General features: G+C 44.8%; 3 protein-coding genes across 15 annotated transcripts in view; 2 read left to right on the forward strand and 1 right to left on the reverse strand.

The window, feature by feature from the left end:
• Positions 1-551: 551 nt before the first annotated feature.
• LOC149984797 (bromodomain-containing protein 9-like) lies at positions 552-17,017 on the reverse strand. 12 transcript variants are annotated; one of them, XM_090186867.1, is made up of 17 exons: positions 16,853-17,017; positions 16,174-16,394; positions 15,767-15,928; positions 14,469-14,601; positions 14,008-14,065; positions 13,134-13,278; positions 11,838-11,948; positions 9,938-10,074; positions 8,359-8,494; positions 5,938-6,013; positions 5,594-5,689; positions 4,809-4,941; positions 4,458-4,569; positions 4,059-4,112; positions 3,808-3,913; positions 3,228-3,404; positions 552-2,775 (listed from the first exon to the last, which is right to left on the reverse strand). In XM_090186867.1, exons 1-17 carry the CDS (start codon positions 16,899-16,901, stop codon positions 2,675-2,677), a joined length of 2,007 nt encoding a protein of 668 aa, XP_090042993.1. In that variant the 5' UTR covers positions 16,902-17,017; the 3' UTR covers positions 552-2,674. The 12 variants fall into 12 exon arrangements, with proteins under 12 accessions (XP_090042993.1, XP_090042988.1, XP_090042999.1 ...); XM_090186862.1 differs by having other exon boundaries at positions 8,359-8,491; positions 9,938-10,134; XM_090186873.1 differs by having other exon boundaries at positions 9,938-10,071; positions 14,469-14,604.
• LOC110505952 (pachytene checkpoint protein 2 homolog) lies at positions 16,996-29,011 on the forward strand. 2 transcript variants are annotated; one of them, XM_090186938.1, is made up of 14 exons: positions 16,996-17,096; positions 17,525-17,618; positions 18,057-18,207; positions 19,044-19,170; positions 19,277-19,332; positions 19,549-19,639; positions 19,889-19,961; positions 20,209-20,272; positions 20,436-20,522; positions 22,649-22,755; positions 26,315-26,468; positions 27,198-27,310; positions 27,739-27,808; positions 27,995-29,011. In XM_090186938.1, exons 2-14 carry the CDS (start codon positions 17,527-17,529, stop codon positions 28,088-28,090), a joined length of 1,281 nt encoding a protein of 426 aa, XP_090043064.1. In that variant the 5' UTR covers positions 16,996-17,096; positions 17,525-17,526; the 3' UTR covers positions 28,091-29,011. The 2 variants fall into 2 exon arrangements, with proteins under 2 accessions (XP_090043064.1, XP_090043074.1); XM_090186948.1 differs by having other exon boundaries at positions 17,021-17,096; positions 17,525-17,598.
• A 12,594-nt stretch (positions 29,012-41,605) lies between these two features.
• nkd2b (NKD inhibitor of WNT signaling pathway 2b) overlaps positions 41,606-62,697 on the forward strand; it is a 71,024-nt gene continuing 49,932 nt past the window's right edge. Inside the window, exons 1-3 of the mRNA XM_036936297.2 lie at positions 41,606-42,157; positions 42,283-42,309; positions 42,438-42,529. Coding sequence (XP_036792192.1) covers positions 42,133-42,157; positions 42,283-42,309; positions 42,438-42,529 — 144 coding nt within the window. The 5' untranslated portion in view covers positions 41,606-42,132. The remainder of the gene's footprint in view (positions 42,158-42,282; positions 42,310-42,437; positions 42,530-62,697) is intronic.

Below are 62,697 nucleotides of genomic sequence, written 5' to 3' on the forward strand. Positions count from 1 at the left end.
GACACAGTACTGTGTAAAAACACAACCTGATGACACAGTACTGTGTAAAAACACAACCTGATGACACAACAACCTGACCACACAGTACTGTGTAAAAACACAACCTGATGACACAGTACTGTGTAAAAACACAACCTGATGACACAGTACTGTGTAAAAACACAACCTGATGACACAGTACTGTGTAAAAACACAACCTGATGACATAGTACTGTGTAAAAACACAACCTGATGACACAGTACTGTGTAAAAACACAACCTGATGACACAGTACTGTGTAAAAACACAACCTGATGACAGTACTGTGTAAAAACACAACCTGATGACACAGTACTGTGTAAAAACACAACCTGATGACACAGTACTGTGTAAAAACACAACCTGATGACACAGTACTGTGTAAAAACACAACCTGATGACACAGTACTGTGTAAAAACACAACCTGATGACACAGTACTGTGTAAAAACACAACCTGATGACACAGTACTGTGTAAAAACACAACCTGATGACACAGTACTGTGTAAAAACACAACCTGATGACACAGTACTGTGTAAAAACACAACCTGTGGCGACTTTATTCTCTTAAGTATAGCACACATACAAATAATCTGTACAATCATGATGACCTTCCACAACATGTCTGAGGTTCTCTCTCGTTGTCCCCGGTGTGTTGAGAGCACAGTCAGACAACAAATCAACCAGTGTGGTTAAATACCGGACGTCAGATCACCTCTGAGTAGAAGTTTCCTCTGAACCACAGATCTAGGATCAGATTACCCATCAAACAATGTCTGACCCCAGACCAGTAGTTAGAGGCATCTTCTACCATCTCCCTAGTAGTTTCTCAATAACAGTATCGCAATACAATAAGTCTTAATGTGGGATACATCAGAGACACATTTGTTTGTTTTTCAAGCTACAGAAAACAATATTTTAGATAAAGCATGTTTTTTAAGAGTTAAAACAGTTTTGTTTCCTTTTTTGCCTTGGAAAGTTGAGTATCATAGTATAGTGATACTGGTATTGTGACCAGAGCTACCCCAGTTAGAGGCAACTTGTCAGTGTGTGGGTTAGCTGTTGGATGTGGAGCCTGGCTCTGGAGACTGGAGGAACTCATAGGTCAGCTGTTGGATGTGGAGCCTGGCTCTGGGGACTGGAGGAACTCATAGGTCAGCTGTTGGATGTGGAGCCTGGCTCTGGAGACTGGAGGAACTCATAGGTCAGCTGTTGGATGTGGAGCCTGGCTCTGGAGACTGGAGGAACTCATAGGTCAGCTGTTGGATGTGGAGCCTGGCTCTGGAGACTGGAGGAACTCATAGGTCAGCTGTTGGATGTGGAGCCTGGCTCTGGAGACTGGAGGAACTCATAGGTCAGCTGTTGGATGTGGAGCCTGGCTCTGGAGACTGGAGGAACTCATAGGTCAGCTGTTGGATGTGGAGCCTGGCTCTGGGGACTGGAGGAACACATAGGTCAGCTGTTGGATGTGGAGCCTGGCTCTGGAGACTGGAGGAACTCATAGGTCAGCTGTTGGATGCAGAGCCTGTTTCAGGAGACTGGAGGAACTCATAGGTCAGCTGTTGGATGTGGAGCCTGGCTCTGGAGACTGGAGGAACTCATAGGTCAGCTGTTGGATGTGGAGCCTGTTTCAGGAGACTGGAGGAACTCATAGGTCAGCTGTTGGATGCGGAGCCTGTTTCTGGAGACTGGAGGAACTCATAGGTCAGCTGTTGGATGTGGAGAATGGCTCTGGAGACTGGAGGAACTCATAGGTTAGCTGTTGGATGTGGAGCCTGGCTCTGGAGACTGGAGGAACTCATAGGTTAGCTGTTGGATGTGGAGCCTGGCTCTGGAGACTGGAGGAACTCATAGGTCAGCTGTTGGATGCGGAGCCTGTTTCAGGAGACTGGAGGAACTCATAGGTCAGCTGTTGGATGTGGAGAATGGCTCTGGAGACTGGAGGAACTCATAGGTTAGCTGTTGGATGTGGAGCCTGGCTCTGGAGACTGGAGGAACTCATAGGTCAGCTGTTGGATGTGGAGCCTGTTTCAGGAGACTGGAGGAACTCATAGGTCAGCTGTTGGATGTGGAGCCTGGCTCTGGAGACTGGAGGAACTCATAGGTCAGCTGTTGGATGTGGAGCCTGGCTCTGGAGACTGGAGGAACTCATAGGTCAGCTGTTGGATGCGGAGCCTGTTTCAGGAGACTGGAGGAACTCATAGGTCAGCTGTTGGATGTGGAGCCTGGCTCTGGAGACTGGAGGAACTCATAGGTTAGCTGTTGGATGTGGAGCCTGGCTCTGGAGACTGGAGGAACTCATAGGTCAGCTGTTGGATGCGGAGCCTGTTTCAGGAGACTGGAGGAACTCATAGGTCAGCTGTTGGATGTGGAGAATGGCTCTGGAGACTGGAGGAACTCATAGGTTAGCTGTTGGATGTGGAGCCTGGCTCTGGAGACTGGAGGAACTCATAGGTCAGCTGTTGGATGTGGAGCCTGTTTCAGGAGACTGGAGGAACTCATAGGTCAGCTGTTGGATGTGGAGCCTGGCTCTGGAGACTGGAGGAACTCATAGGTCAGCTGTTGGATGTGGAGCCTGGCTCTGGGGACAGGAGGAACTCATAGGTCAGCTGTTGGATGCGGAGCCTGGCTCTGGGGACTGGAGGAACTCGTAGGTCAGCTGTTGGATGTGGAGCCTGGCTCTGGAGACTGGAGGAACTCATAGGGGTCATGAACCATCTCAGACTGGTCACCAACACCCAGGTGTGAGGGACTCCCTGAGGAGGAACATAGAAAAACCAACGGTAATTGAAACAAAGCACATAAATCACGTCTATAAAGCCTTTGAAACGTTAAAACTCATGTCTCATAACATTTTACATGATATTTATGAATTTGGCAGAAGATCTTATCCAGACCGTCTGTCCTTACAGTTTTAAGTGACTGATGGGATATACCGAGCCTGTAAGTGTCAACAAGGCACAAAATGGCAACCGGCACAGACAGACCAAATCCTGCATGTTTCTGACACTGGCTCAGCGAGGCAGGTAGAGGAGCACCTTTCTACGTCCCAAATTCCATACATAGCACACTACTTTTGACCAGAGCTCTATGGGCTCTTGTCAAAAGTAGTGCACTATATAGGGAATAGGGTGTCATTTGGGACTTACGAACTGATACAGCCAGGTAAGTGGATGAGCTCCAGACAGTGTTGTCCTGCAGTCCTTACCCAGGTGGTGCTGGTCCCTGTCGGAGGTCCCTGACAGGGAGGAGAGGTTAGAGGAGGGTCTGGAGCCTCCCCTCTCCACCTGGCCCTCCTGGAACTCCTGCAGCAGCTTGGCTGCCTCCTCAAAGTGCTGCTGGCTGACCCCGTCTTCATGCCCCGGCTCCTTCTTCACCGACTTCCCTGAGAGCAGAGGAGGGACACGGGGAAGACCATTACAGTCATACAAGTGGTGAAGATGACAGGGTCCGCATACCGAACAGCACCCTATTCCCTGTATAGTGCACTACTTTAGGGCTATGGTATACAATCACTATAAAGACTATGTGTGCCTGTGTGTGTCTGTGTGTGTGTGCCTGTGTGTGTGCCTGTGTGTGTGTGTGTGTGTCTGTGTGTGTGTGTGTGTGTGTCTGTGTGTGTGTGGCTGTGTGTGTGTCTGTGCCTGTTTCTGTGTGTGCCTGTGTGTGTGTGTGTGTGTGTGTGTGTGTGTGTGTTTATATGTCTGTATGGGATGTGGAGGTAAACACACAGGTGGTTAAGATGATGGAAGCGATACTACTGATTTACAACAAGGTAGGATTCTCACCTAAAGAGTTGAGCATGGACATCTCCAGAGACATGTCAGAGTAGCTCTTCATGGACATGAAGTCCAGCACTGAGCCGCCCTCTCCCAGACCTGTCCCATCAGCCATCTGGGCAAATAAACACACACATCTGGAGGGTCAACCATGTTGGGCAAGCAGGATGGACACACACACACACACACACACGCACACACCAACCACTAAACAAAATCACTGTAAGCATATTCAATTGAACAGCTGTAAAATACTTTACCTGCATATCGTAAATGTTGCTCTTGGTTTCGTCTGGTAACGCCATGTTTCTTTTCTGAAACACAAGACGACATGTTAGTACCACATTAACATTAAAACTAGTTAACATAAAAGTAGCAGGAAAAATAATCTATTTGTAAATACCCACGCAACACATGCCCCCTCTAACACAGGACTTACTGTCCCCCCCAGACGGGACCTCCACGGTGTGCTTTAGGAAGTCATATGTGTGACTGTCCCCCCCCCCCCTCCCCCAGACGGGACCCACACGGTGTGCTTTAGGAAGTCATATGTGATGGTGTCACCCCCCAGATGGCCCGGGTCAAAGGTAGAGTCCTAGATAGGGCATAGGGGGCCATTTGGGGCCCAGCCTATATGAGTGTGTTAATGGGGTACAGACCTGTCTGATCTGGTAGACAGCCTTAGAGTGGTCCCCTGCAGTCATCTTATCCAGCAGACCGTCAACCAAACGCTTAGTAACGTTCCCACAACCTTTAACAAACTCCTGAATACTGGAATGAGGAAGGAGACAGCATTTACACAGTATATACTACAACGTTAAGGCTTTCTCATTCAGCACGTTAGATGTGCACAGCAGGAAGGGTAGCAAAATTGTGGTAAATTTCCCCCAAAATTCCCAGAAATCCCAGGATTCCTAGATTTCCTTATTATTGCATCCTGATTCCAGGAACGGTCCAATGGGAACCCGAACTCCAGTAATGATACCAGTGCTGCTACAGCATCGACTAACCTGAGAGCACACTGCACCCCAGTCTCATCCCCGTAGGCTGAGTAGAGCAGGTCCATCTCATCAGGCAGCAGGTCTGGATAGATGGAGTTGTTCTGCAGGGTCTGGGTGTTGTAGGTACTGCTCAGGAACGTCACTACACACACACACACACACACACACACACACACACACACACACACACACACACACACACAGCGAGCAGAAGAAGGAAGCCTTGGAAGAAATTCTCTCTCTCATCATAGCCAACATTATGAAAGACAGAATCTAGAACGTCTAAGCATCAGGAGGTCCCATTGACTTTTTTACATTGTCAGGACATGTATCCAACGTGTTAGCTAACCGCTAAGCAGCAGGAGGTCACAGTGACTTTTTTACATGGTCAGGACATGTATCCAACGTGTTAGCTAACCGCTAAGCAGCAGGAGGTCACAGTGACTTTTTTACATGGTCAGGACATGTATCCAACGTGTTAGCTAACCGCTAAGCAGCAGGAGGTCACATTGACTTTTTTACATTGTCAGGACATGTATCCAACGTGTTAGCTAACCGCTAAGCAGCAGGAGGTCCCATTGACTTTTTTACATGGTCAGGACATGTATCCAACGTGTTAGCTAACCGCTAAGCAGCAGGAGGTCACAGTGACTTTTTTACATGGTCAGGACATGTATCCAACGTGTTAGCTAACCGCTAAACAGCAGGAGGTCCCATTGACTTTTTTACATTGTCAGGACATGTATCCAACGTGTTAGCTAACCGCTAAGCAGCTTTGTACTTTCTGTACATACCCTTATGTCTCCTGTCATCTTTGAAACCCAGTGTTGTTAATCCAGGAAGGAGCTTATTGGACAGAGAGCTCAGGTCCACAGGGTGGGTCTCCTCCTCTGGGAAGCAGAGACAGAACAAGTACTTCCCTCTGTGTCACATGGTACAGAACATCTTGGACATTTATCTGATACAGTACATCTATACAGGTTCTATAGCTGTGTCCCAAATGGCAGCCTATTCCCTATGTAGTGCACTACTTTTGACCAGGGTCCATTGGGCTCTGGTCAAAAGTAGTGTACTATATAGGGAATAGACTGCCATTTGGGACTGTGAGTTTCCCACCTGAGAAAAGTAGGGAACAAACCTTTTGCTTCTGGATTCAGCTGATTCACTACAGTGTACAACAGATTACCATCAGGCTCTTTCCTCAGGTAACCCATCTGAAAATACAGGAACACAAGAACCATGTGGTCACTGGGGCACTAGAACCATGTGGTCAATGGGACACTAGAACCATGTGGTCACTGGGGCACTAGAACCATGTGGTCACTGGGACACTAGAACCATGTGGTCACTGGGGCACTAGAACCATGTGGTCACTGGGACACTAGAACCACGTGGTCACTGGGACACTAGAACCATGTGGTCACTGGGACACTACAACCATGTGGTCACCGGGACACTAGAACCATGTGGTCATCGGGACACTAGAACCATGTGGTCATCGGGACACTAGAACCATGTGGTCATCGGGACACTAGAACCATGTGGTCACCGGGATAACTAAACATAGATCAACCCTGGCATCCACTTTAAATATCCATCTATTAAACCTGACTCAAAGCCAGGGATTCGAACCAGCAACCCTCCGCTTCTCTAACCTCTAGGCTAGCAGTCATATCTGATTAAAACACACTGTTGTATTGAGTACAGTACCTTGGACCTGGGCATATAGCAGCTGATCATTATATACAGTGTTTATTTTTGATTTAACACTTTCTTGGTTACTACATAATTCCATATGTGTTATTTCATAGTTTTGATATATTCACTATTATTCTACAATGTTGAAAACAGTAAAAAATAAAGACAAACCCACATAAAGAAACTTGGTAATGTGTACACTACTGGTCAAAGGGTTTACAACACCTACTCATTCAAGGGTTTGTCTTTATTTGTACTATTTTCTACATTGTAGAATAATAGTGAAGACATCAAAACTATGAAATAACACATATGGAATCATGTAGTAACCAAAAAAAAGTGTTAAACAAAATCAACATATATTTTATATTTGAGATTCTTCAAAGTAGCCACCCTTTGCCATGATGACAGTTTTGCACACCCTTGGCATTCCCTCAACCAGCTTCATGAGGTAGTCACCTGGAATGTATTTCAATTAACAGGTGCCGCTTCTTAAAAGTTAATTTGTGGAATTTATTTCCTTCTTAATGTGTTTGAGGCAATCAGTTGTGTTGTGACAAGGTGGGTGGGGCTATACAGAAGATATCCCTATTTAGTAAAATATCAAGTCCATATTAAGGCAAGAACAGCTCAAATAAGCAGAGAGAAACGACAGTCCATCATTACTTTAAGACATGAAGGTCAATCAATACGGAAAATGTAAAGAACTTTGAACGTTTCTTTAAGTGCAGTCACAAAAACCATCAAGCTCTATGATGAAACTGGCTCTCATGAGGACCGCCACAGAAAAGCAAGACCCAGAGTTACCTCTGCTGCAGAGGATACGTTCATTAGAGTTACCAGTATCAGAAATTGCAGCCCAAATAAATGCTTCACAGAGTTCAAGTAACAGACACATCTCAACATCAACTGTTCAGAGGAGACTGTGGGTATCAGGCCTTCATGGTCGAATTTCTGCAAAGAAACCACAACTAAAGGACACCAATAAGAAGAATAGACTTGCTTCGGCCAAGAAACACGAGCAATGGACATTAGACCAGTGGAAATTTGTCCTTTGGTCTGGAGTCCAAATTGGAGATTTTTGGTTCCAACCGCTGTGTCTTTGTGAGACGCCGTGTGGGTGAACTGATGATCTCAGCATGTGTATTTCCCACCGTAAAGCATGGAGGAGGAGGTGTTATGGTGTGGGTGAACTGATGATATCTGCATGTGTATTTCCCACTGTAAAGCATGGAGGAGGAGGTGTTATGGTGTGGGGGTGCTTTTCTGGTGACACTGTCTGTGATTTATTTAGAATTCAAGGCACACTTAACCAGCATGTCTACCACAGCATTCTGCAGCGATACGCCATCCCATCTGGTTTGGGCTTAGTGGGACTATCATTTGTTTTGCAACAGGACAATGACCCAACACACCTCCAGGCGGTGTAAGGGCTATTTTACCAAGAAGGAGAGTGATGGAGTGCTGCATCAGATGACCTGACCTCCACAATCACCCGAGCTCAACTAAATTGAGATGGTTTGGGATGAGTCGGACCGCAGTGAAGGAAAAGCAGCCAACAAGTGCCCAGCATATATGGGAACTCCTTCAAGACTGTTGGAAAAGCATTCCAGGTGAAGCTGGTTGAGAGAATGCCAAGAGTGTCATCAAGGTAAAGGGTGGCTATTTGAAGAATATCAATTTGTTTAACACTTTTTTGGTTACTACATGATTCCATATGTGTTATTTTATAGTTTTTATGTCTTCACTATTATTCTACAATGTAGAAAATAGTCAAATAAAGAAAGAAAGAAAAACCTTGGAATAAGTAAATGTGTCCAAACTTTTGACTGGTACTATATATATATATATATATATATACCTTGGAGTTGGGCATGTATCGGTTGATGCGGTCGTGTGCTTCATCTGCAGCGTGCTCCACTAGGGCCAGAACGTGTTCCTCCGCTGTGCTGTCAGTCAGGCTGCAGGCGTTCCCCTCTGGCTCATACAGGTAACTGCTGGGACCACAGAGATACACACGGTCACTCCACAGATCACCTGTTAATACAGGTAACTCCTGGGACCACATTCTGCCGCCCCTACAAGAATAGTCCCAGTAAGCAAAATTGTGTTGAAAAGACGTCTAAACTAGGTATTTTTTTCCAGAGGTTGAAGTTTAGGTTCTGAATAAAAGGTGATTTTCAGTTCTAAATGAAAGGTGAAAAGATTAATTAAATTATTTAATTAATAGACATATAATTTTGGGCCAAATCAAGGCTAGTCCAGACCGGACAAAATCTGAAACAAACAGAAGTGTCTGATGGGTTCAGAGTTGATCCGGATTGGACTAGAACACAACGTCCGTGTAAATCAAGGCCAAATAAAAAAAAAGACGTCAGCGTCGGTCCGTGCTTACTGAGGTACAGTGGCTTTATTCATCCTGATTCCTGTCATTAATCAACTTGTCTCTTTAAGCTCTGAATATCAGCTACTCAACTCCATCAGGAGGAGTTGTTATCCTGAGCCTATTTGCAGTGTGTTTACACAGCGGGAAATGCACAAGTATTTCATGTTTTCGCTATGATCAGCTCGTAAAAAAATGGATGGATACAAACTTGAAACCACTGATCATGACAATTTAGCCCACGGGATGAAACTCCTGGACAACAGTTGTGAGCAGCCTGATTGTCCATTTTGACTTTGACCTGTCCTGTTGTTAGGATGTGTTGTTCGTTAACATGCCAGCACTTTTCCATTTTGACGAGGCATCATTTAGACTCTTTGATGGGAGAAACCTGTACGATATAAAACGTTTCCATCTCATTACATTGTCATCCATTTTATCTCCAGCCTGTAGGCTACAGAAAAGGACACCTACTCTTTCTGTCTGTATCTGTTACATGGTAGTAGATTACTTTATTGACAGAATGTTGGTGGTGTGCCGCAGCAACGCGTCTCTCCGGCAGCACCCTGGAGAGGCGCGAAAGGAATGGACAAGATAAATATTTTGAGTCTCTTCCTTTGTCAAAGTGGGCACTGCTTATCATAGGGTGGCATCAGCTCTCACCTAAAAAGCCCTTAGGACACTGGCTGAGAGAAATTGTCATTATTTTGGGGCAGAATTATGTGTTGTTGTAAATGCGCCTTGGTCAGTTTAGCTCAGAAATTGCTAAACTCATCTGCCTAATCCTGCCTAATGAGCGGGCCGGCCCTGGCTGGGACCACAGAGATACACACTGTTACTCTACAGTTCCTGGTTATGTTGCATGTTGGATGGAACATGTAGGATACACGAGTCCTACAATGAGCACCATACAGCAGTGGTTTATGGGCCTCATCCATCACATTGTACCAAGCCTGGGATAACAGAAGGGGATGAAGTACACGGAGTACATGATGCATGAGATCAACATCTACCGAAGTCAAGACACTGGACTAGAGAGTAGGCCAGTCCATTCTACCTGATGACTTCCTTCATATCTTTGATGTCTTTGGGTTTCTTGGATTTCTTGGCCGACGCCGACTCCACGGGCATGGAGATGACCTCCGGAGGGGGCGCCTCAGACGCCAAGTCCTCGTCCCCTAAAATGGCCGCCTGCTGAGAGAAATCCATGTCCTGCATGAAAGACATGCTGCGCTTCAGTGCTAACAGCCGCTCCTGTAAACAGAGCAGAGCCACAGAAAAAGAGCCAGAGAGAGAGAGAGAGAGAGAACCATAGAAAGAGAACCACAGGGAGAGAAAGAGAACCAAAGGGAATTGCTTTATACTCCATCTGCCACAACTCAGCCAGAGAGTGATAGGATGGCTGGTGGGATGGGATGGCTGGTGGGATGGCTGGTAGGATGACTGGTGGGATGGGATGGCTGGTAGGATGACTGGTGGGATGGGATGGCAGGATGGGATGGCTGGTAGGATGACTGGTGGGATGGGATGGCTGGTGGGATAGGATGGCTGGTGGGATGATGGTGGGATGGGATGGCAGGATGGGATGGCTGGTAGGATGACTGGTGGGATGGGATGGCTGGTGGGATAGGATGGCTGGTGGGATGGTGGTGGGATGGGATGGCTGGTGGGATGGCTGGTGGGATTGTCTGGTGGGATTGTCTGGTGGGATGGGATTGGCTGGTGGGATGGTATGTCAGGATGGGATTGCTGGTGGGATGGCTGGATGTTATGTCAGGATGGGATGGCTGGGATGTCGGGATGGCTGGTGGGATGGTGATGGAATGGGATGTCAGGATGGGATGGCTGGTGGGATGGTGACGGAATGGGATGTCAGGATGGGATGGCTGGAGGGATGGTGATAGAATGGGATGTCAGGATGGGATGGCTGGTGGGATGGTGATGGAATGGGATGTCAGGATGGGATGGTGGTGGGATGGCTGGTAGGATGACTGGTGGGATGGGATGGCTGGTAGGATGACTGGTGGGATGGGATGGCAGGATGGGATGGCTGGTAGGATGACTGGTGGGATGGGATGGCTGGTGGGATAGGATGGCTGGTGGGATGATGGTGGGATGGGATGGCAGGATGGGATGGCTGGTAGGATGACTGGTGGGATGGGATGGCTGGTGGGATAGGATGGCTGGTGGGATGGTGGTGGGATGGGATGGCTGGTGGGATGGCTGGTGGGATTGTCTGGTGGGATTGTCTGGTGGGATGGGATTGGCTGGTGGGATGGTATGTCAGGATGGGATTGCTGGTGGGATGGCTGGATGTTATGTCAGGATGGGATGGCTGGGATGTCGGGATGGGATGGCTGGTGGGATGGTGATGGAATGGGATGTCAGGATGGGATGGCTGGTGGGATGGTGACGGAATGGGATGTCAGGATGGGATGGCTGGAGGGATGGTGATAGAATGGGATGTCAGGATGGGATGGCTGGTGGGATGGTGATGGAATGGGATGTCAGGATGGGATGGTGGTGGGATGGCTGGATGGGATGGTGGTGGTGGTGAGTCTAACTGCGATGGTGAAGATTGTTAGGAGGGAAAACATTGATCAAACATCTTGAGTCACACGTCTGCCTTCTATCTGCTTAGTTGTTCTACAGTCTCCTGAATGCTCCGATAAAGAAATATACAAGGACGTTACAGTGTGGTGTGTCTGAAGTAAAACCACACAGAGGCAAATCTGTTTCACAAAGCCAGAGAGGAAGAAGAATGACCAACATGTGAAATGACAGAGAGAGAACAGAAAAGGACAAGACAAGGGGAAACAGGACTCCACCAGCGAAGACATCCGTCACAGGAAAGGGAAATACATGAAACGGATGGGTTATGAACATCAGCATGCACAACAAATCATACACTGACAATGAGGCCTCTATCCGCTCCTCGTAGAGACACTACTCATTACTTTGCTCATCATCTTGAAGCCAGTGTGCAGCAGTTTCTTGGCAGCCTTGTAGTAAACGGTCTCTGGACGGTTATACACCATGGCATTATCGCACATCAGCTTGAAGTCCGCCTGCAACAGAGGAAGCAACCGTTTTACAACAACAAGCTCACCGCCACTCAATTACAAATAGAAAACCGATGCAAATACTTCAACACAAATATTTGTTTAATTGAAGCAAATAAATATCCTCCCTTTGAAAACACTATCAATGTTCTGAATGTAACCATTATGTACAGCACACACATTCCATTTCCACAAGTTATTGCAACGTGATAACGCCAAGGCTCTTTCACAATTCATCTCTCCCTGATTCCTTGTATCTTCTATCCTTGTCGCCTTCTCAAAATGCTCAAGGGGAGGCCCGTTAGACCTTCTCCTCCAATACAGTTGAGAAAGAGGAGAGGAATCACTGAAAGACGTATTGAGGTACATCTCAAAATGCTCAAGGGGAGGCCCGTTGGACCTTCTCCTCCAATACAGTTGAGAAAGAGGTGAGGAATCACTGAAAGACGTATTGAGGTACATCTCAAAATGCTCAAGGGGAGGCCCGTTGGACCTTCTCCTCCAATACAGTTGAGAAAGAGGAGAGGAATCACTGAAAGACGTATTGAGGTACATCTCAAAATGCTCAAGGGGAGGCCCGTTGGACCTTCTCCTCCAATACAGTTGAGAAAGAGGTGAGGAATCACTGAAAGACGTATTGAGGTACATCTCAAAATGCTCAAGGGGAGGCCCGTTAGACCTTCTCCTCCAATACAGTTGAGAAAGAGGTGAGGAATCACTGAAAGACGTATTGAGGTACATCTCAAAATGCTCAAGGGGAGGCCCGTTAGACCTTCTCCTCCAATACAGTTGAGAAAGAGGAGAGGAATCACTGAAAGACGTATTGAGGTACATCTCAAAATGCTCAAGGGGAGGCCCGTTAGACCTTCTCCTCCAATACAGTTGAGAAAGAGGAGAGGAATCACTGAAAGACGTATTGAGGTACATCTCAAAATGCTCAAGGGGAGGCCCGTTGGACCTTCTCCTCCAATACAGTTGAGAAAGAGGAGAGGAATCACTGAAAGACGTATTGAGGTACATCTCAAAATGCTCAAGGGGAGGCCCGTTGGACCTTCTCCTCCAATACAGTTGAGAAAGAGGTGAGGAATCACTGAAAGACATATTGAGATACATCTCAAAATTCTAATCGTGACAGGTCCTGTGATCTGTGGTGGACAGATCGCCATGTGGTCGCTTGTAGCATCACCTCACCTTGAACTCTGTGACGGTTTTGTACTCGTTGTCTGTGATCTTGTCGTTCATGGTGCTGAAATCCATGGGGTGTTTGATTATCACAGAGTAACCTGGAGCGATGGCGTCTGTCACTGGGAAAGTGAAGAACCCATGGGCATCCTTCCTGGAAAGACAAGACAAACAGAAGTCTTAGTACCGACTGAACTGACTTTCATGTCACCAACAGGTTTAATCCAGAGATGGATCTGTCACTGAACACATTTACATGCGCACAGTATTCCAGATAGTAGCTCATATCCCACTTCGGGTCTTATTCGGGGTAAGCTGTTTACATGCACCTTTGATATGTGAACCTGAACCTGACAGCACAGAACATGAAAAACAACACTCACGATATGTGAACCTGAACCGGACAGCACAGAACATGAAAAACAACACTCATGATATGTGAACCTGAACCGGACAGCACAGAACATGAAAAACAACACTCACGATATGTGAACCTGAACCGGACAGCACAGAACATGAAAAACAACACTCACGATATGTGAACCTGAACCTGACAGCACAGAACATGAAAAACAACACTCACGATATGTGAACCTGAACCGGACAGCACAGAACATGAAAAACAACACTCACGATATGTGAACCTGAACCTGACAGCACAGAACATGAAAAACAACAGTAAACGGGATAAGATGTTGACATGCCACAGTATCCCGTCTAAGATCAGCATATCCCAGGCATCTTATCCTGGTTTTTCATAACCAGGATACAAACTGATGTGTTTATACGTGTCGACTCAAAAACAGAATAGTTGAGCATTTGGAATAATAACGGGATAATTGGTGTTCATGTAAACGTGGTCCATGTTGTCAGAGAGCCTTACCTCTGAAGCTGGCGCAGGAAGTGTTCCAGGAGCTGCTGTCGAGGGGTGCACTCACTCTCTGAGGGAAGAGACGATCACAACCTGTTTTACATTAGCCTTTAACACCTCAGATTACTATGGATGGACAATGTATGTTATGATTAAGCAATAAGGCCAGAGGGGGTGTGGTATAAGACCAATGTACCACGGCTAAGGGTTGTTCTTACGCACGACACAATGTGGAGTGCCAGGATACAACCCTTAACCGTGGTAACAAACCCCGAGGTGCCTTATTGCTATTACAAACGGGTTACCAACGGAATTAGAGCAGTAAAAATGTATATTGTGTCATACCCGTGGTATACGGTCTGATATGGCACAGCTGTCAGCCAATCAGCATTCAGGGCTGGAACCACCCAGCTTATAATCAGTAATAACATGTGTAATAACATAACACCACAAGAGAACAGCTAGATTATTACCCGGGGCTGTCCTGCAAGCCCTGACAGGCCGGTCTCCTTGTTGCTCCACCTCTACCTTGATGTTGGGGTGAAACTGGTCCATCACCTCCGGCTCCATCTCAGACCTCTCCCTCTTCCTCTTCTTCTCCTCCTGCTGCTAAGACAGACACAACAGGAGTCAGCGACATGGTCCTCATTAAACTACTGGAGATGGCCCTATGATCTCCTATCTATTATGATTAGGGTTATTGTTACCGCTGCAAGTACAGTGTACAAATGAGCAATTATAATGCGTGCTAGACTGTAGCAAAGGCATTAATGTACAGTGTTGCCAAACACAAACCAGGAGGTCTCCAGTTCCACTATCTCCTGTAGGACCAGGAGGTCTCCAGTTCCACTATCTCCTATAGGACCAGGAGGTCTCCAGTTCCACTATCTCCTGTAGGACCAGGAGGTCTCCAGTTCCACTATCTCCTGTAGGACCAGGAGGTCTCCAGTTCCACTATCTCCTGTAGGACCAGGAGGTCTCCAGTTCCACTATCTCCTGTAGGACCAGGAGGTCTCTAGTTCCACTATCTCCTGTAGGACCAGGAGGTCTCCAGTTCCACTATCTCCTGTAGGACCAGGAGGTCTCCAGTTCCACTATCTCCTGTAGGACCAGGAGGTCTCCAGTTCCACTATCTCCTGTAGGACCAGGAGGTCTCCAGTTCCACTATCTCCTGTAGGACCAGGAGGTCTCCAGTTCCACTATCTCCTGTAGGACCAGGAGGTCTCCAGTTCCACTATCTCCTGTAGGACCAGGAGGTCTCCAGTTCCACTATCTCCTGTAGGACCAGGAGGTCTCCAGTTCCACTATCTCCTGTAGGACCAGGAGGTCTCCAGTTCCACTATCTCCTGTAGGACCAGGAGGTCTCCAGTTCCACTATCTCCTGTAGGACCAGGAGGTCTCCAGTTCCACTATCTCCTGTAGGACCAGGAGGTCTCCAGTTCCACTATCTCCTGTAGAACCAGGTGGTCTCCAGTTCCACTATCTCCTGTAGGACCAGGAGGTCTCCAGTTCCACTATCTCCTATAGGACCAGGAGGTCTCCAGTTCCACTATCTCCTATAGGACCAGGAGGTCTCCAGTTCCACTATCTCCTGTAGGACCAGGAGGTTTCCCGACTATATGATCTCCAGGAAAACATTATAGGCTCTAGGGATCAAGTGGGCTTGCTGCAAGTAAGCATTTCATAGGATGCTGTATACCATGTGTATCCTGTACATACGACTAATTAAACTTGAAGCTTGAGTAATTACAACCCCAAAAACGTTTCTCACCTCAAAACTAATACCAATGTTTGGTATCTTTGGCAGCATGAAAGGCTCGACTGCCACACCAGTGTGACTGGGCACAACAGTGGGCAGGCCCACACCACTGGCAGAGGCAGTAGCAGCCTCTGATTCATTCTGCTCCCGCTCTCTCTTCTTCCTCTTCTCTTCCTGTCAAAGATTAAACATTCATTGATTGATTATTGGGTTTTTTGTCCTTAAATGACAACCTAGCTCACTTTATGTCATGTTATATGGTATGCTTTATATGAAAGGTTAACTCCCAAGTTGCACCATATTCCCTTTACAGTGTGCCCACCTTCTGACCAAGGCCCATATGGATCTGGCCAAAAGTAGTGCACTATATAGGGAATAGGGTGCCATTTGGGCCAGACCCTTGTTCCCCTCATACTCACCTTCCGTCTTCTCCTCTCCTCATCATCTACGTGTTTGTCTTTCTCCTTCTCAGACTTTTTCTTCTTCTTCTTCTTTTTGTCCTTGTGGCGCTCTCGTTCATGGTCTGACCTGTCGTCGTAGTAACTGGAGTCATGGCCGGAGCCTGAGAGTTCTGTGATCTCACTTCCTCCCACTTTGAGCACCAGCTTCAGCTGCTTCTCAAAAGGCTTGTCCTCACAGTCTGAAAACAGAGACCACATTTAGCTGAGTGATGGGTCGTACCCAGTGCAAGATCAACAAGCATGATCGTGATCCTAGCAGAAGATGTGGTGTGTGTGTTACTGTGTAATACGTGATGATAAACATTAGCTACCCATCACAGATATCTATCTGCAGGGCAATGCTACCACTACGACAGGATAAACTGGCTGGCGTTAATGCCAATATTATGCATACTCAATCTTGATAAGACCTGATACACATCCGTCATAATATTCATTGGTAATGCTTATGGCAGAAAGCAACATAAGTTGAGTAATACTAAACTACAACAGAAGTTGAGGAATAGTAAATTAGCACTAGCACTGCAGGACGATTCAGTCAGCTGGCCAGACAGTAGGATAACGTTAACTGCTAGCTAGCTAGGCTAGCAAAAAGGGACAAAGCCGGGCATTGAATTTGTTTTCTTTGCTCACTTACCATCAACTGTTCTCCACTCCGGCTTGTGCTTTTTATGCTTCTTCCCCATGTTTGTTGTGTTTAAATTAAGCGAAAGCGTCTGGTAATCAGGTATCTGTATCTAATAATTGTTTGCATTAAAATGCGATCCATACCCCGATAACCCGGAAGTACATTTCCCACAACAACGCATCTACTTCAGGTTCAACAAAAAACTGCGCGCTAAATTCGAGTGGCGTTCAGTGGATTCCGTACCAAAACGAAGGTAAGCAATTTTTGTGTAAACTTCGTGAATGAAAGCTTAACAAAAATAAATGACGATTCGTAATAGCTGTATTACACACGTAACACTAGTAACATCCCTTGCTAGTGAGATCTAGCAACAGAATAATGCGTGTCACTCTGCGACTTTAACTAGTAATGTCGGTGTAGCTAGCGAACATTAGCTAGGTAGCTAAATGCTGTGAGCTTGATGCTTTGCATTGAATGTGTTGTTGTCATACTAGCTAGCTAATTATACTTATTTTGTTGTTAGTTGTAAAGGCAGATGGTAGATAAGTACTTCTTATGCATGTTGGTGATGTCAACATGTCATGTGTACTGCTGCCGAGACATTACATTAGACTGAGCAAGGAGTTTTTGTATTTCCACCCGAAAATGATTTAATTTTGACATACATTTTAATCTCTGAAGCTATGGAGGGCGACAGAATGGAGGTAGGGGATCTGAAGCAGAACCCCAACGACACGAACAACATCCATGTGGAGGTTCACGTCAAATCTACCAGGTTCTAACTAGCTAGTGTATCTTCAGAAGCTCTATTTACACTGAACTAGTATTACAGTACTAGGGAATGAAAGTGTCCCAAATGGCACCCTGTTCCCTATATAGTGCACTACTTTTGAAAAGGGCCCTCCTTAAATAGTGGGCCCTATCAGCCCTTGTCAAGAGTAGTGCACTATATAGGGAATAAGGTTGCCATTTGGGATACTGTCCATTATGTAATGATTTGCATGTTAGTCTTTTCAAAGTTGTATTCATGACCTGCTTCCATTCCTTTCTCCTTGTCCCTAACAACACTGCTCTTTGTCGCTCTCTGCCTCGCTGTCGCTCTCTGCCTCGCTGTCGCTCTCTGTCTCCCTCTGTCTCCCTCTGTCTCTCTCCTCTGTCTCTCTCCTCTGTCTCTCTCCTCTGTCTCTCTCTCTGCGTATTACACTGACTACAGCACTGCCAAGAGGTCTGACGTGAAGATGCACGTCTTGACCCTGCTGAACCGTCATCGGATGGTGTTCGGGGCCTTCAGGTGGACAGAGTTTGACGAAGACTTCCTTATCAAACACGTCCAATCAGTGGCCATAGTGGACGCTGAGAGAAAAGTAAAGTACTATATGACAGCCTGACGGCATTTACTGTTGTTCTCACTCTTTTTCCTCCTCTCTCTCTCTCTCTCTCTCTGTCTCTGTCTCTGTCTCTGTCTCTGTCTCTGTCTCTCTCTCTCTGTCTCTGTCTCTGTCTCTCTCTCTGTCTCTGTCTCTCTCTCTGTCTCTGTCTCTCTCTCTTTCTCTCTCTCTTTCTCTCTCTCTTTCACTCTCTCTCTTTCTCTCTCTCTTTTCTCTCTCTCTTTTCTCTCTCTCTTTTCTCTCTCTCTAGCTGCTTGAGATAAATTATGTCCCGTAGGAACTCATTAGCACAGACAGTCTTAGTGGCTCATTAATAAAACATGTTCAGCTGTATGTTGATGCAACATGGGATGAGTCGGGGGGGTATAATTTGTGGAACTGGTTGCCAACAAACAACACATACAAAGTTGTATAGAGGCAGAATAAGATACCGGGTAGGGAGTGGGCTATTTCATTAAGTTTTTCAATCACCACGTTTATTCCGAAAAAATGTCTGTCCTCACTCTGGTAGCCTATGGACAAACATTAAGAATAAGCTACGTGGTGAGTTGATGCCTATTCGGCAGCTAGTTAGCTCGGTGACCTGATCATGTGACTTTGTATACGTTGTTTGTTGGCAACCTTGTAGTACAAAGTTTTTGGAACAGATTTCTGTTGGAACATTCCACAAACTATACCCACCCGGATGAGTCCCAAATGTCACCCTATTCCTTATCCAGTGCACTACTTTAGACCTGAGCCCTGGTATATAAAAAAAGCAGTAGTGTACTATAAGACACATGTCTGATGTTTGGGTTGTTTTCCTCATGCAGCCCATAGATCTGAAGAGCTGCAGTCTGTCCATCCACATCTTCACCCTGAATGATGACGGGCCCAGCACTCTGAACCTGGAGGAGGAGGAGGAGCTCTCTGCAGCCAATCACTGGCTCTTACCAGCCGGTGGGCGGGCCCATGTTAACAGAGATTCTACTAATTAACTTTTCTATATGTAGTTCTATGGTTGCCAGGGTTGACGTTTTCTTACTCCCATGTGTGTGTTTTTCAGCTGAGTTCCATGGCATCTGGGAGAGTCTGGTCTATGAGAGCGGGGTCAAAACACAAGTAAGAAACATTTAGGATACGTTCCAAATGGTACCCTACGGGCCCCATAGGACTCTGGTCAAAAGTAGTCCACTACATAGGGCATATGGCTTCATTTGGGAATCAACCTTAATAACCTTGTGTTATTATCGGAGTGTTATAGAGAGATGTCAGTGGTACTACATGGATGTCATTATTTGACCTCCATCCTGTTGTCTTTCTCTTTTCCCCTCTAAGCTCTTGGATTACGTCTCAACCACAATTTACTTCTCTGACAAAAACGTGGACAGCAACCTGATCTCATGGAACCGAGTTGTTCTGCTTCATGGTAACAGAAGCAGGACCTTGATAACTTGACACATGAATATAATAATAAATATGATATTATGATATAATACGATAATATAATACAGTAGTAACTTTGATATTAATGTATAATATCCTATGATTATTCCACTATGCTGTATATAATATGCCTCAAATATGGATGTGTCAACTATAATGCGTATGTATACATGTGATATCTGTAAAAAGCGATATGATTTAGATTGTGTGTCTATATTTGTGTCCACGTTAGGACCCCCGGGCACAGGGAAGACGTCTTTGTGTAAAGCTCTGGCCCAGAAGCTGTCAATCCGACTTTCGAACCGGTAAGAGAGAGCTCTCACTCTGAGGAAAGGGCTTTGGCAGAGTCTTGTTGGAGAATGTTTTTCACCACCTCTAGCCATTCTACCACGTACTGTATTCCCAAATGTACATATTGTCCTGGTTTTACCTTGTATTTTAACTTCACTGTTTTATTCTCTATTAATCAATGCAATATCCATGTAATTCAGTGTCTTATGACGTCCATATGGGTCCTATAAACCTGAACTTCCTGTCCTGTTCTTTCTGCAGGTACTCTTACGGGCAGTTTGTTGAGATCAACAGCCACAGTTTGTTCTCCAAGTGGTTCTCTGAGGTACAGTTGGCTCTTCCTGCTTCTCGTTACATGTCTCATTGAATTTACTGGAATAAAAGTTATTAATCCCACAAGGGGAAATTGGATTTGTCCACAGCATCAACATGTATAAATGATTATTGGTATTGTTTGACTGAAAACAGGTAATGTGTCTGTCTTCCAGAGTGGGAAACTGGTCACTAAGATGTTCCAGAAGATCCAACAGCTGATAGATGACAAGCAGGCTCTGGTGTTTGTTCTCATTGATGAGGTAAAGTAGGCTCTGGTGTTTGTTCTCATTGATGAGGTAAAGCAGGCTCTGGTGTTTGTTCTCATTGATGAGGTAAAGCAGGCTCTGGTGTTTGTTCTCATTGATGAGGTAAAGCAGGCTCTGGTGTTTGTTCTCATTGATGAGGTAAAGCAGGCTCTGGTGTTTGTTCTCATTGATGAGGTAAAGTAGGCTCTGGTGTTTGTTCTCATTGATGAGGTAAAGTAGGCTCTGGTGTTTGTTCTCATTGATGAGGTAAAGCAGGCTCTGGTGTTTGTTCTCATTGATGAGGTAAAGCAGGCTCTGGTGTTTGTTCTCATTGATGAGGTAAAGCAGGCTCTGGTGTTTGTTCTCATTGATGAGGTAAAGCAGGCTCTGGTGTTTGTTCTCATTGATGAGGTAAAGCAGGCTCTGGTGTTTGTTCTCATTGATGAGGTAAAGCAGGCTCTGGTGTTTGTTCTCATTGATGAGGTAAAGTATGAATAGCCTACAACAGTGGTCCAGAGCTTTTCCTGGTCAGGAACAACTCCAGGCCCCAGTTAACTCCCACACATGTAACTGCAGGGCCCAGTTAACTCCTACACATGTAACTGCAGGGCCCAGTTAACTCCTACACATGTAACTACAGGGCCCAGTTAAAGCCTACACATGTAACTGCAGGGCCCAGTTAACTCCTACACATGTAACTGCAGGGCCCAGTTAACTCCTACACATGTAACTGCAGGGCCCAGTTAACTCCTACACATGTAACTACAGGGCCCAGTTAACTCCTACACATGTAACTGCATGGCCCAGTTAACTCCTACACATGTAACTACAGGGCCCAGTTAACTCCTACACATGTAACTGCAGGGCCCAGTTAAAGCCTACACATGTAACTGCAGGGCCCAGTTAACTCCTACACATGTAACTGCAGGGCCCAGTTAAAGCCTACACATGTAACTGCAGGGCCCAGTTAAAGCCTACACATGTAACTGCAGGGCCCAGTTAAAGCCTACACATGTAACTGCAGGGCCCAGTTAAAGCCTACACATGTAACTACAGGGCCCAGTTAAAGCCTACACATGTAACTACAGGGCCCAGTTAAAGCCTACACATGTAACTACAGGGCCCAGTTAAAGCCTACACATGTAACTGCAGGGCCCAGTTAAAGCCTACACATGTAACTGCAGGGCCCAGTTAACTCCTACACATGTAACTGCAGGGCCCAGTTAACTCCTACACATGTAACTGCAGGGCCCAGTTAACTCCTACACATGTAACTGCAGGGCCCAGTTAACTCCTACACATGTAACTGCAGGGCCCAGGTAACTCCTACACATGTAACTGCAGGGCCCAGTTAACTCCTACACATGGAACTGCAGGGCCCAGTTAACTCCTACACATGTAACTGCAGGGCCCAGTTAACTCCTACACATGTAACTGCAGGGCCCAGTTAACTCCTACACATGTAACTGCAGGGCCCAGTTAACTCCTACACATGTAACTGCAGGGCCCAGGTAACTCCTACACATGTAACTGCAGGGCCCAGTTAACTCCTACACATGTAACTGCAGGGCCCAGTTAACTCCTACACATGTAACTGCAGGGCCCAGTTAACTCCTACACATGTAACTGCAGGGCCCAGTTAACTCCTACACATGGAACTGCAGGGCCCAGTTAACTCCTACACATGGAACTGCAGGGCCCAGTTAACTCCTACACATGTAACTGCAGGGCCCAGTTAACTCCTACACATGTAACTGCAGGGCCCAGTTAAAGCCTACACATGTAACTGCAGGGCCCAGTTAAAGCCTACACATGTAACTGCAGGGCCCAGTTAACTCCTACACATGTAACTGCAGGGCCCAGTTAACTCCTACACATGGAACTGCAGGGCCCAGTTAACTCCTACACATGGAACTGCAGGGCCCAGTTAACTCCTACACATGTAACTGCAGGGCCCAGTTAACTCCTACACATGTAACTGCAGGGCCCAGTTAACTCCTACACATGGAACTGCAGGGCCCAGTTAACTCCTACACATGGAACTGCAGGGCCCAGTTAACTCCTACACATGTAACTGCAGGGCCCAGTTAACTCCTACACATGTAACTGCAGGGCCCAGAATAACTCTGTTTTATGACCAGGTGGAGAGTCTGACGGCAGCGCGGAAAGCCTCCCAGGCCGGAACGGAACCCTCAGACGCCATCCGAGTGGTCAACTCGGTCCTCACACAGCTGGACCAGATCAAGCGGTCAGTCAGACATGTTCAGTTCATCTGCTGTGATGGGTCACACATTAAACCCCAGTCAGACATGTTCAGTTCATCTGCTGTGATGGGTCACACATTAAACCCCAGTCAGACATGTTCAGTTCATCTGCTGTGATGGGTCACACATTAAACCCCAGTCAGACATGTTCAGTTCATCTGATGTGATGGGTCACACATTAAACCCCAGTCAGACATGTTCAGTTCATCTGCTGTGATGGGTCACACATTAAACCCCAGTCAGACATGTTCAGTTCATCTGCTGTGATGGGTCACACATTAAACCCCAGTCAGACATGTTCAGTTCATCTGCTGTGATGGGTCACACATTAAACCCCAGTCAGACATGTTCAGTTCATCTGCTGTGATGGGTCACACTTTAAACCCCAGTCAGACATGTTCAGTTCATCTGTTGTGATGGGTCACACATTAAACCCCAGTCAGACATGTTCAGTTCATCTGCTGTGATGGGTCACACATTAAACCCCAGTCAGACATGTTCAGTTCATCTGTTGTGATGGGTCACACATTAAACCCCAGTCAGACATGTTCAGTTCATCTGCTGTGATGGGTCACACATTAAACCCCAGTCAGACATGTTCAGTTCATCTGCTGTGATGGGTCACACATTAAACCCCAGTCAGACATGTTCAGTTCATCTGCTGTGATGGGTCACACATTAAACCCCAGTCAGACATGTTCAGTTCATCTGCTGTGATGGGTCACACATTAAACCCCAGTCAGACATGTTCAGTTCATCTGTTGTGATGGGTCACACATTAAACCCCAGTCAGACATGTTCAGTTCATCTGCTGTGATGGGTCACACATTAAACCCCAGTCAGACATGTTCAGTTCATCTGCTGTGATGGGTCACACATTAAACCCCAGTCAGACATGTTCAGTTCATCTGATGTGATGGGTCACACATTAAACCCCAGTCAGACATGTTCAGTTCATCTGCTGTGATGGGTCACACATTAAACCCCAGTCAGACATGTTCAGTTCATCTGATGTGATGGGTCACACATTAAACCCCAGTCAGACATGTTCAGTTCATCTGATGTGATGGGTCACACATTAAACCCCAGTCAGACATGTTCAGTTCATCTGCTGTGATGGGTCACACATTAAACCCCAGTCAGACATGTTCAGTTCATCTGATGTGATGGGTCACACATTAAACCCCAGTCAGACATGTTCAGTTCATCTGTTGTGATGGGTCACACATTAAACCCCAGTCAGACATGTTCAGTTCATCTGTTGTGATGGGTCACACATTAAACCCCAGTCAGACATGTTCAGTTCATCTGCTGTGATGGGTCACACATTAAACCCCAGTCAGACATGTTCAGTTCATCTGCTGTGATGGGTCACACATTAAACCCCAGTCAGACATGTTCAGTTCATCTGCTGTGATGGGTCACACATTAAACCCCAGTCAGACATGTTCAGTTCATCTGCTGTGATGGGTCACACATTAAACCCCAGTCAGACATGTTCAGTTCATCTGCTGTGATGGGTCACACATTAAACCCCAGTCAGACATGTTCAGTTCATCTGCTGTGATGGGTCACACATTAAACCCCAGTCAGACATGTTCAGTTCATCTGCTGTGATGGGTCACACATTAAACCCCAGTCAGACATGTTCAGTTCATCTGCTGTGATGGGTCACACATTAAACCCCAGTCAGACATGTTCAGTTCATCTGCTGTGATGGGTCACACATTAAACCCCAGTCAGACATGTTCAGTTCATCTGATGTGATGGGTCACACATTAAACCCCAGTCAGACATGTTCAGTTCATCTGCTGTGATGGGTCACACATTAAACCCCAGTCAGACATGTTCAGTTCATCTGCTGTGATGGGTCACACATTAAACCCCAGTCAGACATGTTCAGTTCATCTGATGTGATGGGTCACACATTAAACCCCAGTCAGACATGTTCAGTTCATCTGCTGTGATGGGTCACACATTAAACCCCAGTCAGACATGTTCAGTTCATCTGCTGTGATGGGTCACACATTAAACCCCAGTCAGACATGTTCAGTTCATCTGCTGTGATGGGTCACACATTAAACCCCAGTCAGACATGTTCAGTTCATCTGCTGTGATGGGTCACACATTAAACCCCAGTCAGACATGTTCAGTTCATCTGATGTGATGGGTCACACATTAAACCCCAGTCAGACATGTTCAGTTCATCTGCTGTGATGGGTCACACATTAAACCCCAGTCAGACATGTTCATCTGATGTGATGGGTCACACATTAAACCCCAGTCAGACATGTTCAGTTCATCTGCTGTGATGGGTCACACATTAAACCCCAGTCAGACATGTTCAGTTCATCTGCTGTGATGGGTCACACATTAAACCCCAGTCAGACATGTTCAGTTCATCTGCTGTGATGGGTCACACATTAAACCCCAGTCAGACATGTTCAGTTTATCTGCTGTGATGGGTCACACATTAAACCCCAGTCAGACATGTTCAGTTCATCTGCTGTGATGGGTCACACATTAAACCCCAGTCAGACATGTTCAGTTTATCTGCTGTGATGGGTCACACATTAAACCCCAGTCAGACATGTTCAGTTCATCTGTTGTGATGGGTCACACATTAAACCCCAGTCAGACATGTTCAGTTCATCTGCTGTGATGGGTCACACATTAAACCCCAGTCAGACATGTTCAGTTCATCTGCTGTGATGGGTCACACATTAAACCCCAGTCAGACATGTTCAGTTCATCTGATGTGATGGGTCACACATTAAACCCCAGTCAGACATGTTCAGTTCATCTGATGTGATGGGTCACACATTAAACCCCAGTCAGACATGTTCAGTTCATCTGCTGTGATGGGTCACACATTAAACCCCAGTCAGACATGTTCAGTTCATCTGCTGTGATGGGTCACACATTAAACCCCAGTCAGACATGTTCAGTTCATCTGCTGTGATGGGTCACACATTAAACCCCAGTCAGACATGTTCAGTTCATCTGATGTGATGGGTCACACATTAAACCCCAGTCAGACATGTTCAGTTCATCTGATGTGATGGGTCACACATTAAACCCCAGTCAGACATGTTCAGTTCATCTGCTGTGATGGGTCACACTTTAAACCCCAGTCAGACATGTTCAGTTCATCTGCTGTGATGGGTCACACATTAAACCCCATAGATTCAGAGGCAACAGCTCATGAAAACTCTGTTTAACATGACTTCCTATTACTGGTCAAAAGTAGTGCACTATATAGGGAATAGGGGGCCATTAGCCCAAAGTAGTGCCTATGTAGGGAATAGGGGGCCATTAGCCTTATAGGCCTTGGTCAAAAGTAGTGCACTATATAGGGAATAGGGGGCCATTAGCCTTATAGGCCTTGGTCAAAAGTAGTGCACTATATAGGGAATAGGGGGCCATTTGGGATATATCCATGTTCTCTACAAGTGGCTGTTGCATTCTACAACTTCATCCTCCGTCCTCCAGTGTGTTGGTGTCTATGTAGTTTAGCCCAGCTGATCTTCCTGTATATCCCAGGCATCCTAATGTTGTGATCCTGACCACCTCCAACGTGACAGAGAAGATAGACCTGGCGTTTGTGGACAGAGCTGACATCAAGCAGTACATTGGCCCTCCGTCTGTAGAGGGCATCTTCAACATCTATCTGTCCTGCCTGGAGGAACTGATGAAGGTAAACACACACCAACATCTCTCTGTCCTCCTGGAGGAACTGATGAAGGTAAACACACACCAACATCTCTCTGTCCTGTCTGGAGGAACTGATGAAGGTAAACACACACCAACATCTCTCTGTCCTGTCTGGAGGAACTGATGAAGGTAAACACACCAACATCTCTCTGTCCTGGAGGAACTGATGAAGGTAAACACACACCAACATCTCTCTGTCCTGTCTGGAGGAACTGATGAAGGTAAACACACACCAACATCTATCTGTCCTGTCTGGAGGAACTGATGAAGGTAAACACACACCAACATCTATCTGTCCTGTCTGGAGGAACTGATGAAGGTAAACACACACCAACATCTCTCTGTCCTGTCTGGAGGAACTGATGCAGGTAAACACACACCAACATCTATCTGTCCTGTCTGGAGGAACTGATGAAGGTAAACACACACCAACATCTCTCTGTCCTGTCTGGAGGAACTGATGCAGGTAAAAACACACCAACATGTAAAAGGTTAAAATGTGTCAGTCTGTAACTCTGGGGTTCGTATCTTTAAAATGTGTCAGTCTGTAACTCTGGGGTTCGTATCTTTTGAGTTTCTACCGTAGGATACAGTTACTCTGTTATTGAGGAGTCCTTTCACTGACACGTCTGTGTTCAGTACCAGGTCTTCACCAAGGTGTTGTACCGAAACATCAACAGAGTTATATTTCCTTTTTCTACGTTGTGTGTAGTGCCAGATCGTGTACCCCAGACAGCCACTGCTGACCATGTTTGAGCTGGAGACCATGGGCTTCAGGGAGAGCAAGGTGTCGGAGCTCAGCCTGGTTCTCAGGGACATCGCCATGTGAGTCCCAGCCCTCCGTAGCGCTGCCGTTCATATCTCAGACCTGCCACCGAGCTACTACCCTTGAGAAGTGTGTGTGGATTGGATTGGATTGTATTGGAGTAGAATTGATACTACCCTTGAGAAGTGTGTGTGTGTTGGATTGGATTGTATCGGAGTAGAATTGATACTACCCTTGAGAAGTGTGTGTGGATTGGATTGGATTGTATCGGAGTAGAATTGATACTACCCTTGAGAAGTGTGTGTGGATTGGATTGGATTGTATCGGAGTAGAATTGATACTACCCTTGAGAAGTGTGTGTGTGTTGGATTGGATTGTATCGGAGTAGAATTGATACTACCCTTGAGAAGTGTGTGTGTTGGATTGGATTGTATCGGAGTAGAATTGAAAGATGTTTTGTGCTTATTTCTCTTGTGGACTGTTCCAGAAAGAGTAAAGGTTTTAGTGGCAGAGCGCTGAGGAAACTACCCTTTTTGGCCCATGCTCTTTTTGTGAAGGTTTGTAAACGTTTTCAAATGTTTCACGCAGCATGCAGTTTTTTTTTTTAAACAAACATTTTAAACATTAATTCAATGGGAAGATATTTTTATCTAAAATAAACTGTAGTATTTTCATATGGAAAGAGTGCTACTCATTGCGTTCTTATGCAACAACAATCTGACTTGCCTATGATTCCTTACCAGACCCCGACAGTGGCCCTGGAGAGGTTCCTGGAGGCCATGGACCTGGCAGTGGACAAACAGATAGAGGAGAGGGACAACCTGGTCAACTGTCTGTGATCTACAGGGACACTGTCTCAAATAGCTCCCTATACCCTTTATAGTGTCTGTAGGGATCTGGTCAAAAAGTAGTGTGCTAAATATGGAATAGGGTGCTATTTGGGACTTGTCTCAGACAGTCTTACCCAACGGTTGATGGAAACGGTCTCTTCTGGTATTTCATGTACATTTTATTTCCTGGTTAAATAATGTACATTTTATAATCATATTTTTCTAACCACTCAACGTGGACCAATTTAGTTTTCTCACAGACAGTGTGTTTTACCATTTAGAGTACTATATTAAAGATGGCAGCCGTCAACCAGTCGGTCATGTTCTGTGGAGACTTCCTGAAGCTTGTGTTGCTACTGCCGAGCGTCATCAACGTTAGGTGCGTTCTCAGCACGTTTTAAAAAGCTAACGTATTAAGCCTGAGATGCAGTCCTCTCTTGATACGTGTGACTATAACGGCTTTAATTTCCTAACCCAAGACGGCGTGTCCCGAATGGCACCCTATGCATTGCACTACTTTGGGCCGGGACCCATAGGGCTATGGTCAAGCGTAGTGCACTATATGAGGGAATTAGGGTGCGATATGTTGTTTACAGCACATGTATTCATTACTCTGTCTGCTTGTCTGATGTTTTCTATGTGAGCTTGCTGTTTCCTATACGTTTCAATAGGTGCTATTCGAAACACAGCCTTTCTGCATTTGTAAATGAATGCAAATGTCCCCCAATAGGAGCTCTTCAATGGAAATGTACAAATTCTGATTTAATTTCTAATCCCGTGGATGTTTTTTTTTTTGATACTCCAGGATGTTCCATGTATTGTGTGCTGCCATCATATGGTCTCTTCATTTAAACTCAGGATACACATGTTCATAACTGACCTTGTTTATTTATATATAAAACACATGGGATTATTCAACCCTTTAAAACACCCTTTGACTCATGTTGAGTTTGTCAAATACACTGCCCACACGGTAGACATGTGATTTCATCATGATTGGCGAACAGGTCGTATTCATTAGTGCACACTGTAGCAAAACGTTTTGCAACGGAAGCGTTATCCCCCAAGTTCTCTAATCTACAATGTGATGTCAAAGATTCTGTTGCAAAATGTTTTTTTTTTTTTGGTGCACTAATGAATATAACCCTCTTGTTTCTGAATGAGCCCAGACCTGCCTTCCTCCTGATGAATACAAGCCCAGATTCCCCCCAGGGTGAAATTCCCCTTTAAAGTGTGAAGGGGGAAAATGTGTCTTGTAGAACCCAATGTGCAGTGGAGTTCCACTGTTCCACCACTCGGTGGCGGAATAACAGTTCTCCTCCAACCCTGTAATGGCCTTCTGTTTGTAACTGATATCTAACATCTATATACATTTTTTAATATGGGGCCATAGCTCTGCAGAAATTCAACAAGGAGAATTTCAATTAAACCGACTACTGATCATTTGAACACAAACCTTTCTGATTGGTACAGCAGAACATTATCACCTGATGCTGAGTTACAGTAACTTCCTGTTGTACAGCTCACTGATAACTGATCATAACAATACTGTAGTTTACTGTATGACCTAAAGACCAGTCTGGATACCTTGTTATCTCTGCTGCTTTCCTGATGGCACCCTATTCCCTATATAGTGCACTCTACAGGAAATAGGGTATACTGCACTACAGGGAATAGGGTATACTGCACTACAGGGAATAGGGTATACTGTACTATACAGGGAATAGGGTACACTGTACTATACAGGGAATAGGGTACACTGCACTATAGGGTATAGGGTATACTGTACTATACAGGGAATAGGGTATACTGTACTATACAGGGAATAGGGTATACTGCACTATAGGGTATAGGGTATACTGTACTATACAGGGAATAGGGTACACTGCACTATAGGGTATAGGGTATACTGTACTATACAGGGAATAGGGTACACTGCACTACAGGGAATAGGGTATACTGCACTATACAGGGAATAGGGTACACTGCACTATAGGGTATACTGTACTATACAGGGAATAGGGTATACTGTACTATAGGGTATACTGTACTATATAGGGAATAGGGTATACTGTACTATACCGGGAATAGGGTATACTGTACTATAGGGAATAGGGTATACTGTACTATACAGGGAATAGGGTATACTGCGGTATAGGGTATACTGTACTATACAGGGAATAGGGTACACTGCACTATAGGGTATAGGGTATACTGTACTATACAGGGAATAGGGTACACTGCACTACAGGGAATAGGGTATACTGCACTATACAGGGAATAGGGTACACTGCACTATAGGGTATAGGGTATACTGTACTATACAGGGAATAGGGTATACTGTACTATAGGGTATACTGTACTATATAGGGAATAGGGTATACTGTACTATATAGGGAATAGGGTATACTGTACTATACAGGGAATAGGGTATACTGTACTATATAGGGAATAGGGTATACTGTACTATATAGGGAATAGGGTATACTGCACTATACAGGGGATAGGGTATACTGCACTATAGGGAATAGGGTATACTGTACTATATAGGGAATAGGGTATACTGTACTATAGGGTATAGGGTATACTGCACTATAGGGTATAGGGTATACTGTACTATATAGGGAATAGGGTATACTGTACTATAGGGTATACTGCACTATAGGGTATAGGGTATACTGTACTATATAGGGAATAGGGTATACTGTACTATAGGGTATAGGGTATACTGCACTATAGGGTATAGGGTATGCTGTACTATATAGGGAATAGGGTATACTGTAATATATAGGGAATAGGGTATACTGTAATATATAGGGAATAGGGTATACTGTACTATAGGGTATAGGGTATACTGCACTATACAGGGAATAGGGTGTACTGCACTATAGGGTATAGGGTATACTGTACTATATAGGGAATAGGGTATACTGTACTATATAGGGAATAGGGTATACTGTAATATATAGGGAATAGGGTATACTGTACTATATAGGGAATAGGGTATACTGTACTATATAGGGTATAGGGTATACTGCACTATACAGGGAATAGGGTGTACTGCACTATAGGGTATAGGGTATACTGTACTATATAGGGAATAGGGTATACTGTACTATATAGGGAATAGGGTATACTGTACTATACAGGGAATAGGGTATACTGTACTATACAGGGAATAGGGTATACTGTACTATAGGGAATAGGGTATACTGTACTATACAGGGAATAGGGTATACTGTACTATACAGGGAATAGGGTATACTGCACTACAGGGAATAGGGTATACTGTACTATACAGGGAATAGGGTATACTGTACTATACAGGGAATAGGGTATACTGTACTATATAGAGAATAGGGTATACTGTACAATATAGGGTATAGTGCACTATAGGGTATAATTTGGGGGCACGTATCTCTAACATGATGTTTCCATGTACAGACTGGTATTTCTACCCATTCTCCGTATGTTGCATGTTTTGCATTCTGTGAATACTGTGCTGGTTTACATGTGAGCTGCAGCCTACAGGCCTCAGACAATGAGCTCTTTGTTTGTCATTGGGCAACATGCTTCAACTCCACTTCAAAGGTTCATCTGGGGGGGTGCGTCCCAAATCGTACCCTATTCCCTACGTAGTGCACTACCAGAGCCTATGGGGGCCTGATCAGAAGTAGTGCACTACATGTCGTTTAGTTTAAAAAGGCCCAACTCTTCTGTTTCTTTCTACCTGTCATATTCCTCAGACACATTAGTGTTGTAATATACTGGTTACAACTGTCTTTAACTCAACACACGGTTCGTAATTACATTCATATACTGTACCTGTTTCACATCGTCAGGCCTCAGTGGAAATGTAACAGAGACTTACACCTGCATCCCATCACCCTTACACTCATCTGATTAACGATTATAAAGTCATCAGAGGTAAAGCTAGGGAGCAGAAGTGTGTGTGTGTGTGTGTGTGTGTGTGTGTGTGTGTGTGTGTGTGTGTGTGTGTGTGTGTGTGAGAAAAGGGCCTTCAGACAGTGCAATTATGGTTTTATTTATCACGCCCATTTCTGCCACACACACACACACACACACGTGTGTGTGGCAGAAACGGGCTTGATAAATGAAACCATAATTGCACTGTCTGAAGGCCCTTTTCTCTCTCCTCTGTAGTCGCTCCAGAAATCAGGCAGCTGCTGAACTGCAATCAAGACGGAGAGAGATTCTAGAGCCTTATTGTTGCACTGTTTCATCACTGTTCTAAAGCGGTTTGAAAACTCCAAACTAAACAATCAAGACGGAGAGAGATTCTAGAGCCTTATTGTTGCACTGTTTCATCACTGTTCTAAAGCGTTTTGAAAACTCCAAACTAAACAATCAAGACGGAGAGAGATTCTAGAGCCTTATTGTTGCACCGTTTCATCACTGTTCTAAAGCGGTTTGAAAACTCCAAACTAAACAATCAAGACGGAGAGAGATTCTAGAGCCTTATTGTTGCACTGTTTCATCACTGTTCTAAAGAGGTTTGAAAACTCCAAACTAAACAATCAAGACGGAGAGAGATTCTAGAGCCTTATTGTTGCACTGTTTCATCACTGTTCTAAAGCGGTTTGAAAACTCCAAACTAAACAATCAAGACGGAGAGAGATTCTAGAGCCTTATTGTTGCACTGTTTCATCACTGTTCTAAAGAGGTTTGAAAACTCCAAACTAAACAATCAAGACGGAGAGAGATTCTAGAGCCTTATTGTTGCACCGTTTCATCACTGTTCTAAAGCGGTTTGAAAACTCCAAACTAAACAATCAAGACGGAGAGAGATTCTAGAGCCTTATTGTTGCACTGTTTCATCACTGTTCTAAAGCGGTTTGAAAACTCCAAACTAAACAATCAAGACGGAGAGAGATTCTAGAGCCTTATTGTTGCACCGTTTCATCACTGTTCTAAAGCGGTTTGAAAACTCCAAACTAAACAATCAAGACGGAGAGAGATTCTAGAGCCTTATTGTTGCACCGTTTCATCACTGTTCTAAAGCAGTTTGAAAAATCCAAACTAAACAATCAAGACGGAGAGAGATTCTAAACTAAACAAACAGCCGTGTGTTTATCCTGTCAACCGTGGATCAGCTACATGGCCGAAAGCAATGGAAAATCAGGACCAGTGCCAATAGTAAATCAGTGTGGGTGGAGACACGTTTACTGCAGGGGAACGGACAGGACGGGTTGATTTGTTGTTTGAGGTTTGTTAAAAACATTCGCTGACAAATCCTTTTTGTTCTGATTGTGAGATGACTACAACATTGGTTTATGCATTACAACAGATTGTTGCTGGAAGCTTCTTCAAATAAAAAAAAAGAGTATGTGTGTCAGAAATGGCACACCTATTCCCTATGTAGTGCACTACTTTTGACCAGGGCCTATACATACTGTAGTGCACTATAGGGAATAGAATGCCATTTGGGATGCACCCATTCATTCATTATCCATTCACAGCTGGTAATAAACTGCCATGGGTTTTGTTTAAGGCTGACATGGCTTTAGGAAGAGGCAGCTCAACCTGTATATCCACCCCGTTACATTATATTCAGACTTGAAGGGTCGGTTTCCTGGACTCCGACTAAGCCTAGTTCCTGACTAAAAAACATTTAGTTCTGTGGAGATGTTCCCATTGAGTGTGCTTTCTAGTGCAGAAATGGCCTTTTATTAGTCTGCGTCCTGGAAAGTGTCTTAAATGTCCCCTGAAAACTAACTGACCGAACAAACCCTGATAATCATCCACATCCTCTGGAAGAATTCTTAATAAGAATCCCTAAAGCCTGTTTGTGTCCCAAATGGCACCATATTCCCTATGTAATGCACTACTTTTGACCAGGGACCCATAGTGGGCTATGTTATATAGGGTGCCATTTGGGATGCAGAACACCTTTGTCAGAGAGAGCAGCTAGTGGGTTGGTTCTTGTTTCATCCTCCATTCCTCTCATCTACAGAAGCAGCTTTGACAACGCGCCTGCCTTCTCATCTTAATGAGACAGCGGCTTAGTCCCAAATGGCAGAGCTAATCAAAAAGAATTCACTATAGGGAATAGGGTGCCATTTGGAAAACAGACAAAGGAAATGTATAAAAGATAACAGACACCACTACCTCTGCCTACCACCATTTTCATGATGTCAGGGATTGGTTATAAAACAGTTATCTGCTGTAGTATATAGACGACTGTGGGTGGTTTCACATCCCGTTCATCTCTGTAACACAGAAGTAACATCTCACATAATGGGAGATGAACGTCCAATTATCATCCATTTAAAAAGCCTGTTAGATGAGTGAATTGTGAGTGGGGGATGGTAATATCAGGACAAGAGAGAGGAGAGAAGGAGAGGGGAGCAGAGAGATGAGGACAGGAACGAGGAGAGAGATACCTTGTAACGAGAGGAGACGAGAGAGATACCTTGTAAAGAGAGGAGAGGAGAGAGATACCTTCTAAAGAGAGGAGAGGAGAGAGATACCTTCTAAAGAGAAGAGAGGAGAGAGATACCTTCTAAAGAGAGGAGAGGAGAGAGATACCTTGTAAAGAGAGAAGAGAAGAGAAGAGAAGAGAAGAGAAGAGAAGAGAAGAGAAGAGAAGAGAAGAGAAGAGAAGAGAAGAGAAGAGAAGAGATACCTTCTAAAGAGAAGAGAGGAGAGAGATACCTTCTAAAGAGAGGAGAGGAGAGAGATACCTTGTAAAGAGAGAAGAGAAGAGAAGAGAAGAGAGGAGAAGAGAAGAGAAGAGAAGAGAAGAGAAGAGAAGAGAAGAGAAGAGAAGAGAAGAGAAGAGAGGAGAGGAGAGGAGAGGAGAGGAGAGGAGAGGAGAGGAGAGGAGAGGAGAGGAGAGGAGAGGAGAGGAGAAGAGAAGAGAAGAGAAGAGAAGAGAAGAGAAGAGAAGAGAAGAGAAGAGAAGAGAAGAGAAGAGAAGAGAAGAGAAGAGAAGAGAAGAGAAGAGAAGAGAAGAGAAGAGAAGAGAAGAGAAGAGAAGAGAAGAGAAGAGATACCTTCTAAAGAGAGGAGAGGAGAGAGATACCTTCTAAAGAGAGGAGAGGAGAGAGATACCTTCTAAAGAGAGAAGAGGAGAGGAGAGAGATACCTTCTAAAGAGAGGAGAAGAGAGAGATACCTTCTAAAGAGAGGAGAGGAGAGAGATACCTTCTAAAGAGAGGAGAGGAGAGAGATAGCTTCTAAAGAGAGGAGAGGAGAGACATACCTTCTAAAGAGAGGAGATGAGAGAGATACCTTCTAAAGAGAAGAGAGGAGAGAGATACCTTCTAAAGAGAGGAGAGGAGAGAGATACCTTGTAAAGAGAGGAGAGAAGAGAAGAGAAGAGAAGAGAGGAGAAGAGAAGAGAAGAGAAGAGAAGAGAAGAGAAGAGAAGAGAAGAGAAGAGAAGAGAGGAGAGGAGAGGAGAGGAGAGGAGAGGAGAGGAGAGGAGAGGAGAGGAGAGGAGAGGAGAGGAGAGGAGAGGAGAGGAGAGGAGAGAGATACCTTCTAAAGAGAGGAGAGGAGAGAGATACCTTCTAAAGAGAGGAGAGGAGAGAGATACCTTCTAAAGATAAGAGAGGAGAGATACCTTCTAAAGAGAGGAGAGGAGAGAGATACCTTGTAAGGAGAGGAGAGGAGAGGAGAGAGATACCTTTTAAAGAGAGAAGAGGAGAGGAGAGAGATACCTTCTAAAGAGAGGAGAAGAGAGAGATACCTTCTAAAGAGAGGAGAGGAAAGAGATACCTTCTAAAGAGAGAAGAGGAGAGGAGAGAGATACCTTCTAAAGAGAGGAGAAGAGAGAGATACCTTCTAAAGAGAGGAGAGGAGAGAGATACCTTCTAAAGAGAGGAGAGGAGAGAGATAACTTCTAAAGAGAGGAGAGGAGAGACATACCTTCTAAAGAGAGGAGATGAGAGAGATACCTTCTAAAGAGAGGAGAGGAGAGAGATACCTTCAAAAGAGAAGAGAGGAGAGAGATACCTTCTAACGAGCGGAGAGGAGAGAGATACCTGCCGTCCCTGGTTTCAGGCTGCATCACATCCGGCCGTGATTGGGAGTCCCAATAGGGCGGCGCACATTTGGCCCAGCGTCGTCCGGGTTTGGTCGGGGTCGGCCGTCATTGTCAATAAGAATTTGTTCTTGACTGACTTGCCTAGTTAAATAATAGCTAAATAGGTTTCGTTGCGTCATTACGTCATCTACCTACGTTATATAGGTATGTACCTCATCTACCTACGTTATATAGGTATGTACCTCATCTACCTACGTTATATAGGTATGTACCTCATCTACCTACGTTATATAGGTATGTACATCATCTACCTACGTTATATATGTATGTACATCATCTACCTACGTTATATAGGTATGTACATCATCTACCTACGTTATATAGGTATGTACATCATCTACCTACGTTATATAGGTATGTACATCATCTACCTACGTTATATAGGTATGTACCTCATCTACCTACGTTATATAGGTATGTACCTCATCTACCTACGTTATATAGGTATGTACCTCATCTACCTACGTTATATAGGTATGTACCTCATCTACCTACGTTATATAGGTATGTACATCATCTACCTACGTTATATAGGTATGTACATCATCTACCTACGTTATATAGGTATGTACATCATCTACCTACGTTATATAGGTATGTACCTCATCTACCTACGTTATATAGGTATGTACCTCATCTACCTACGTTATATAGGTATGTACATCATCTACCTACGTTATATATGTATGTACATCATCTACCTACGTTATATAGGTATGTACATCATCTACCTACGTTATATATGTATGTACATCATCTACCTACGTTATATAGGTATGTACATCATCTACCTACGTTATATAGGTATGTACCTCATCTACCTACGTTATATAGGTATGTACCTCATCTACCTACGTTATATAGGTATGTACATCATCTACCTACGTTATATAGGTATGTACATCATCTACCTACGTTATATAGGTATGTACCTCATCTACCTACGTTATATAGGTATGTACATCATCTACCTACGTTATATAGGTATGTACCTCATCTACCTACGTTATATAGGTATGTACATCATCTACCTACGTTATATAGGTATGTACCTCATCTACCTACGTTATATAGGTATGTACATCATCTACCTACGTTATATAGGTATGTACCTCATCTACCTACGTTATATAGGTATGTACATCATCTACCTACGTTATATATGTATGTACATCATCTACCCACGTTATATAGGTATGCATGTCAGCTTTGACATCTGTTTTGCACATCGGCTTTAAACTAGACATCGGGCCGATACCGATGTTGTCATTTTTAGCAAATATCAGCCGATTCCGATATGCTTACCGATATATCGTGCATCTCTGCTATTAACTATGAAGTGCAATACTTTCATCCAGAACCCTATGGGCCCTGGTCAAAAGTAGTGCTCTATACAGGGAATAGGTGGGCATTAGGGAGAGAGACCATGGTAATTGGGCGCTGCAACAAGGATCAAAGAGAGTTGCCATCAATGAGCTGCTGTGCAAATGTCTGTCAACCCCCGAGAGTGATCTGAGACAGAGCCTCCCTCTGTCAGCCTGTGCGCGCGCGTGTGTGTGTGTGCGTGTATGTGTGTGTGCGGAGAATGAGAGAAAGATGTAGAGACAGCAAAGCCTCTCATCCCACCATATCCCAGCAGCCACCACTCCCCGTGTAGCTGGCCAGCTCCCTGTCTGACTACAGTCCCGTTGGTGGGTGTTAGTAGGGTCGTATCTTAATACAGTCGGGGGAAGCCATTGGTTTAACCTTTCATTTTATTTTCATATTTTACAGGTCAAATATTTAAATTCATATCAATTGATATTCCGTTCATATATTTTCATTTGGTTATTTCCCAGACTGCACCTGTGGGCTGCCACTCAGAAGACACAAGAAGGAAACATGATCATCTTTTACACTTGAAGTAATAATAACACCATTGGTGGTAACTTGGGGGGGGGGGGGTCTGCGGTGCACGATCAGGGTTGCAAAATTCCAGTAACGTTCCCAAATTCCTAGAAGTTTTCCAGAAATCTTGGTTGGAGGATTCAGGGTTTCCTGCTTACTAACTGTGATTTCTGAAAAAACAGGGAATTTTGGGAAATAATCAGAATTTTGCAACTCTATGTAGGACACTGAAGGACTAAGTCCTTATGGGAGATGTGAGTCTGGATGTTGGCTGGTACTGATAGATGCAGAATGGGAGATGTGAGTCTGGATGTTGGCTGGTACTGATAGATGCAGAATGGGAGATGTGAGTCTGGATGTTGGCTGGTACTGATAGATGCAGAATGGGAGATGTGAGTCTGGATGTTGGCTGGTACTGATAGATGCAGAATGGGAGATGTGAGTCTGGATGTTGGCTGGTACTGATAGCAGATGCAGAATGGGCAGTGCGTCGTAGCGGCTATGTAAACACAGGCAGACTTCAATGGTTGTTGGGAGGTAGTCAGAAGACAAAACAATGTCTTCATGATCAAGCATGCTTCAGAACTGTCAACATGTCCAACTATTAACATGTCATCAGACTGATTAATTGCAGCTAGAACGAAGGCTGTTTTCCATTGTCTTGTGTTCTGATGCCAGCTTTAGATTTTCTTCCGTCTTGGTTTTGTTTTCCTGTACGGTAATTCAGTTTAATTTGTTTGGATTGGAAGTTGAATGTCACTAGGAATTTCTGTTATGCAAGACAGAGCTTGGTTGTTGTTGAGTCTTTCTCTCTCCTCTCTCTGTCTCACCCTCCCTTTCTCTTCTCTCTCTCTCTTTCTTTCTCTCACCCTCCCTCTCTCTCACACTCTCTCTCGATCTCTCTCACCATCCCTCTCTCTCACCTTCCCTCTCTCACCTTCCCTCTCTCTCACCCTCTCTCTCTCTCCCTCTCTCTCACCCTCTCGCTCACATTCTCTCTCTCTCCCCCTTCCCTCTCTCTCTCTCTCTCTCTCCCTCTCTCTCTCTCTCTCTCTCCCTCTCTCTCTCTCTCTCTCCCTCTCTCTCTCTCTCTCTCTCTCTCTCTCTCCCCCTTCCCTCTCTCTCTCTCTCTCTCTCTCTCTCCCTCTCACCCTCTCGCTCACATTCCCTCCCTCTCTCTCTCTCTCTCTGTCTCTCTCTCTCTCTCTCTCTCCCCCTTCCCTCTCTCTCTCTCTCTCTCTCTCTCCCCCTTCACTCTCTCTCTCTCTCTCTCTCTCTCTCTCTCTCTTTCTCTCACTCTATTCAATTCATTTCAGTTTAAGGGTTTTATTGTCATGGGAAACATATGTTTACGTTGCCAAATCAAGTGAAGTAGATAATAAAGAAAAGTGAAATAAACAATAAAAAAATAAACATTATAAACACAAACGTTTAAAAGGAATAGAGACCTTTCAGATGTCATTCTGGCTATGTACAGTGTTATAACGAAGTGCAATTAGTTAAAGTACAAAAAGGCAAATAAATATGGGTTGTATTTACAATGGTGTTTGTTCTTCACTGGTTGCCCTTTTCTTGTGGCAACAGGTCACAAATCTTGCTGCTGTGATGTCACACTGTGGTCCCTCTCTCTTTTTTCTGTGTGTGTGTGTGTGTGTGTGTGTGTGTGTGTGTGTGTGTGACATCCTTTGATTGATAGAAGAAGGATGTGTACTGCATGCTAAACATCTTAACTGTCCAGGTCCTAAATCAACATCGGACAGGTAGGATGGTTGTGGATGTTTGTAAGACACCATCATGCGATTGAAGGATGTCATGTTGAAGTTGACACCTGGAGCAGAAGGTAACATCTAATGTTGGTCATGTGACTAGAGACTTGTTTAACTCCACCAGAATAAACTAACAGCTACGCTTCAAAAGGGACGTGACTGATGCATATTTGAGGCCTATTTTCAGAATGTTACCTTGCTTCTGTTTAGAGAACAATGGGTCTTCTTATAGAAGGTTGGTTGTTGTTTGTATTTGGAGGAAACAAAGACCTTTGTGCATATCCCAGATGGCACCATAGTTCCTATGTAGATCCTGGTCAAAAGTAGTGGTCAGATTCAACTCTGGACCTCGAAGCCAGTTCCCCCGCATTTTATCATTGCTCCCCTCTAATCAGGAACTGATTTAGACTGGGACACCGGTTGGGTGCAATTACCAGTTGGGTGATTCCCCTCTAATCAGGAACTGATTTAGACTGGGACACCGGTTGGGTGCAATTAATGATCTGGTAGAACAGATCACCAGCAGGCTTCCGAACCTCATAGGGTCAGAGTTGAATATCCTGCTATAGGGAATAGGTAGCCTGGAAACCTAATGGTGAATGTTATTGAATTCTCCATCAGGCATGAATGAGCAGTTGGATCAGGAAAGTGTCCTCTCACAACCTCTACAAGCCAAATTATATTTTCACTTCCTCTACCGGTTGTCCATGTGGTTGGTCGTTATTTGCAGGTAGCAATGTGAGACAATATATCCACAGGAAAGTATCTTTCAATCTACTTTTCAAAGGGCTGGTAGTGCGTTCAGATTTCCATCACCTGAAGCAAGCGCACAAGATGAAACTACATGCGCGCAACCCATGTACAGACTACTGCCGAGCTGGTGCACATGTTTACATGGTTCTGCGCATGCTTCAGGTCATAGAAATCTGAACGCATCACCGGTGTTTTGGAAAGTTGTTTAATTATACTTTTCTGTGCATATATTGTATCACATTCCTACTGGCGAAGGACCAACTGCACGGAGTACAACCGGTAAAGTACGTTAAAATATAATTTAATTCAGCATTCTGGCTTGTAGAGGTTGTGAGAAGACACTTTCCTGATCCAAACGCTCATTGATGCCTGATGTAGAATTCAATGAAATTCAACATCGGCAATTTCCAGGAAAAATAATTCTAGTGTGCTATTGGGGACGTAGACTTTGATAATCAGTGCATGATTTTGACTGAAATAGGTACCGGTACTCAGCTCCGATGTGCCCAAGTCAAGCACTGTTGATAATGCAGATGTTGAGGATAGAGTCTGACACAAAGGCTAACATTACATTCTGACAGACATCATACTCTCTTTTTATATTAGACCCCCAAATGAATAAGGGAAAATTAGTTATCACTATCTTTGTTTTATACTAGCAGGCTTTGATATTGAAACATTAGGAAATTGTCAAGTTACAAGAGCTCACCGATGCTGATTCAACAGTATGGACACAAACATGGCCTAATATCTAAATATACTGTCTTTTGCAGTATTTCGTTTTTTTATGTGTTATTTCTTACATTATTAGGCCAGAATGTGTTTGGTGTTATTACATACAGCCTGGAAGAACTAGTGGATACCAGAGCAGCGGTAACTCACCAGCACTACCAGCATTACGCCTGTTCTACTGTATCTTAGTCTATCTGACATTTCTCACCCGCTATTTATACATTCTTAATTCCGTCCATTTACTTTAGATTTGTGTGTATTGTTGTGAAATTGTTAGATATTACTCTTAGATATTACAGGTCTGTTAGAGCTAGAAACACAAGCATTTCGCTACACCCGCAATAACATCTGCCAAACAGGTGTACATTTTTTTATTTTTTTATTTTTGTTGTAATACTGGAACAAAATCACCAGCAAAAGTAAATACCTGTTTGAAATCAGTCCAACAGGGGACGGTATTTAGCAGACACTTTGAGGATGTACCTACAGCCATGCCTACTACTTAGATTGAGTTGAGCGCCTCCTGCTCTGCGCTACGCTACCGCCAGACGGACACACATTCTTCCATTCAGTCAGTCAGTTGGCTTGTCTGACGCTAAAGTGCAAGTCGACTATAGTCTCCCTTCTCTCGGGATTTGTTTTGAGAGAAAGAGCGTTGTTTCTGTACAGCAAAAGAAAACATGTGTGTATATTGGTAATTTTGAATGCGCTTGGAGAAAGTTAAATTGGACTCTTTTCTTGCAAAAACGCGGACACAATGTGACAATGTTGACCAGCAGACTGGGTTATCCATGACGGATTGGTAAAGAGCTGTTCATTAATCAAGGAAAAAGGGACGTGGAAATGGGGAAACTTCAGTCCAAACATGGTAAGATATATCTCTTATAAACACTTTTACATGAGTATTCCATACTGATTGATCATTGATGAATATTTTGTTCACATGGTAACGAATTTCTCATTTGAATTTCCATATTGTGCTGTGATCTAAAGCGGGCAAACGTAGAGAGAACCCCGAAGGTGAGGATAACCCTCTATCATCCTTTAGAAATAACGCATTAAACCTTGTTTTAAACCTTACATTATCTTATTATCTAGACACAAGTTAATATCATTGATATTCATTATAATTCGCCCCCGATTTGTAGGAGACAGTTTTGTTGTGAACGCTTTCCTCCGAAGAGCGATGGAGGAATGTGAGATATACAGCTCCTCAGATCACAAACTGAACAACATTCAGGTAAGAAACGAAACACTTGTATTTTTAAATGTTTTCCTATGTGCTTTCTTGGATAAAATGATACAAAAGTAATAATAATTATAAGAATGTGGCTAATGATTATAATGATTTGGATACTGAAAATAATGCTAATAATAATAATAATTTGATAATAGTCTATTATAAATAAAATACATGACTCTTTAACACAGGTTGAGAAGTTTGTATATTAGATGGTCCATAGATGGTCTACAGTTGGGATCAGTTGTGATTAGACGTTCCTCTAATGCTGCCCCAGGAGGACAAATCAATTAACTCCTTCATGATTCAGACATCATTTTGGGGACTGGCGCATATGAAAGATTTAATGATCGAAATTAAGATTTGTAGCCAAAATCTCAAGGTTGTTTTCTAGCATTTATTTTATATGTTTGCACGTAATGTTTTTCCACTCCTAGAAACGTGTAGAGATTTGGTAAAGCCTGGCCTAAGAGCTGGTGACTGAAGGGGAAGGTTTGCTCATACTTCATATAGACAAGGACACAGACTGGGGTGTGGTGTCAGTCTGTCTGGCAGGTCCAGGTTGTCAGAAGGACAGTGTTGTGTCATACCTGTCCCTCTGCCTGTAGATGAAGTGCTCTCTCTACCACACACCAGCAGAACTAAACTCACTGTGATCTGCAGTCATTAAGTAAACATTCAAAGGCCTTTGCAAAGACATGTTCATGTGCATGAAGTTGCAGATTTTAGTTGTTGTTGTTTCTGTCATATCTGGCACTGGGACAGTGCTGTGGTTATTCCCCTGGCTGGGATGCATGCTGGGGAGGTAACAGACTGGCTGGGATGCACACTGGGGAGGTAACAGACTGGCTGGGATGCATGCTGGGGAGGTAACAGACTGGCTGGGATGCACACTGGGGAGGTAACAGACTGGCTGGGATGCATGCTGGGGAGGTAACAGACTGGCTGGGATGCATGCTGGGGAGGTAACAGACTGGCTGGGCTGTACGCTGGGGAGGTAACAGACTGGCTGGGCTACACACTGGGGAGGTAACAGACTGGCTGGGCTACACACTGGGGAGGTAACAGACTGGCTAGGCTACACACTGGGGAGGTAACAGACTGGCTGGGCTACAAACTGGGGAGGTAACAGACTAGCTGGGCTGTACACTGGGGAGGTAACAGACTGGCTAGGCTACACACTGGGGAGGTAACAGACTGGCTGTGCTGCACACTGGGGAGGTAACAGACTGGCTGGGATGCATGCTGGGGAGGTAACAGACTGGCTGGGCTGTACGCTGGGGAGGTAACAGACTGGCTGGGCTACACACTGGGGAGGTAACAGACTGGCTAGGCTACACACTGGGGAGGTAACAGACTGGCTGGGCTACACACTGGGGAGGTAACAGACTAGCTGGGCTGTACACTGGGGAGGTAACAGACTGGCTAGGCTACACACTGGGGAGGTAACAGACTGGCTGTGCTACACACTGGGGAGGTAACAGACTGGCTGGGCTACACACTGGGGAGGTAACAGACTGGCTAGGCTACACACTGGGGAGGTAACAGACTGGCTGTGCTACACACTGGGGAGGTAACAGACTGGCTGTGCTACACACTGGGGAGGTAACAGACTGGCTGGGCTGTACACTGGGGAGGTAACAGACTGGCTGGGCTGTACACTGGGGAGGTAACAGACTGGCTGTGCTACACACTGGGGAGGTAACAGACTGGCTGGGCTGCACACTGGGGAGGTAACAGACTGGCTGTGCTACACACTGGTGAGGTAACAGACTGGCTGGGCTACACACTGGGGAGGTAACAGACTGGCTAGGCTACACACTGGGGAGGTAACAGACTGGCTGTGCTACACACTGGGGAGGTAACAGACTGGCTGGGCTACACACTGGGGAGGTAACAGACTGGCTGGGCTGTACACTGGGGAGTTAACAGACTGGCTGGGCTGTACGCTGGGGAGGTAACAGACTGGCTGGGCTACACACTGGGGAGGTAACAGACTGGCTAGGCTACACACTGGGGAGGTAACAGACTGGCTGGGCTACACACTGGGGAGGTAACAGACTGGCTGGGCTGTACACTGGGGAGGTAACAGACTGGCTAGGCTACACACTGGGGAGGTAACAGACTTGCTGTGCTAAACACTGGGGAGGTAACAGACTGGCTGGGCTACACACTGGGGAGGTAACAGACTGGCTAGGCTACACACTGGGGAGGTAACAGACTGGCTGTGCTACACACTGGGGAGGTAACAGACTGGCTGGGCTACACACTGGGGAGGTAACAGACTGGCTGGGCTGTACACTGGGGAGGTAACAGACTGGCTGGGCTGTACACTGGGGAGGTAACAGACTGGCTGGGCTACACACTGGGGAGGTAACAGACTGGCTGGGCTGTACACTGGGGAGGTAACAGACTGGCTGGGCTGTACACTGGGGAGGTAACAGACTGGCTGGGCTGCACACTGGGGAGGTAACAGACTGGCTGGGCTGTACACTGGGGAGGTAACAGCCTGGCTGAGCTACACACTGGGGAGGTAACAGCCTGACTGGGCTGTATATATTGAAGAGGTTATAACAGCCTTGCTGGGCTGCATGTTAGACAGGTTATAACAGCCTGACTGGGCTACGTATTGAAGAGGTTATAACAGCCTTGCTGGGCTGCATGTTAGACAGGTTATAACAGCCTGACTGGGCTACGTATTGAAGAGGTTATAACAGCCTCGCTGGGCTGCATGTTAGACAGGTTATAACATCCTGGCTGAGCTACATATTATAGAGGTTATAACAGCCTCGCTGGGCTGCATGTTAGACAGGTTATAACATCCTGGCTGAGCTACATATTGAAGAGGTTATAACAGCCTCGCTGGGCTGCATGTTAGACAGGTTATAACATCCTGGCTGAGCTACATATTGAAGAGGTTATAACAGCCTCGCTGGGCTGCATGTTAGACAGGTTATAACATCCTGGCTGAGCTACATATTGAAGAGGTTATAACAGCCTCGCTGGGCTGCATGTTAGACAGGTTATAACATCCTGGCTGAGCTACATATTGAAGAGGTTATAACAGCCTCGCTGGGCTGCATGCTGGGGAGGCTATAACAGCCTTAAATGGGAAATCTGCAGTTGTTACTTACAGATAAATGAATGATATGCACCCATTGATTATTGAAGATTATAACTTATAAATGCCTCATGAGCTTAGTTCAACTGTCGTACCCCTTCAGAATATAATGGATGGTCAGTCCTTGCATCCATAGCTCTGTCTATGAATTTGAGAGTGGTTAAATTTCTCCAACTCCATCCTTCAGATTTTTAGCAAAACCGTGGCGGGGAGTACACTTTGTTCTAGTTTCAACTGCTGATTGCAGCTTTAAGCCCTCCGGGGAACTTTGGCTGTGTCTTATTCTCAATGCCTTCTATTATATTCAGCCTAGCTCCCAGCGGGCAGCCTCCTCTCTCTCTCTCTCTCTCTCCATGGCATAATATTACATCACTTCAATTAGCATGTCATGTTGAGGGGTGCGACGGGGCAAAGAGCCTTCATACCAGGGCTCAAGTCAAAAGTAGTGCACTCTATAGGGAATAGGGCCCCGGTCAAAAGTAGTGCACTATATAGGGAATGTGGCTCTGGTCTAAAGTAGTGCACTCTATAGGGAATGGGGCCCTGGTCAAAAGTAGTGCACTCTATAGGGAATAGGGCCCTGGTCAAAAGTAGTGCACTATATAGGGAATGTGGCTCTGGTCTAAAGTAGTGCACTCTATAGGGAATGGGGCTCCGGTCAAAAGTAGTGCACTCTATAGGGAATAGGGCCCCGGTCAAAAGTAGTGCACTATATAGGGAATGTGGCTCTGGTCTAAAGTAGTGCACTCTATAGGGAATGGGGCTCCGGTCAAAAGTAGTGCACTCTATAGGGAATAGGGCTCTGGTCTAAAGTAGTGCACTATATAGGGAATGTGGCTCTGGTCTAAAGTAGTGCACTCTATAGGGAATGTGGCTCTGGTCTAAAGTAGTGCACTCTATAGGGAATAGGGCCCCGGTCTAAAGTAGTGCACTCTATAGGGAATAGGGCCCCGGTCAAAAGTAGTGCACTACATAGGGAATGGGGCTCTGGTCTAAAGTAGTGCACTCTATAGGGAATGGGGCTCTGGTCTAAAGTAGTGCACTATATAGGGAATGGGGCTCTGGTCTAAAGTAGTGCACTATATAGGGAATGGGGCTCTTGTCAAAAGTAGTGCACTCTATAGGGAATGGGGCTCTGGTCTAAAGTAGTGCACTATATAGGGAATGTGGCTCTGGTCTAAAGTAGTGCACTATATAGGGAATGGGGCTCTGGTCTAAAGTAGTGCACTATATAGGGAATGGGGCTCTGGTCTAAAGTAGTGCACTATATAGGGAATGGGGCTCTGGTCTAAAGTAGTGCACTATATAGGGAATGGGGCTCTGGTCTAAAGTAGTGCACTATATAGGGAATGGGGCTCTGGTCTAAAGTAGTGCACTCTATAGGGAATAGTATGCCATTTGGAACGGAACCATTCAGACAGGAGTTATGAGCAGTTGGTTCAGTCAGAGGTAGTGACGTGGGTCCCGTTAAGGTGGGTGGTTGTACGGCTGTCATGTCTGTAATACTGCAGGAGTTATGGATCAGAGGGTTATTACCGCCCACTCAGGGCAAATTAAAAGACAACTTTCCTCCACTTCACAGGAATTTTTGCTCACACTCCCCCCTAAGGGTGAAAACCACCACAGACAGACAGACGCAGACAAACACACACGCACGCACACACACACTACTGATTCAAAGGGGTTGGATTAAATGTGGAAGACACATTTCGGTTGAATGAATTCAGCTGTGCAACTGAGTAGATATCCACTTTACCCTCCCTTTCCTCATATCCCATACACACATAACATGCACACACATGCAAACTGACGTCACACACACACATTCACACACAGTACTGATACTCCCTGTATATAGCCATGTTATTTTCTACTTCCTGTATATAGATAGCCATGTTATTTTCTACTTCCTGTATATAGATAGCCATGTTATTTTCTACTTCCTGTATATAGATAGCCATGTTATTTTCTACTTCCTGTATATAGATAGCCATGTTATTTTCTACTTCCTGTATATAGATAGCCATGTTATTTTCTACTTCCTGTATGTAGATAGCCATGTTATTTTCTACTCCCTGTATATAGATAGCCATGTTATTTTCTACTCCCTGTATATAGATAGCCATGTTATTTTCTACTTCCTGTATATAGATAGCCATGTTATTTTCTACTTCCTGTATATAGATAGCCATGTTATTTTCTACTCCCTGTATATAGATAGTCATGTTATTTTCTACTTCCTGTATATAGATAGCCATGTTATTTTCTACTTCCTGTATATAGATAGCCATGTTATTTTCGACTTCCTGTATATAGATAGCCATGTTATTTTCTACTTCCTGTATATAGATAGCCATGTTATTTTCTACTCCCTGTATATAGATAGCCATGTTATTTTCTACTTCCTGTATATAGATAGCCATGTTATTTTCTACTTCCTGTATATAGATAGCCATGTTATTTTCTACTTCCTGTATGTAGATAGCCATGTTATTTTACTTGTTATTTTTATTTGTTATTCACTGTCACAATATTTGATTTTATCTTTAACTCTGCATTGTTGGAAAAGAGTACAGATCTGTCGTTCTGCCCCTGAACGAGACAGGTAACACACTGTTCCTAGGCCGTCATTGAAAATAAGAATTTGTTCTTAACTGACTTGCCTAGTTAAATAAAGGTAAAATAAAAAATAAACAAATAAAGTAAGCATTTCACTGTTAGTCTACCCCTGTTGTCTACCAAAGATATGATATGAGTGGGACCAGCCCACCTCCTAAAGCCTAAGAACATCCCAGCATAAGCTGTTTGGCGGTGTGTGTGTGTCGGTGTGTGTGTGTGTGTGAGAGTGTGAGTGTGTCTGTGTCTGTGGTCTGTCTGTGTGTGAGAGTGAGTCTGTGTCTGTGTCTGTGTGTGTTGGGATGTCAGTGTAAGTATGTGTGAGTGTGTTGGTAAAGTCCAGTGTGTGTGTGTGTGTGTGTGTGTGTGTGTGTGTTGGGGTGTCAGTGTAAGTATGTGTGAGTGTGTTGGTAAAGTCCAGTGTGTGTGTGTGTATTGGGGTGTCAGTGTCAGTATGTGTGTGTGTGTTGGTAAAGTCCAGTGTGTGTGAGTGTGTTGGGGTGTCAGTGTCAGTATGTGTGTGTGTGTTGGTAAAGTCCAGTGTGTGTGTGTGTGTGTTGGGGTGTCAGTGTCAGTATGTGTGTGTGTGTGTGTGTGTTGGGGTGTCAGTGTAAGTATGTGTGAGTGTGTTGGTAAAGTCCAGTGTGTGTGTGTGTGTGTTGGGGTGGCAGTGTCAGAATGTGTGTGTGTGTTGGTAAAGTCCAGTATGTGTGAGTGTGTTGGTAAAGTCCAGTGTGTGTGTTGGGGTGTCAGTGTCAGTATGTGTGTGTGTGTTGGTAAAGTCCAGTGTGTGTGTGTGTGTGTGTTGGGGTGTCAGTGTCAGTATGTGTGTGTGTGTTGGTAAAGTCCAGTATGTGTGTGTGTGTTGGTAAAGTCCAGTGTGTGTGTGTGTTGGTAAAGTCCAGTGTGTGTGTGTGTGTTGGTAAAGTCCAGTATGTGTGTGTGTGTTGGTAAAGTCCAGTGTGTGTGTGTGTTGGTAAAGTCCAGTATGTGTGTGTGTGTTGGTAAAGTCCAGTGTGTGTGTGTGTTGGTAAAGTCCAGTGTGTGTGTGTGTGTTGGTAAAGTCCAGTGTGTGTGTGTGTTGGTAAAGTCCAGTGTGTGTGTGTGTGTTGGTAAAGTCCAGTATGTGTGTGTGTGTTGGTAAAGTCCAGTGTGTGTGTGTGTGTTGGTAAAGTCCAGTGTGTGTGTGTGTGTGTGTTGGTAAAGTCCAGTGTGTGTGTGTGTTGGTAAAGTCCAGTGTGTGTGTGTGTGTGTTGGTAAAGTCCAGTGTGTGTGTGTGTGTGTGTGTTGGTAAAGTCTAGTGTGTGTGTGTGTGTGTTGGTAAAGTCCAGTGTGTGTGTGTGTTGGTAAAGTCCAGTGTGTGTGTGTGTGTTGGTAAAGTCCAGTGTGTGTGTGTGTTGGTAAAGTCCAGTGTGTGTGTGTGTGTTGGTAAAGTCCAGTGTGTGTGCATGTAGTCAGTACAAGAGAGGGACCTAAAAATGGGTCAATACAGGTAGTCCTGGTGGTCATTTCATTAGCTCTTTAGCGGTCTTGTTTAAAAGTCTTATGGCTCGGGGGTAGAAGCTGTTCAGGATCCTGTTGGTACCGCTTGCCGTGCGGTAGCAGAGAGAACAGTCTGTGGCTCGGGGGTAGAAGCTGTTCAAGATCCTGTTGGTTCCAGTCTTGGTGTGTTGGTACCGCTTGCCGTGCGGTAGCAGAGAGAACAGTCTGTGGCTCGGGGGTAGAAGCTGTTCAGGATCCTGTTGGTTCCAGTCTTGGTGTGTTGGTACCGCTTGCCGTGCGGTAGCAGAGAGAACAGTCTGTGGCTCGGGGGTAGAAGCTGTTCAGGATCCTGTTGGTTCCAGTCTTGGTGTGTTGGTACCGCTTGCCGTGCGGTAGCAGAGAGAACAGTCTGTGGCTCGGGTGGCTGGAGTCTTTGACAATTTTCTGGGGCCTACCCCATGTAGCACCTTGCGGTCGAATGCCAAGCAGTTGCCATACCAAGTGGTGATGCAGCCAGTCAAGATGCTCTCGATGGTGCAACTGTAGAACTATTTGAGGATCTGAGGGCCAATGCCAAATCTTTTCAGCCTCCTGAGGGGGAAGAGGCGTTGTCGTGCCCTCTTCACGACTGTGTGAGTGTGTTTGGACCATGATATGTCCTTAGTGATGTGGACACCGAGGAACTTGAAGCTCTCGACTCGCTCCACTACAGCCCTGTTGATGTTAATGGAGGCGTGCTCGTGCCTCCGTTTCCTGTAGTCCACAATGAGCTCCTTTGACTTTCTGACATTGAGAGAGAGGTTGTTGTCCTGGCACCACACTACTGTAAGGTTTCTGACCTTTTAATCTCATCTAGCCAAGACTTGTTTTTCCTGTTGACTTTGAATTTGCTCTGTGTAGGGAGTGGATGAATTGTGTGGATACAGAGGGATTAAATGCCATTTGGTTACTGCGTAGGTATTGCGTAGTACGGCATAGCTTGGTTAGTCTGGACGTAGATCCACAGATCTCACACCTGCATTTCAATGCTGCACTAAATTGTTTAATTTCTCAACGTTGCTTTTTTTAAAGGGGATAGAGGGCCATCTTCCAATGTCTTTTTGGTTGATATTTTTTGGTTGAGCCCCAACTGTCTTGAGTTACTTTATTCATAAATCTAATTTAATCTGATCAGGGCCTCAAATTCAAATGGGTTTCATAGGTCGGTGCTGTGCCTGTCACCTCATATACTGCACCACTGTTCCATAGAACAAGGAAGTAACTAACTAACTTCCTGTTTACATTAATGACAGCATTAGACAGGAGTAGTACTCTGCATCCCCTTTGAAATGTATATTTGCTGAAATAAGAATATGATCTCACCTGGGGTTCCCCTTTATATGGTGTTATTGTACTTCAAATATCCAACCTTTCTCTAGGCTGTAGGATTAATACCCAACCTTTCTCTAGACTGTAGGATTAATACCCAACCTTTCTCTAGACTGTAGGATTAATACCCAACCTTTCTCTAGGCTGTAGGATTAATACCCAACCTTTATCTAGACTGTAGGATTAATACCCAACCTTTCTCTAGACTGTAGGATTAATACCCAACCTTTCTCTAGACTGTAGGATTAATACCCAACCTTTCTCTAGGCTGTAGGATTAATACCCAACCTTTCTCTAGACTCTGTAGGATTAATACCCAACCTTTCACTAGACTCTGTAGTATTAATACCCAACCTTTCTCTAGACTCTGTATGATTAATACCCAACCTTTCACTAGACTCTGTAATATTAATACCCAACCTTTCACTAGACTCTGTAGTATTAATACCCAACCTTTCACTAGACTCTAGGATTAATACCCAACCTTTCACTAGACTGTAGGATTAATACCCAACCTTTCACTAGACTCTAGGATTAATACCCAACCTTTCACTAGACTGTAGGATTAATACCCAACATTTTACTAGACTGTAGGATTAATACCCAACCTTTCACTAGACTGTAGTATTAATACCCAACCTTTCACTAGACTGTAGGATTAATACCCAACCTTTCACTAGACTCTGTAGGATTAATACCCAACCTTTCACTAGACTCTGTAGTATTAATACCCAATCTTTCACTAGACTCTAGGATTAATACCCAACCTTTCACTAGACTCTATGGGATTAATACCCAACCTTTCACTAGACTCTATGGGATTAATACCCAACCTTTCACTAGACTCTATGGGATTAATACCCAACCTTTCACTAGACTATATAGGATTAATACCCAACCTTTCACTAGACTCTATGGGATTAATACCCAACCTTTCACTAGACTGTAGGATTAATACCCAACCTTTCACTAGACTCTATGGGATTAATACCCAACCTTTCTCTAGACTGTAGGATTAATACCCAACCTTTCAATAGACTCTATGGGATTAATACCCAACCTTTCTCTAGACTGTAGGATTAATACCCAACCTTTCTCTAGACTCTGTAGTATTAATACCCAACCTTTCACTAGACTCTGTAGGATTAATACCCAACCTTTCTCTAGACTCTATAGGATTAATACCCAACCTTTCACTAGACTGTAGGATTAATACCCAACCTTTCACTAGACTGTATGATTAATACCCAACCTTTCACTAGACTGTAGGATTAATACCCAACCTTTCACTAGACTGTAGGATTAATACCCAACCTTTCACTAGACTGTAGGATTAATACCCAACCTTTCACTAGACTGTAGGATTAATACCCAACCTTTCTCTAGACTGTAGAATTAATATCCAACCTTTCACTAGACTGTAGGATTAATACCCAACCTTTCACTAGACTCTGTAGGATTAATACCCAACCTTTCTCTAGACTCTGTATGATTAATACCCAACCTTTCACTAGACTCTGTAGGATTAATACCCAACCTTTCACTAGACTCTGTAGGATTAATACCCAACCTTTCACTAGACTCTGTAGGATTAATACCCAACCTTTCACTAGACTGTAGGATTAATACCCAACCTTTCATTAGACTCTGTAGTATTAATACCCAACCTTTCTCTAGACTCTGTAGGTTTAATACCTAACCTTTCACTAGACTCTGTAGGATGTGTTGGTAGAGTACAGGGAAAATAATCACATTGGAAGGCTGGAGCCCACACACTGTTTACATTAGTTACCAATGACTCCTCTCACATTTTTGGGTGATGCTGTGTGGTTTTGTTTTTATTTGTAAGTAGTGACAAAACAACAAAATAGAATCATAGGTCTTGAAGGTTGGGCAACATTCCTTCCTGCTCCCTCTCCCCTCAGACCCCCTCTCCCTCCATCCCCCAGGAGAGAGGGAGTCGAGGAATTGAGAAAGAGTGGGAATAGAGGGATTGAGAAAGAGAGGGAGTAGAGGAATTGAGAAAGAGAGGGAATAGAGGGATTGAGAAAGAGAGGGAGTAGAGGGATTGAGAAAGAGAGGGAATAGAGGGATTGAGAAAGAGAGGGAGTAGAGGGATTGAGAAAGAGAGGGAATAGAGGGATTGAGAAAGAGAGGGAGTAGAGGGATTGAGAAAGAGAGGGAGTAGAGGGATTGAGAAAGAGATGGAGTAGAGGGATTGAGAAAGAGAGAGAGTAGAGGGCTTGAGAAAGAGAGGGAGTAGAGGGCTTGAGAAAGAGAGGGAGTAGAGGGATTGAGAAAGAGAGGGAGTAGAGGGATTGAGAAAGAGAGGGTAGGGGGGTGAGGGCTCCCTGGCTCCAGTGATATCAGAACCCTTTTATAACTCTGCTCAACTCTTTGAAGTTGAGGCCAGACAGCTAAGGAATCCCCCCCTCCCGCCCTAACCTCCTAGCCTCTCTGACAATGGGGAGGGGAAGGGGAGAGCCAAACAACAAGCATTTGGCTAGTTAGCTAGTGTCAACAAATCTGGCTAGCTAGGTAGCTTCTACAAACCTGGCTAGCTAGTTAGCTTATACAAACCTGGCTAGCTAGCTAGTGTCAACAAACCTGGCTAGCTAGCTAACTTCTACAAACCTGGCTAGCTAGCTTCTACAAACCTGGCTAGCTAGCTAGTTGGCTTCTACAAACCTGGCTAGCTAGCTAGTTGGCTTCTACAAACCCATTCTGGAACCATGCGCCTTTTATCTGTCTGTCCGTCTGTCCGTCTGTCTGTCTGTCTGTCTGTCTGTCTGTCTGTCTGTCCCCCATAATAATAACAACTAATCAACCTGGTCAATCCAGTCTGATTTGAACTATATGATCAAACTGTATATCTGGCCATGCTTCTGTTGAATCAGTGGATGGGTAGAAGAGGTGATTAGAAGGGAGAATGGTTCAGTATTTATCCAACCATGCCTTTATTCATCTTGGTCATTTGTACAGATGCTTGACTATGTGTGTATTCTTTCTACGTCTGCAAGAAGAGAGGACGTCTCTATTGAATCCCTAAGGTTCTCCTTCCGGGTTGTTCAGTGTGCTCTCATTGGCCATTTTGGCCTGATTGTTTTATATTAACGTTTGACCACAACCACTGTAGCCATTGTAAGAAACATGCACAACTAAGATTGTCAATGCTATAGATCATTTGTATTTTGTTCATCAAACATACTTGGCTGAACCAGTAGTACAGTGATATGGAGTTCGTCAGGACAAACTGTATTCACAAGAGATAGGTATTCAGATTCAAAAACAGGAACTAGTATCTTTAATAATACTCCTGGTGGTTAAATATAGTAAGTTAATGACTTGTGATGTATCCATAAATAGTAAACAAGCTATTCATTAAGGGTTTACGACGGCAACACAAACACACAGGGCTAAGTGTTGATTCTGTAGTAGGGTATATGTCAGGGAGGGTTTTAGCTGGCTGGCTCTCAGCCCTTGAAACATAATCTTCCTCTCCTCACCAGGCTTCAGTGGAGGGGAAGAAAGAGGATTGTGATGCAGCATGATGATTTGGCCCTATCAGGGAAACGCAGGCAGACGATATCGTGACGCTTCTTTGCAGGCGTTCAAGACAAGTCATACATTTCTAGGTACCTGGCATAACAGGGAAATAGCGCTGGCCAGATCAAAGTGACAGGTGAATTTGAGAGCCAAGATAAGAGCAGTGACTGGGAGTGAGTACAGTAGACTGCCATTCAAAGCTACCCTCCCCACACGCTTTTTGTATGTGTCCCAAATGGCACCCTATTCCCTTCATAGAGCACTACTTTTGACCAGAGCCCTATGGAAACAGGTAGTTATCCAGCTAGGTCTCTGTACATTCATGAGCCCTGTAGTTATCTAGCTAGGTCTCTGTACAGTCAGCAACCCTGTAGTTATCCAGCTAGGTCTCTGTACATTCATGAGCCCTGTAGTTATCCAGCTAGGTCTCGGTACATTCACCAGCCCTGTAGTTATCTAGCTAGGTCTCTGTACAGTCAGTAACCCTGTAGTTATCTAGCTAGGTCTCTGTACAGTCAGTAACCCTGTAGTTATCTAGCTAGGTCTCTGTACAGTCAGCAACCCTGTAGTTATCCAGCTAGGTCTCTGTACATTCATGAGCCCTGTAGTTATCCAGCTAGGTCTCGGTACATTCACCAGCCCTGTAGTTATCTAGCTAGGTCTCTGTACAGTCAGTAACCCTGTAGTTATCTAGCTAGGTCTCTGTACAGTCAGTAACTCTGTAGTTATCCAGCTAGGTCTATGAGCAGTCAGTAACCCTGTAGTTATCTAGCTAGGTCTCTGTACAGTCAGTAACCCTGTAGTTATCTAGCTAGGTCTCTGTACAGTCAGTAACCCTGTAGTTATCCAGCTAGGTCTCTGTGCAGTCAGTAACCCTGTAGTTATCCAGCTAGGTCTCTGTACATTCACCAGCCCTGTAGTTATCTAGCTAGGTCTCTGAGCAGTCAGTAACCCTGTAGTTATCTAGCTAGGTCTCTGTACAGTCAGTAACCCTGTAGTTATCTAGCTAGGTCTCTGTACAGTCAGCAACCCTGTAGTTATCCAGCTAGGTCTCTGTACATTCATGAGCCCTGTAGTTATCCAGCTAGGTCTCGGTACATTCACCAGCCCTGTAGTTATCTAGCTAGGTCTCTGTACAGTCAGTAACCCTGTAGTTATCTAGCTAGGTCTCTGTACAGTCAGTAACCCTGTAGTTATCCAGCTAGGTCTCTGTACAGTCAGTAACCCTGTAGTTATCCAGCTAGGTCTCTGTACAGTCAGTAACCCTGTAGTTATCCAGCTAGGTCTCTGTGCAGTCAGTAACCCTGTAGTTATCTAGCTAGGTCTCTGTACAGTCAGCAACCCTGTAGTTATCCAGCTAGGTCTCTGTACATTCATGAGCCCTGTAGTTATCCAGCTAGGTCTCGGTACATTCACCAGCCCTGTAGTTATCTAGCTAGGTCTCTGTACAGTCAGTAACCCTGTAGTTATCTAGCTAGGTCTCTGTACAGTCAGTAACTCTGTAGTTATCCAGCTAGGTCTATGAGCAGTCAGTAACCCTGTAGTTATCTAGCTAGGTCTCTGTACAGTCAGTAACCCTGTAGTTATCTAGCTAGGTCTCTGTACAGTCAGTAACCCTGTAGTTATCCAGCTAGGTCTCTGTGCAGTCAGTAACCCTGTAGTTATCCAGCTAGGTCTCTGTACATTCACCAGCCCTGTAGTTATCTAGCTAGGTCTCTGAGCAGTCAGTAACCCTGTAGTTATCTAGCTAGGTCTCTGTACAGTCAGTAACCCTGTAGTTATCTAGCTAGGTCTCTGTACAGTCAGCAACCCTGTAGTTATCCAGCTAGGTCTCTGTACATTCATGAGCCCTGTAGTTATCCAGCTAGGTCTCGGTACATTCACCAGCCCTGTAGTTATCTAGCTAGGTCTCTGTACAGTCAGTAACCCTGTAGTTATCCAGCTAGGTCTCTGTACAGTCAGTAACCCTGTAGTTATCCAGCTAGGTCTCTGTACAGTCAGTAACCCTGTAGTTATCCAGCTAGGTCTCTGTGCAGTCAGTAACCCTGTAGTTATCTAGCTAGGTCTCTGTGCAGTCAGTAACCCTGTAGTTATCTAGCTAGGTCTCTGTACAGTCAGTAACCCTGTAGTTATCTAGCTAGGTCTCTGTACAGTCAGTAACCCTGTAGTTATCCAGCTAGGTCTCTGTGCAGTCAGTAACCCTGTAGTTATCTAGCTAGGTCTCTGTGCAGTCAGTAACCCTGTAGTTATCTAGCTAGGTCTCTGTACAGTCAGTAACCCTGTAGTTATCTAGCTAGGTCTCTGTGCAGTCAGTAACCCTGTAGTTATCTAGCTAGGTCTCTGTACATTCACCGGGCGGTGGGACAGAGAGCTCTGTGAAGGTTCACTGTACCTTATTCACTCCTGGAAACATCAACAGTGTCAACACACACACACTCACACACGCACGCAAGCACGCACAGACACACACACACTTTTGGACTACTTCTTAGGGACATGCTCGTATGCCAAAATAACAACAGACTTATTCATCTTTCCAACATGTTCTTTGTGCCAGACTTCCCAGAGCTCTAGCCCCATTAAGAGGCAGCATGTCAACACCGAACTCTAGCCCCATTAAGAGGCAGCATGTCAACACCGAGCTCTAGCCCCATTAAGAGGCAGCATGTCAACACTGAGCTCTAGCCCCATTAAGAGGCAGCATGTCAACACTGAGCTCTAGCCCCATTAAGAGGCAGCATGTCAACACTGAGCTCTTACCCCATTCAAGATGAGCTATCCAGGGGCCTCCCGAGTGGTGCAGCAGTCTAAGGCAGGTAGGTCTTGAGGCGTCACTACAGCCCCGGTTTGATACCAGGCAGGTGTCACAGCCGGCCGTGACTGGGAGACCCAATTGGCCCAGCTTCGTCCAGGGTAGCAGAGGATTTGGCGCTCTAGCAACTCCTTGTAGCGGGCCGGGCGCCTACAAACTGACTTTGGTTGCCAGTTGGACAGTGTTTTCTCCAACACATTGGTGCAACTGGCTTCCAGGTTAAGCGAGCAGTGTGTCAAGAAGCAGTGCGGCTTGGCAGGGTCGTGTTTACGGAGGACGCATGGCTCTCGATGTTCGCCTCTGCCGAGTCCGTAGGGGAGTTGCAGCGATGAGACAAGACTGCAACTACCAATTGGAAATTACAAAATAAAAAAATAAAAAAATATGTTCTATGCAGAAATCACTCCGCCATTTCCTGGTGGCTAAAATTCGAATTAGATTTCAGTTTATGTGACAAAACAAGCAAGTATAGCGTAGAGAATCATTGTAACATCTAAACCATCTAAACCAAAATCTAAACCGAAGTAAAAAAAAGGCAAGACCGGGAAGCATAGAAATAGCACACATAGAACAGATCTGCTGTTTGCTTTCAATGAGAATGACATATCTATAACACACATTTCTATGTGAATTTGGTCAGGTCGCCCAAAAAGGAACATATTTCACCTTTTAAGAGGCATTGTGTCAACACTGAGCTCTAACCACATTAAGAGGCATTGTGTCAACACTGAGCTCTAACCACTTTAAGAGGCAGTGTGTCAACACTGAGCTCTAACCGCTTTAAGAGGCAGTGTGTCAAGACTTTGAAGCCACAAACAAAGACCATTATTACTCAACTTGAAAGGTGGAGAATGACTACATCCCAAATGACACCCTATTCCCTTTATAGTGCACTACTTTTGACGACGGCCCATTGATTTTCATAAGGCTCTGGTCAAATGTAGAGCACTAAACACGGAATAGGGTGCCATTTGGGATGCAAACAGTTAGGGATTACTTTCAGTTTTCAGGATGTGCCAACACGGGAAAAAGAACATACCTAAATGTTAAGATAGCTTGACAGACTTTTTTTTCTCTCATTGAAGACGTACTGTAATTATAGGATAGGACACAGTACAAGATTGAGAGTGTGGTTTGTTCTTTGTAATTGAATTAGGAATAAGTCTATGGGTTAATTTTTGATTTATTTTTTTTGTTGGTTTTCAAAAGTCTACAAGTGGTACAAGTCTGTTTTTATGTGCAGGTTACCTGGTCAGGTATAAATAGTGCTTTGTTGTTTGAGAATCTTAAATACTATGTGTTTCCCTATTGGCTTCAACGATGTGCCCTCTTTAAAGTGTTCTATGGGGAAGTTTTGCGGACACAGATTAGGCCAGTGGAGGCTGCTGTAGAGAGGACGGCTCATAATAATGTCTGGAACGGAGCCAATGGAATGGCATCCAACACATGGAAACCATGGAAACCATGGAAACCATGGAAACCATGTGTTGGATGTATTTGATACCATTTCACTGATTTTTCTCCAGCCAATACCACAAGCCCGTCCTCCACAATTAAGGTGCCACCAACTTCCTGTGGACTATGCCTAGTCCTAGACTAAAAAGTATGTAAAAAATAAAGCATGTTGAGGACTAGGCTGAATCTGTGTCAGAAAAACCAGCCAAAGTGTCACAAAGGTGGTTGTTATTAAGACTGAGATGCAGCCTCAGAAGAAGCCTTTCCCTTTAGTGAATGAAGATCAGTTTTTTGACCGTTCGTGCTCAAGAAAGGGATGTTTTGTTTGGACGCTCTTGTCTTCAGGAATTTGCGTCCGTCTTATACTGAAACTGTTCATTTTGAGTTAGCAGTATTTGGTTTGGATATGTCGCAAGGATATCTGGGTCGTTTAAAATCTGTCGCCATCAACTGACATCTTTTTTTCGACTGTTATAGCACATTGAGCACTCAGTTGGATTCTGCAATACCTGCACTTATTAATACTGTTCATTACCTGACAACATATAGTCCTACTGTAGTGATCTGACAACATGTACATATAGTCCTACTGTAGTGATCTGACAACACATAGTCCTACTGTAGTGTCCTGACAACATATAGTCCTACTGTAGTGTCCTGACAACACATAGTCCTACTGTGGTGACCTGACAACATATAGTCCTACTGTAGTGTCCTGACAACATATAGTCCTACTGTAGTGGTTGGGGATAACCTGGATAAGCATTGTTCCTCAGAACCATGGTTTGCATTTCAAGTATGTTACAGTGCCTTGCGAAAGTATTCGGCCCCCTTGAACTTTGCGACCTTTTGCCACATTTCAGGCTTCAAACATAAAGATATAAAACTGTATTTTTTTGTGAAGAATCAACAACAAGTGGGACACAATCATGAAGTGGAACGACATTTATTGGATATTTCAAACTTTTTTAACAAATCAAAAACTGAAAAATTGGGCGTGCAAAATTATTCAGCCCCCTTAAGTTAATACTTTGTAGCGCCACCTTTTGCTGCGATTACAGCTGTAAGTCGCTTGGGGTATGTCTCTATCAGTTTTGCACATCGAGAGACTGACATTTTTTCCCATTCCTCCTTGCAAAACAGCTCGAGCTCAGTGAGGTTGGATGGAGAGCATTTGTGAACAGCAGTTTTCAGTTCTTTCCACAGATTCTCGATTGGATTCAGGTCTGGACTTTGACTTGGCCATTCTAACACCTGATTATGTTTATTTTTGAACCATTCCATTGTAGATTTTGCTTTATGTTTTGGATCATTGTCTTGTTGGAAGACAAATCTCTGTCCCAGTCTCAGGTCTTTTGCAGACTCCATCAGGTTTTCTTCCAGAATGGTCCTGTATTTGGCTCCATCCATCTTCCCATCAATTTTAACCATCTTCCCTGTCCCTGCTGAAGAAAAGCAGGCCCAAACCATGATGCTGCCACCACCATGTTTGACAGTGGGGATGGTGTGTTCAGGGTGATGAGCTGTTTTGCTTTTACGCCAAACATAATGTTTTGCATTGTTGCCAAAAAGTTCAATTTTTGTTTCATCTGACCAGAGCATCTTCTTCCACATGTTTGGTGTGTCTCCCAGGTGGCTTGTGGCAAACTTTAAACGACACTTTTTATGGATATCTTTAAGAAATGGATTTCTTCTTGCCACTCTTCCATAAAGGCCAGATTTGTGCAATATACGACTGATTGTTGTCCTATGGACAGAGTCTCCCACCTCAGCTGTAGATCTCTGCAGTTCATCCAGAGTGATCATGGGCCTCTTGGCTGCATCTCTGATCAGTCTTCTCCTTGTATGAGCTGAAAGTTTAGAGGGACGGCCAGGTCTTGGTAGATTTGCAGTGGTCTGATACTCCTTCCATTTCAATATTATCGCTTGCACAGTGCTCCTTGGGATGTTTAAAGCTTGGGAAATCTTTTTGTATCCAAATCCGGCTTTAAACTTCTTCACAACAGTATCTCGGACCTGCCTGGTGTGTTCCTTGTTCTTCATGATGCTCTCTGCGCTTTTAACGGACCTCTGTGACTATCACAGTGCAGGTGCATTTATACGGAGACTTGATTACACACAGGTGGATTGTATTTATCATCATTAGTCATTTAGGTCAACATTGGATCATTCAGAGATCCTCACTGAACTTCTGGAGAGAGTTTGCTGCACTGAAAGTAAAGGGGCTGAATAATTTTGCATGCCCAATTTTTCAGTTTTTGATTTGTTAAAAAAGTTTGAAATATCCAATAAATGTCGTTCCACTTCATGATTGTGTCCCACTTGTTGTTGATTCTTCACAAAAAAATACAGTTTTATATCTGAAGCCTGAAATGTGGCAAAAGGTCGCAAAGTTCAAGGGGGCCGAATACTTTCGCAAGGCACTGTACAAGACTATAACATCCTAGCTTGAAAATATATTGTCCATCCTCAGTACAACGTTCACACGCTGCTGTAGATGGTCTCCTGTTCTGCTATGAGAAAAGGAAAACGTGTTTCTTTGATGAGATATCAGAGAGAGAGAGAGAGAGACATGGTAGAGAGCCGCGGTAGAGAGCCGCGGTAGAGAGACACGGTAACCTCTCTCTACCGCTAACCTCCCCTTCTCTCCCCCCTAACCTCACCCTATCTCTCCCCTAACCTCCCCCCTCTCCTCCCTAACCTCCCTCTCTCTCCCCCCTAACCTCCCTCTCTCTCCCCCCTAACCTTCCCCTCTTTCCCCCCTAACCTCCCCCTCTCTCCCCCCTAACCTTCCCCTCTCTCCCCCTAACCTTCCCCTCTCCCCCCTAACCTCCCCCTCTCTCTCTCCCCCCTAACCTCCCCCTCTCTCTCTCCCCCCTAACCTCCCCCTCTCTCTCTCCCCCCTAACCTCCCCCTCTCTCCCCCCTAACCTCCCCCTCTCTCTCCTAACCTCCCCCTCTCCCCCCTAACCTCCCTCTCGCTCCCCTAACCTCCCCCTCTCTCCTCCCTAACCACCCCTCCCCTTTCTTTTTTTTGTAAACTGGCTCCACAAGAAGGCGAGCTGTGAGCCTTCATCTCTGAATGAGAAGCATGTGGGTGGCGTCCAGAACAGCAGGGTCTTTCAGCACAGCCCCGTTCAGCCAGGCTGACATCTGGTACTGGTCTGTACAGCAAAGTCCTGGGATGCGTCCCAAAATGGCACCCTATTCCCTACATAGTGCACTACTTTTGACAAGGTCTCTGGTCAAAAGTAGTGCACTATGTAGGGAATAGGGTATAATTTCAGATGCAGCCCTGGAGCAGGGAGAGGGGCTGTGGTGGGAAAAGGAAGGGAGGAGCAGGGAGAGAGGATAGAACAAGGAGTGAGGAAAGGAGCCAGAAGGGTCAAAGTGTTTCTTCAAGGGGAGATATTTAAGGGGTTTAGGGAGGTAGAGGAAGGTCAAGGTCAATGTTCCCTCTAAGCTGCGTTCGGGCGAGCAGAAGAAATATCAGCCCGCGCTGAGAAGCATGAGATTTAACTTCACTCAACTTTCTACAGTTTCCCCCTTTAGTTAACACTATCAACGTTTCCCTTTACTGTGGGTATTGTGATCGAATCAACGCAATATTAGCCAGTTTCAATGCAACATACCAAAACAAAACAAACTATGCAAGTGATTGTCTTGTTGGCAGAGCACATTGGAGTAGGATTCTATTGCATTGACAGGCACGACTCTACACAGACCGGCGCGACATAACCGACCAGAGCTGCAGTTGGACTATATGTAA

The sequence above is a fragment of the Oncorhynchus mykiss genome, chromosome 2 (assembly GCF_057628025.1).
Source record: "Oncorhynchus mykiss isolate SJ-2025 chromosome 2, ASM5762802v1, whole genome shotgun sequence".
Lineage (NCBI taxonomy): Eukaryota > Metazoa > Chordata > Actinopteri > Salmoniformes > Salmonidae > Oncorhynchus > Oncorhynchus mykiss.

Excerpts from the sequence above, each read along its gene's own strand:
- LOC149984797 (XM_090186850.1), bottom strand. The coding sequence starts at position 16,901 with ATGGGGAAGAAGCATAAAAAGCACAAGCCGGAGTGGAGAACAGTTGAT. Across the intron at positions 15,929-16,173 it reads AGGAGAGGAGAAGACGGAAG|GAAGAGAAGAGGAAGAAGAG; the intron begins GTGAGTATGAGG and ends AATCTTTGACAG. Across the intron at positions 10,135-11,837 it reads GCTTCAAGATGATGAGCAAA|GAGCGGCTGTTAGCACTGAA; the intron begins GTAATGAGTAGT and ends CTCTGTTTACAG.
- LOC110505952 (XM_090186938.1), top strand. The coding sequence starts at position 17,527 with ATGGAGGGCGACAGAATGGAGGTAGGGGATCTGAAGCAGAACCCCAAC. Across the intron at positions 18,208-19,043 it reads TAGTGGACGCTGAGAGAAAA|CCCATAGATCTGAAGAGCTG; the intron begins GTAAAGTACTAT and ends TTCCTCATGCAG. Across the intron at positions 27,809-27,994 it reads CCCATGCTCTTTTTGTGAAG|ACCCCGACAGTGGCCCTGGA; the intron begins GTTTGTAAACGT and ends ATTCCTTACCAG.